General features: G+C 35.4%; 2 protein-coding genes across 6 annotated transcripts; both read left to right on the top strand.

Moving 5' to 3' along the window:
• The first annotated feature begins 4,826 nt into the window (after nt 1-4,826).
• On the top strand, nt 4,827-40,947 carry LOC126725558 (uncharacterized). Of its 5 annotated transcripts, none has more exons than XM_050430349.1 (7): nt 4,827-4,977; nt 5,464-5,478; nt 5,657-5,757; nt 10,370-10,460; nt 11,860-11,895; nt 12,067-12,191; nt 17,008-17,330. In XM_050430349.1, the coding sequence occupies exons 1-7, from the start codon at nt 4,965-4,967 to the stop codon at nt 17,089-17,091; spliced, it is 465 nt and encodes a 154-aa protein (XP_050286306.1). In that variant the 5' UTR covers nt 4,827-4,964; the 3' UTR covers nt 17,092-17,330. The 5 variants fall into 5 exon arrangements, with proteins under 5 accessions (XP_050286306.1, XP_050286307.1, XP_050286309.1 ...); XM_050430350.1 differs by lacking the exons at nt 5,464-5,478; nt 5,657-5,757; nt 10,370-10,460; ... (1 more) ...; nt 12,067-12,191; nt 17,008-17,330 and adding exons at nt 31,229-31,243; nt 31,422-31,522; nt 36,135-36,225; ... (1 more) ...; nt 37,845-37,969; nt 40,570-40,947 and having other exon boundaries at nt 4,848-4,977; XM_050430348.1 differs by lacking the exons at nt 4,827-4,977; nt 5,464-5,478; nt 5,657-5,757; ... (2 more) ...; nt 12,067-12,191; nt 17,008-17,330 and adding exons at nt 30,593-30,741; nt 31,229-31,243; nt 31,422-31,522; ... (2 more) ...; nt 37,845-37,969; nt 40,570-40,947.
• Nucleotides 40,948-53,582: 12,635 nt separating this feature from the next.
• On the top strand, nt 53,583-53,984 carry LOC126728001 (pentatricopeptide repeat-containing protein At4g21065-like). The gene has a single exon (XM_050433888.1). The coding sequence runs from the start codon at nt 53,583-53,585 to the stop codon at nt 53,982-53,984; it is 402 nt and encodes a 133-aa protein (XP_050289845.1).
• Nucleotides 53,985-72,089: the final 18,105 nt, after the last annotated feature.

A 72,089-nucleotide genomic window follows, 5' to 3' on the forward strand; every position in this document is an offset into this window, starting at 1 on the left:
TGAGACTACCTATCTTTTCTTTAGGATAGCGTGTTATTCTTTGTGGCCTATTTCTCATCTCCACACCATCCCTCTTAAGCGATGTGTGTTTTTGTTTGCCTTTGCTTCTGGTGCTCCTATTAGTTTTCCTCATCTGTTTCTTCGTTCTTTGAACAAAGTTCATTGGAGTTTAGTCGTCGCTCATGCTCTTATTCATCCTATTTTCATTCATAGGATTCTATTGTTTCTCTGTTTAGATAGCTTCCCTGCTGGTGAGCCCGTACATGTTGTAGCTCCCATAGGTGCCACCTTCCTTAGGCAGAGGGCTGCTCATTTGAGAGTTGGCTCTACGCGTCCTAGAGCCATGCCTTCTGGTGCTGTACCCCCCTCTTCCCTCTTCCCTCTTCTATAGGTGCTACTACAGCTGAGGCGTCTGTTGTTGCTGCTACTGCTAATGCTGATGTTCCTCCAGCAACTACTTCTGATGATTCCGACATTCGACGTACATTGGATCATGTCTTGACCGTTCAGGCGGCTCATGGACAAATTTTGGTGGACATGCTCAATGAGATCCGTGCCTTTTGAGCAGAGTTGGCACAGTTTCGACGATCCTTACCGCCACCTCCTTTTGATGATAGACTTTGATTGCCCTTTGGCATTCCGTCACAAAAAAGGGAGTACTTTTGGAGTACATTTGGGACTCTTGTAGAGGTTTTTGTTCTCAGGGGGAGAGTTTTTTTATTTATTCATTGGAGCTTGTGGAGATTAGATTGTATCTAGGTGCTTCACTTTCTATACCTTTTTTCACTCTTAATGTATTTTTGTTGGGCTATTCATGTTAAGGGGAGATACATTTATTGTTTTATATGTCTCTTGTTTCACTGGTTATTGATTTATATTTATGAGTTATTCATTGATATATGTCTTTATTTTGTATTGAGTGAAATCAAGAATTTATTTTGTTTACTTGTATTTTCCACACATGCGTTTATGCGTCTTGTTTAGTGTTTCAGGAAATATACAGGTTGATTCAATTGAGTTGTTATTTACACTTGCAACTGATGGATAGTAGTTAGGATTGGATTTGTTATAATGAGCATTTTTTTTATAAAGGGCTATTCTTTGTAAACTTTGAGCTTTTAATTGTGTTTTGTCACGAATTGCCAAAGGGGGAGTTTGTTAGGTTCTAAAACTTAGAAACTAATGTATTTAGAACTCTAATGTGTAATGTTGGCAAACCTTGATCAAAACAGTTGTTAGTCTTATTTAGACTTGCTCAAAGTGTGTGCGTTATATGTAAAGTTGGAATCGAGTGGCTGCAGAAGTATTAGTGCCTTTCAACCTGGCTCGATCGATCGAAGAATAGGCTCAATCGATCGAATCTCGGGAAGAATGCATTTTTTTGCAAAATTCCAACTCAGGCCTAGCTCATTAAAACGTTTAGGGTTTTATATTTTGCCCTAGGTATGAAAGGCAAACCCTAGCCAAGTTTTTGTGTGCTCATATTGCTGTTTGTGTGAATCTCTTGTGAGATCTGAGAGGAGCTTTCCTTCACACATACTTAGGATTATCAAGAAGGAGATTTTATTAAAAGCATAATGATCATTCAGTTGCTGCCATAAGAGCTTAAAGATACGCAAGCGGGAGTGCTTGTACTTGCTAGAGAATCCAAGAAAGAAGGAGTCCATGGTCTCGGAGCTTGCAAGTGCTCGTGTCAGTAAATTTTCTACTAGTAGGTAGCAATAGGATGTTAGTGGTCTAAGTCCTATTGTAAAATTTCGATTCTTTCATAGTGGATTCAAGTTACCTGGAGCTTACATGTGCTCGTGTCAGTAAATTTTCTACTAATAGGTAGTAATAGGATGTTAGTGGTCTAAGTCTTATTGTAAAATTTCGATTCTTTCATGGTAGATTCAAGTTACTTTGATGATAGCTAGGTTAAATCCTCCCCAGGTTTTTACCGGTGTGGTTTCCTGTGTCATCATATCACTGTGTTATTTATATTTCCGCTACTATGTATGATATGATTAATTGATTGTGATAACCTAGATCTGGAATTTGGTCTAAGTAATGAGTTGGCTAATTAACTAGGTTAATCCAATTGTGTTTTAAGGGGTCTAAAAACATACAAGTATAAATAACAATAACTTTTAATTGTCTACTCTTTTTGTTGGTATACTAATTGTCTACTATGGTCAACCATAAGTCTTCAATATTATTGTAAATTATGTATTTACATAATGTACTGTATAATATATCATCACTGTATAGTATCTACCAACAAAAAAAGTATTTCCTAACAAATGCAATTCTCCTAAACAATTATCATTCATTATATAACAATATTATTAGTCCACAGTAAAGATTGTCCCATGTAAAAGCAATTTAGAGCAATATAGGTACTATGTTTAAAATTTTCATCTTTTACTTCATTCATTCTTTCTTCTTCTTCTTTTTTTATTTTTATTTTATTTTATTTTTTTTGCACTTTATGTACGAAAAAGAAGTAACTTCTGTCTGGAATCCATCAAACTGAAAATTTCTTAGAGAAAAGATAAAATCGAGCTTGAAATTCAAAGCAAAGAATTGGGATTTTGGTAGAGAGGAATGAAATAATTACCACTGCAAATTTGTTCTCCTTTGCAAGTCAGAGCTATTAACCAATTAGTGGAGGAAAAAAAAATCTAATTAGAGAATTGTGTTAAAGAGGGGAAGAGAAACATGGAGAAAAGAGAGAAGAGAGATAGTTAGAGAGAGAGATCTATGGGAAGAGGAGAGAGCAGAGTTAGTGACAGTGAGGGTGTGAGGAAAGAAAAAGTAAAGGGAAGAGAGAAAAAATGAGAAAACTTACCTTGAAAGAGCGAATGCGCCAAAAAATTATGTTTCCCACGGCTATAGACGAAGATAATATTTATAGGAGATGCAATGCGTGAGAGAGAGATTGTTTTCCAAAAAAAAAAATTGGAAAACAACCTATAAAAAATAAACTTTATTTTTATTAGGGTTTTCCGTTGACCAAAGATAGTTTTCTATTGATCAGGTTTTTTTTTTTTTTTTTGTGCTACCAAACATTGGAAAATGTGGAAAACTATCTTTATAAAAGGTTTTCCAGTGAAACAAACAAAGTGTAACAGAAGAAATTGATAATGATCATGGTCGAAGTTTAATTTAGCTATTTTGGATAGTGTAAATCATTCCGATGATAGGATATATATTATTACGAATTAGTTTTCTTTTGTTACAGAAGAAAAGATAGCGTAGATGCATGTTTACATTAATTTAGCTTTTATTTTATTTTTTGCTATACAAACGTTTCTGGTAGATATCGTATTAATAGTTGTAAGACACCAAGATATAAAAGCTAGGATATAGTGATATACATCATACATAATATTTATTTTTATGTTTCTATCTAAACAATTGCAATTTGTTGTTGAAGATAAGAACAAAAAAAAAAAATTATATCTATTTTTCTTTTAAATCTAAAAAATTTTCAGCAATTTGGTGTAGTCACTCATTACAATCACAGTATTTAAGCCTAACTTTTTTTATATAGTATATGATATATATAGTTGAGCATTAGAACAACATTAGTATAAGAGTAAACACAAACTATTTTATTAGTGCCTTAATGATAATAGGATATTATATAGTTCTATCTCGTTAATAAACAAAAGGATAAATAATAAAATTATATAATATATTTTTAAATATATATTAAATATAAGCTGATTGGATTTGATTATTGTTAATAAAAAAAATGATAAGGGTAAAAATATGGTCTGACGGGCCTCCTTTAAATGGGCTTGACGGATCCATGTATGTGGGCCGATAGAAGGCAAGCCCAAAACTTGTACAAAGGCCCATACAATTATAACCCCAGATGGAAATTACTTGCGACACACATCTAATCACTATAGAATCCCTAGGTAAATGGAATCCTAGCGTGAGGAGGATTCCGAAAGATACACACGTAAATAAAGATCTTCTCTACAAGGAAAGTGTCTTGTTCATCACGTTTGGGGCAATTCAAGAGGATTCCTATAAGGAAAAGACTTCTACACCAAGGAAGAGGGACCAACCTTCTACTATTATAAAAACCCTAATACCCTCACAAATCAAGATACGCATAATTTACCCTTCTCTAGCACCCTAAAGTTGTGAGAATAGTTTTAACTTGTCGGAGGGTGTTTGGCCTGCACCACACCGATGCTCTTTGTTAGGTCTTCTCTCTTTTCTTTGTAGGTATCGTTACAAGCGTACAAGGATCGTGTAGCTCACTGGTGATATTTACGACATCATCACAAAATAATAAATAATAAAATTATATAATATATTTTTAAAATATATATTAAATATAAGCTAATTGGGTTTGATTAGACACATTCGTGAATCTGCTTCTGTGCACTTAACCTGACCAACAGTTAAAAAAAATTGACAATCCAATCTAAAGCCGATCCACAAGTCCAGTGACCAATCCCTTAAAAATTAAAATTGGCTACAAACTCCTAGTCCTAGCTGCAACCCCGGTTAACAAGGGGACTTTTTTTATAATTTGTATAAAATGGAATTTACCCTTTTGAATCAAAAAGTTAATGTCTTCCTGCTTCTAATAAACTCATACTTTTAATTTAATTTAAATTCATACTTCTACTCTTTAACTCTCTACAAAATAGGATCACTCTTTTATTAGTTTTAAAACTTCTCAAATCTACAAAACTCATCCTATATATTTTTTTTTGTAATTGAAAAAATTAAAAATCTTAAATTATAATAAATGTAAATTATTAATCTTTACCTATAAAAAAATAGAAGAGTCTCAAACCGCGGGCCGTGCGCGTGAGTATTAAGTACTATATATTTGAGACGAAAAGAAAAAGGTTAGAGAAAACCGAGAAGTTAGAACCCGCCTCAGACTGTTATTGCGTTCTGCGTAGCTCGTTGTCTGTCTGTCCATGTTCCTCCCTTGTTGATCACAATTCATAATGCGTTCAAAAGGTCTGTAATTCTTTACTTTTCCGGCTCTCTCTGTGTCTGTCTGACGATTTATATATTCGCTTATCTGTGTTTGTATTTGAAAAGCAATAATTTTTTCGAAATATATAAACGTTTGGTCGATTTGAAAATTTCTTCAATTATGAATATTCGATTCAAGTGCAAATTAAATGACTATGTGGAGGCTGTTTTTGTTTGGATGTTGGTAATAAGATTAAGATTATCTGTATTTGAAAAAAAAAAAAAAAAAAAAACAAGCTTTACAGACCCGACAAGCTTAGTTTATTTTTTAGTTATCTTTTCATAGTAATTTGATTTAGCTGTTCCTATCACTAGTTAATTTCTGTGAATTTCACATTAATGTCTTTCTGTTTCTGTTTATTGCGTGTGAGTGTTAGCAAATTTTTGTTTTTTTGTTTTTGTTTGCTTTGAGTTATGCGTAGTGTAAGTTAATTATTATTTGTACTCAATTTTGCTGCTTTTTGGCAGGAAAATCTTCCAAGTGTAAGTGTGAAGCATTTCCTTAATCAAACAAAGACTACAGCTTAATGCCTTGATCAGTTTTCTTCAACTTCTACACATAGCATTTTACCTTTCATTTTTATTTATTTTATGTTTGTGGCCTTTCTCTTATACGTTGTGACCTTTACCTGTGTCGTGTCTTCTCCATCTTAATTTGTAGTTACTGCGGCTGCAGCTGTAATTGTTTCAACGGCTGCGAAGAGGAAACCAGTAGTCTCATCCGTACATGAATGTCAGATTAGACTTGATCTCTATGACGAGGTACGTTTGTTCATAGTTGTGTCATTTGTGAAGGTTATACTTATAGGTTATATAGTTGGCTTAAATTTAAAGGTTTAATTTTCTAGTGCAAAAAAATTTCAGTTTTATCTCTAATATTGTTTGGAGAGCTTTTAAAGAGAGGCTAGGGCCTAGGGCTACCTCGAATTAGCCAGAGATTTTCTTAATCTTTTTCCCCTGTGGTGCCTATATAACTATGGGTGGGGTGTGGGCTTTTTTTTATTGAATCAAAACCTTTCAACTCGTTCTAGAAGAAGGCAGTTCGAGGATTGTTCTCTGTATTTATGAGAGAAGAAAGGGATTCATGAGATTGGTGTTCGTGGGTAAGAATACTACAGAGTGGCTATTAAGAAGCATTGAGGAGGTAGTGTTGGAGACGAACCTGAAACAGTTTTAGCACTGTTAGAGAAGGTGGTATTGCATTCACATTCCAATGGAATTCGAGTACTTTTGGATGATAAGCTGTGACAGAAATGAAATACAACAATAGGAGGACTGTCATTGTCCTAGGAGGTCATAGGAAGAGTTGGTGGCAGGGTTTTGGACTGAGTTGAGGAGGGTAATTGATGCACAATACTTTGTAAAAGCAAATAGTGAGTCCAGTGATCATATCCCTATATCTAAATCAATGGGGTAAAAGTGCTTAACCATTCGAGGGATATAGCAGCCCAGGGCCCCGTTCTTATGTGGCGGCGGGTTCAAGGGGGCTTCCGTGATGGCAAAGATCCAGTGAAAAAAGATGATAAAAGGAAGAAAGTGACAGGGGCTGAAAGTTTTTTGGAGGTAGTCGATTTGCCCATATATCCCGCAGAAGAAAGCAATCATGTTGATGGTGTCATTCACAAGGTGGTCAACGGAGGGAGCATTTATACTGAAAATATTCCAGGCATTAATGACACCAGGAATAAATTTTGGGATTCACAACAGTTTCCTAAACATAGGGATATGTTTAATAGTAAGAAGGGATTTGGGGTTTCTGTTTAAATCGGCATAAGTCAAATGTCTTGGTCCCGTTCAAATCGGGTCATCCCAATAGAATTTGCAATGTTAAATGAACCTACGCCCATACTGCTCTAAGAGTCTTTATAAAATTATAAACCCAAGAGAGAATGGATTGCTCCTAACAACTTGCCTAAGAAAGGGTTAGGGTTTTAAGAGAGCTAAGAAACTTATTCAATTCCATAAATCATGACTCATTGTCAACAAGGACCCATAGTGTTGGTAGGGATAGGGCTATGGTAGTTCATCAACGAATCTTAAGATAGTATCTTGGAATGTGCAAGGATTAAATGACAAGGATAAGAGGCTCCAGATTAGCAAAATATTATTCGCTCATGGCAGGCTGACATCATTTGTTTGCTAGACATGAAACCAGAGGGTTGATTAGAAATTTATGGGGTTGTCACCATGTGGATTGGTGTATTGGGGTTCTGTGGGTTCTTCAAGTGGGATTTTGATCATTTGTGATAAAGGGTGTTAGAGAAAGTAGAGGAGGCAGTGGGGCAATATTTGGTTTCTTGTCAATTTAGAAATATTCTTGACCAATTTGAGTGGGTTTTTACTGGTGTCTAAGGACCCAATTTAGACGGAGGGAAGGTTGTTTTGGGAGGAACTGTTGGGCCTTTTCAGTTGGTGGAATTTATCGTGGTGTGTGTGGGGGGAGATTTTAATGTAGTATGGTTTCCATCAAAGCAGTTAGGGATGGAAAGCTTATCCCAGGCCATGCATCACTTGTTTGAATTCAGGGTTCAAAGTAGACTGGTTTCTTTTTTTCTCCAGAGTGAGAAGAGCACTTTCCAATTGTTTCTCAAAGAAGGTTGCCTAGAGTCTTATCCGATCATTTTCCGTTGGAAATCTTTAGAAGGGGTGTAGACCATTTCAATTTGAGAATGTGGTTTAAGGCGGAGAGTTTAGTGGAAAGATAAAATCTTGGAGGGACCCTACCAATTTTAAGGGACTCTAAGCTATTGACTAGCTGAAGTGGAAAGCATTGAAGATGGATTTGAATAAAGTGGGGATGAAATGGTGTTTAGTAATGTGGCAGCGAAGCAGAAGCAGCTGTGGAGTGAGTTCAATGCTCTAGATATTAAGGAGGAAAGCCATCCATTATCAGTTGAGAAGAAACTAGAAAAGGAACAAAGCATATTGAAACTTGTTGGCAGATTCTGAAGTCTGATTTCTTGGCAGTGTTTTAATACTTTTATGATCTAGGTCAATTTGAGAAAAGTTTAAATGAAGCTTTTATTTCTTTCATTCCAAAAAAAATCTGATATAGTAAAGGTAAAGGATTTTGCCCTATTAGTTTGGTTGGGGGGTCTATAAAATTATTGCAAAAGTTCTGACTTCAAGGTTGAAAGTGGTGCCTAGTGATGTTGTTTCAGCATCTCATAATGCATTTGTGATAGGTAGGAAAACTTTAGGTTATGTTTGGTAATAGTTTTTATTTTCTATTTTCAAAAACTTGTTTTTGAGAATATAAAGAAAAAACAATTTTCTTGTATTTTTGAAATCAAAAACATGTTTGGTTAGTTGAAATTAAAAAGATAGTTTTTTGAAGAAAAAAATAGAAAATATTAAAACATGTTGTTACTAGGATTTGAACTTTAATGTTAACTCATTAAATGAGACAGATTTATTAAATTAAATGCGTGTTTTCATTGACTTTTGAAAATTAAAAACTGAAAACAGCCTTTTGCATGTTTGCAGTTTCCTTCACAGATTGAGTTTTGAAAATAGTTTTTGTTTTTTGCCTATTTTGGGTTGCCAAACAAATTTTTTAGTCTCAAAAATAGAAAATTGTTTTTGGAAACAGAAAATAAGGAAAAAAAACAGTTACCAAACATACCCTTAGATTTTGTGCTTATTACCTATGAATGCCTAGGCAATAGGTTGAAGTTTGGTATTCCAGGGGTGTTGTGTAAGTTGGATGTGGTGAAAGCATATGATCATGTGAATGGGGTTTCCTCATTATTTGCTTGAGCATTGTGGCTTCTCAGAAAGATGTTGGTGGATTTTCTTTTGTGTAGTTATAGTCTGATTCTCTGTCTTAATTAATGGTATTCCTTGTGGATTTTTTGATAGCTCAAGGGGGCCACAATGAGATCCTTTGTCTCCCTTGTTTGCTATTGTTGCGGATGTTGTTAGTAGAACGTTGGACAAGGCTGTGAGTGATGACCTATTGTTAGGCTTTTATGTGGGTGATGTGGAGGGTAATATTTTGATGGTTTCTCATCTTCTCTTTGTTGATGATACTTTGATTTTATGCGATACGGGTCTTAGTCAAGTCTTGTTAATACGTATGGTGCTTATCTAGTTTAAGACTTTTTCGGGTTTGATAATAAATTTGCCCAAGTTTGAATTGGTTCATGTGGGAGTGCTTCCTAATATATAGGAGTTGTTGGATGTCTTGGGTTGTAGATAGGGGTCGCTACCAATGAAATATTTAGGTCTTTCTTTGTTTGCATAATTGAAAATTTCAATTTGGAATCCAATTCTTTAGAAGATGGAAAGGAGATTGGCGAGGTGGAAACAATTATGCTTATCTGAGGGAGGTAGAGTTACCTTAATGAAAAGTACTCTCTCTAATTTACCAACCTGTTTCCTCTCTTTATTTCTGATCCCTTTTAACGTGGATAAGCGAATTGAATAACATCAAATAAAATTCTTATGGAGTGGGATGGGGGAGGAACCTAAATTTTATTTGGTTAATTCGGTCAAGATTTGTGCTCCTTTGAGTCTGGGGTCTTGGCAATTAGGAGTCTCAGATGTTTTAATGAAGCTTTGTTAGGAAAATGGCTGTGGAGATTTGGGACTATGAGGGAAGCGTTTATGGAGGAGAGTGGTGCCTAGTTCTGATGAAGTAAGCTTGTGGAAGAATATTAGACTGCGGGTTGGCCCAATTTTTTGTGCCAAATTTAGTATGAGGTTGGGGATGGGTTTAGAGTGAAGTTTTGGCAAGACGTATGGTGTGGGGATATGCCTCTTCAGATGTGTCTTCCAGCGTTATTCCGGATCAGCTGGGAAAAGGATGCTAGTGTGGCAGATCTTATGCAGTTCGCCAATGGTGCTCTTCATTGGGATTTAAATTTCATAAGAGCTGTACAAGATTGGCAATTGGAGTCTAAGTCGAATTATATGGATATTATTTATGGCATTCATGTGAGGGGAGGATAAGATGTGTGGGAAACTAGCTAAGGAAAAGAGCATGAGGTTAGTGGATATTTCTCAGTCTTAATCAATCTTTCCCACTGCCACATTATTTAGGCAAACAAAAAAGAAATGTTTGGTGAGCTTTTATGTTTGCCTTCTTAACTGTCTTTAAAATTCGATACAAAATGGTAAATTCTTTTTTATTATCATATAATCTGAAAACAAGCCAAATGATAGGACCAAAATGATTAAAATGGGTGAAAACTTGTGTAAGTGGACTTAAAAGATAAGTGTGCTGATTTGTTTTGTGATTTATGTTATTTTCTATATAATTTTTCTTTTCTGTTTAGTTATTTTTAATTTCATATTCTTTCTGCTTCCTTTTTCTTTGGTTCTACTCCTATGTATAATTTTTTCCATAATTTTTCTTTGGTCTGTTATGCAGTGCATGAGTAAAGCCCACAGTGATGTCACCCGTACCTATGACTGTGATATGTACCTAAGAAAGAAGGAAGAATGCCGTGATTTTAAGAGGGGTGTGTAAATTTGTTACCTTGTTTTGATTCTTGTTGATTGTTAGCATATCTAGAACCTTTTTTGTTTTCTCTTAAATGTCGCTTTTGCCTCAAAATATAAAAGACCAAAATGATAATCGATGAGTGCTCTTAATATGGGATTGGCTTTTCTATTTTATTCAAGAAAATCTCATATTGTATTTCATATAAACAAAAATATCTATTTACATGATTTTACAATGTTACAGGGGAGATTGTTCTTAGGAGAGGCTAGGTTCTTAGCTTTTTTTTTTTAATATTCTATATCTTTCCTGGTAGTGTAAATTATCCAGATTAGATATAAATAGTGGATAAAGGTTTACTTTTGATATTGGGTTTTGGTTTTGTTTTGGTTGGATAAGCTGGTCTAGTACTTTTTTTTTCAACTTACAATGGCTAAGCTAACGTGTTTAGGGAAAATAATAGGGAACCCTCAGAAATATCTTACAGGTGGCCTACAAAAATTACATTAGGGAAGGAGATTTCTTTATTCAAGAATTGATTTGGACTGTAGTGCCATCTTGCACTGATCTTGGAATAACCCAACTCATCCAACATAAGCATAGAATAAGAGACCATAATTTGGTCTTTTCATCAAAAGCCAATGAGAAAGATTTTGAGTCAATGCGAAAAGAAATAGAGTCCCCCTTTGCTACTACTGTTTCTGGTTTATTGGGTTCGGAGGGTTGTGATGGTTCTGGTTTATTGGGCTGAGGTTGAGGTTTGATGGGTTGTGGTGATTCTGGGTTCTGTTAATTAGAGGTATGATGAGGTTGGGTAGTTGTTTGGGGTATTTGGGTCGGGTGGGGGTGGGGGCACAAAAGGGAAAGGATTAAGGGCAGGGTGTTGTAGATATGGATTTGGCCAAAAGAAAGTTGGTGGGTGAGGAATGAAAATAGGTAGTGGATGAGGGTCATGGGGTGGAAAAAGGGCTGGGATGGTGATGGTAGTTGGTTAGGGGAGCTCATCTATGTCATAGGATAAAATTTTAACAGAGAGATATTGAACCTTTCCAATCCACGCATCAGAGAGACATTCCGCACGAAGATCACCAAGATTCTCATATTTTTTAATCCCTTTTCATAAAAGAGCTTCATGTCTTCATTCTTCCCTTTCAACAACTGCAAAACTTTGCTCTACTAGGCCTAATATCTCTTTTGGCAAGTAAGAGAAGAAGGCTTGAGTTGGGGTTGTATAGTGTTCAGCAGTTATTTAGAAAAGTAAGGAGAAAGGTCTCAGTGATATTTACTTATCAAAAAAGTTATTTGCTGATTTTTATTTGATGCACAACATGCTAATATGTTACCAATTGATTTTTGTAGACGTCATATTTTAGTTATTTACACTTCAACTTATCTTTTCTCATGCACTATTTCTGCAGATCCAAGTATTCGAAGCATGACTGAAATACGTAAGGGTAAGTCTGACCTTGTTGATTTGATGCTGGTGTTTACTTTTTTCTCCAATTGAGGTTGTCAAACCTTCTATCTTGGAGTTTGATTTCCATTTATTCATTTTTATTTTCATTTATAAAATTCTTTTGTTAAATATGTGGATACGGTGTGCTGGTTCTTGCTTTTTATTTCAGAGACTCGGGAATCTCTTCAGAGGGAAGCAACTGCTCATGGTTTTGCTAGTGTTACAGCATACATAAAGCATAGAAATGAACAAGACCCTAAGATGTGCAGGATTGCCTATGAACAATACAAAGAGGTAAAATTGTGTTTACTTTAGAAACTTCTAAATATTCTATTTTTGTGATATAATTTCTTGGCTTTTATACTCAGAATGAGTTATAAAGGAATTTACGGTTATTGTTTGAATTGTATGGTTTAAACTAATTCTTAATTTGAATCCTATTACAAAATATATATCCTGTTTATTAAGTTTCATGATCAAAATTCTTAATTTGAATCTTTTACAAAATTTATATCCTGTTTTTTGAGTTTTATGATCAATTTTTTTTTTTCATTTTCAATCCTATGACTCAAGAATCAAGTTGACAGCAGAGTCTATGTTGGACCCCAAATTAATTATCGCATTAATCATTCATTTGTCTTATCTGCTTTATTATTAATTGTAAATAATGACAATGGTATATTATGGCTATTAAATTGTTTCTGAACCGTCTTTGGATATTTATAAGGGGTGGGTGGACTGTATTTTCATAGTATGTTTAGTATGAAATTGGTGATGAATTCAGAGTCAAGTTTTTGGAGGATTCTTGTTGTGGGGTTAATAATTTGAAGTAATTTTTCCCGAACTGTTTGTGATTAGCCGTGATAAGGAGGCTGCAGTGGGAGATCCTGTGAGTTTTTCTAATGTTGTTTTTCATTGGAATTTTCATTTCATAAGACCTGTCAAGGATTAGGAATTGGAGTAGTCAATCTTTGCGATGGTGTATTCTATTCCAAAAGGAAAAATGAAGTTGGGCATGATAAGATTTGTTGGAAACCTAATAAAAGGAAAGATTTTGTGGTGAGTGGGTATCATCGAGTTTTTTCCTCTTCAAATGTTATGTCTTTCCCATGGAAGAGTGTTTGGAGGTCGAAATCCTTTCTAGAGTAGGTGTATTCATTAAATGGAGTTGGGCATGATAAAATGTGTTGAAACCTGAAAGAGGAAAAATTTTGTGGTGAGTGGGTATTATGGTGTTTTGTGCTCTCCTAATGTTATGTCTTTCCCATGGAAGAGTGATTGGAGGTATTATCGTGTTTTATGGTGAGCAAGTATTATTGTTTTTATGCTTGTACTTTTGAAGGAACTGAGAGATCAACTCATGATTTGAAGCGGCTTTTCCTCCATACATTGCTAGAGTGGACAAATGCTTTGGGTGTTTTAGCATTGGAGGTCAAGAATCCCTTTTAGAGTAGCTTTCTTTCCTTGGATAGCAACATTGGAGAATATTGACTATTGACAACCCTCATAGGAGGAGAATCTAGGTTTTGGATTAGTGTTATAAGTGCAAATGTAATGGGCAAATAGTTGATCATTTATTACTTCATTGTCCTATTGCTACGGAGTTGTGGTCTGTGGAGTTTGGTTTGTTTGGTGTGTATTGGGTCATGTCAAAGATAGTTGTAGATTTATTCACTTCTTGGCAAGGGCAGCTTGGTTGTCATAGACATGGAATTGTTTGAAAAGCTATTTCTCATTGTTTGATGCGGTGTATTTGGAGGGAGTAGAATGCCCAAAGTTTTGAGGATATGGAACAAAATTTTCTGGAATTAAAGTTGTTCTTCTTTTGAACTTTGGACATGGAATTGTTTGAAAAGCTGTTTCTTACTGTTTGATGCAATGTATTTGGAGAGAGTAGAATGCCCGAAGTTTTGAGGATATGAAACAAAATTTGCCTGAATTAAAGTTCTTCTTTCAAACTTTGTTGGCTTGTTATTCTTATGTTCAGTTTGTGACTTGATTGATCTTTGTACATTGTGTGATTGATTGTGACATCCCCACTTGTATACATGGGTGAATATTTTTCTGGTATCAATAGATTTCATTACTTGTATATAAAAAATCATGCAAATTCCATCCCCACTTGTGGATTTAGGTTTTAATATTATAGAAGAAATAGGGATTTTTCTTTTTTATATAGGTAATTTCGCCCCAAGGGGAGGGTGAAGGGAAGATCAAATTAGCAATTTCCGCATGAAGCATGGTTGCTAGCCAATTTTAGAAAAAATTAAGGTTTAAGGTTTGTAGAATGAATTGGAGTAGGTAAAATTTTAATCTTGATGCCATTTGTAAGGGAAAGTATGTGGGGGCTTTTAGGGTTTGATAAGGGTTTTGTGAACAGTGTTTTGAACAAAAACAGTCTACTAAAGAAGAAGAAAATAGAGGTCTATCTCAAGTAGAATCTCCTCGCCTTGTATAAGCAAATAAAACAAGAAACAAAAGAAAACATTAATGTCAACATGCCTCAATACCCAAAGCACTCATTACTTCATTAATCAACTCTCCTTAATTTGAGTACGGCACCCTTATATTTATTCTATATATTAACTTTACGTAGGAGGACTACAATTCCTACTTTGACTGGTAAAAAACTCTTAATTGAAGTGGAACGGAACTTGTTCATAAGCTTGCAACTAAACTTTGAATCTGTTCATAAGCTTGCAACCTGTTCATAAGACTTACCTATGACACTTTGAATCTCCTAGAAAACTAAACTTGTAAAACAAAATCCATATTTAAAACCTGCTGTATCTTTGTAATGCTTATAATTTGACCCTTAAAACCACATGATTCTTGCTTCAATTAGACTTCAAACAATGAAATTATCAAACATTTGAAAAAAAATTACAATGTAGCAATAAATAATTTTTAATGGCTACATCATTTGCTCCCATTTGGAAAAAACTAGGCCTCTAGTTTTCCGATGTTTTGACTTTTTGAAGTAAAAGAAATTCAAATTAGAATCATGCACAACTCTTCGATTACCCCTTTGGAAGCATTAAGGCTAAATAATCTTCCTTTTCTGCCATATCATTAAATTTATTTGGAATGATAAAGTCAATGGTTGAAAATCTTTTCAAGTTGAATCCTTCTTAATTTGACCTATAACAATAACATGAATTTTTTCTTGGTCCTAACTTTTTCGTGATTAGCCTTGTGCCCACCTTGCTCCTTTGCAGTCTTTGTTGTCCTTGTAGTGCATTCCCATTGGGTTTTTTTTTTTTTTTTTTTTTGGGACTTGCGGTGAATGGTGAGCATGAGTTTCTTCTTTTAAAGCAACACCTTGCTCAATTTTTGGGGGAAATTTTTTTTAAATAGCTTGTTGTAAAGCCTATAATTAAATTAATTAATCAATAATTCCTAAACTTTGCCTAAACTAATCTTAAATTAATTAATAGAGCCTAAATCATGTTTTGTTTATTCTTACATTAATTTATAGAATTCTATCATTTTTTTTTATTATTATTTGTTTTTCATCTTTCCCTATACATAGAATGGCTTCATATGGTGAAAGATAAAAGGATCCACAGTGAAAATCTTAAAATTACTAGGTTATAGTATTTCAATGCATTAGATATATATGATTTAGGTTATATGTATATATAAAATTACTGTATTAAGAATTCAGTGCCTCACTTCACTTGGGCTAGCACCTTTTGGCACCTTTTGCATTAAGGCAATACAAGGCATTAGCACCTTAAGGTCGCCTTTGACTACACTGTATTCAACTGAGTCCGACGAGGTAGAAAATTGACAGGACCGAATTCATGAGATTCTAAAGAGGAAATGAACAAATGCTTGCCAATGGGGTTGGGGATAAACTTTGGCCTAAACTATTTATCAAGAATTTCATGCTAGCACAATTCTTAATTTCTTAAAGCATTTTATCTTATATTAACTTGTTTGATTGATAAACAACCTGTTGTCTATCTTACATTAGCTTGTTTAGTGGATAATATATCCAGCGTTCTTACTCTTAACTTCCATCCACATAAATAAATCCTAACCAACAAATAAACATATGTAGGGACTAAAATAATTATCTTCACAGCAAAGCTAAAGTCTGTTTGGAGTCTTTGGACTTTAGTTGAAATGATCTATCTCTAAATCTCAAAGTTTTATGTTAATTTCATACAATTCTTCAGTTACTTACTAGAAAGGATTATATATGTCATGCTTGTGTGCTAATATAACATTCATGTTATTATTATATATCAAATCATATTTCAATTCATAAATTGAAGAACCTGAAAAGGCATATTTAAAATAAATAAATAAAATAAAAAACTTGAAATAGGATATGACTATGACCCTTTATTCTTCATACTTTGCTTATAATGAAAGGTAAAATCTTTAGTTTCTTTGCTAGAAATATGAACCAAAACCCATTTTCATAGGGTTATTATGCGTGGATTATTTGTTATGTCATGTATAATATCTTTTCATCTGAGATTTTTGAATCTTTATCAAATGATGGATGCCGTTTTATTGTATTGTCATTTTCAAGTTTGTTTGGTTTATTTCCTTATATATAAAAAACAACATTCAATCTTGCAATTGAGAACTGTAATTGTAATGAATATGGGAAATCTTTTTGCATGCTGTTATCATTGCATTCTTTTTTATTTACATTATGAAAAAAATTGACACTATGTTACAAGATGTCATAAATAGCAAAAAAAAAAACCTAGAATTGGAGACATATAGGTGTGAAATAGAAAGAATTTCATTCTTTCCTTTCATTTGTACTTATGTTTGTAGGGTTAAGAACATTGCAAGTAAAACTAAACAACTATAACCATTAGGTTAGAAGCAATGTCGGTTGTAAAATAGAATTAGCCTTTTTTGCTTGTAGTGAGAGTTGGAATAATATTTTTTTAATCCCCTAACATTGCATTTTGGGATAATTGTTTTTGATATATATATGTATATATATATATATATATAGATATTATTATTATTAATTTTGTTGAATTAGTAATTTTTTCCTTTGTACCATACAAGTTAGTGTAACATAATCTTGAGCTTGTTTATGTTTATAATAATTGTTTTTGTTTTTTCAATCATGCAGTGCCTTACCAAAGGTTATAAAATTAAAGGTTATGACTATGACCCATGTGATTTATACCGCAACAACTGTCCCCAATTTAAATAAGGCTTCTAATTGTAGCGCCCGTTGTTCCCCACTGCCTCATGAATGTCAGTGATAGACTGAAATCTAAATTATGCCATTGTGTAGACATTGTGTAAAGTAATTATCCAGTTGGAACAATGCTTCATTTTAAGTTAGCGAAGCGCTATTTCCAAACCTTAATCATCTGCATAGATTGGAATAAGGTAAAAAATTCTATTTCTAATTAATATATAGTGACATGAGAGAATTTTTTGTTAGCATACTTCATATCTTGTGAAATGCTTTTATATTTAAAATATTGTGTCATTTTTACTACCTTGCAAAATGCTTATGATTAATGCTTTGTTTGTTTCAATGTAAATTGTTCTTAGGAACAAAAATTTGTGCATTTTACCGTGTTTATTTCATTGTAAACTTTTGGTCAAACTTGAAAGTGTTTTCTTTTGACAATTTTACCAACAAAAATTTGGCAAAACATTTTACAAAAAACACACAGCGTCTCTCCCCTCCCCCCAGTCCCATCTGATGGTTGCGCTATCAGTATGGTGGTTAAAGCTAGTAGTCCAATGGTGGTTGGGAGGTGCCGATTTTGATGATTTGTGATTGAAAAATTGTATATCGCACAAAACTTTTGAAAATATTTTACAGAAAATGTTTTCAAAATGTAAAATGTTTTCATAAGCATTTTACTTTTGAAAATATTTCATAGCGAAACAAATACAGCATTAAATGAGATTTTATAAGCCTTGCTTTTACAGAAGTTTGTTTACCTAGCATCATAATCATCTTATTAATATTTGCTCGGTACGAAGTTTGTATTACAAGCACATCTTGTTCACAAACACACTTGGTTTGTACTGGTGTATTGTTTTGAGATCATTGTTATTTTCATATATAATTAGAAATTAGAATGTACTCAAGTTATTAAGACTGAAGAGTTTTAAAATTGTATATCCAGACGCCAAACTTATTCATGTCTAATTCAAAGTTCCCCTCATCTAACTAAATGTTCACTTTGACCTGATTCCACTGCAAAAGTAATTTCAGCTTCAGGATCATTTCCATGCAAATTAGCAATAGAAACTCCATTGGTCTCGTCAAGTTCAGTAATTTGTACCCCAGAACTAAATTCTTGAACAACTTATATACCTTCATGAAGAAATAACATGGCATTCTTACATTTATGACCAGAACCACAATTTTCATCACAGCTATAACATAACCCTTTCTTCTTTCTCTCCTCCATTTGTGCTAGTGAAATTCTTTTAATAGGCAATCTAGTCGTAGAGTCTACCAAGGTAGTAGCTCTAGGCATACCCAAGAATATTAAAGACTTACCTTGTTCCAATTGGTTCTTCGAATTCTTCTTGCAACTCTAAATGTTTCCTTTTGGATCTTGGGTAACCCAAATGCTACATTCAATGATTGGGGATGAAGCATCCTGACAGGTAGTATCTCATCCTTTAAACCACTCACGAAACAACTAAGCTTATGTGATAAGGATAAGCCCTTGATTCTGTTAGAAAAAACTTCAAACTAAGCTTATATACTGCTACTGTTTATGTTTGACTCAATCTTTCCATTGGATCATCATATGCAATAAATCCAAACCTCACATGCATGGCTTGAGCCAAAGATTCTCAGTCACAAGATACCCCTGCTTCTTCACTATCTTGAAACCAAACCGGCCCTTTGATCTCCTTCCATGTGGAACGAAGCCATTAATAGTTGCTCCGTAGCTGGTGTGTTGTAATTGTAATACATAAAATATTGATTAGCTTTGTAAACCCAACCCGTAGGTTCTTCACCAAAAAATCTTGGAAGTTCTAACTTCACAAGCTTAGAAAGAGACAACACTGAAGAATTATGGGTATGGTTTACTGTGGTTCGAGGTGATTGAGGTGATCTAGCATCATTTGAAATGCTCAACTTCTGCAAAATTGCAGCGAGATATTGGTTCAATTCGTTATAGGTTCGGGTATGGATTTCTTAGATCTTGTGGATTTTTGAGATTGGATTTTTTTTTATGCCTTTGATATGGTGATACGAAGAGAAGCAATAGCTTCATTGGTTAAGGCAGCAGAACATGTTTCGACCATGGTCAAGTGCAAGATCATCTTGCTCTGATACCATATGTTAGTGTATTCATATTAAGAATGCTGAAAGTGCTAAAAATTTATAATAGCAACCAACCTACTAAAAACAACACTACATCAAAGAGCTAAAGTTAAAAAAAAATTTAGTCTTAGCTGGACGTTAAAGCAAAAAAGAATTTTTTATTCCCCCACACATGCGTGAATGTTTGATAAAGTATTTTCTTGTGTTGAATATATTATTTTATTGTGTTGAATATTAAAATAAAACCATTGATGTTAAGTGTTTTGTAAAGTGAGTTGTTAAAATAAATATAGTAAGTTTTTGAGTTGCTAAAAACTATATTTTTTTAGAACCTTGATGTGAATGCTCGAAAATGTTAGGACAATATGGTAGTTGAATTCGAGGACAACTAGGCCTCCAAGAGATTAGGGAGAAGAACTAAGGAAGGAAAGTATAACCAAATGAGTACATTCTAATCTTTGCTAATTGTGAAAAAAAAAAAAAAAAAAAAAAAAAAAAAAAAAAAAAAAAAAAAAAACAACAACAACAACAACAACAACAACAACAACACCACCACCACCACCACCACCACCACCACCACCATAACAATCCTTTAATTGAAGCTTGCCTAGATAGCATGGTGGCACCCAAATTCCAAAAAAGCATAATTGCCTTGTTTTAGCAAAGTTATATATATAAAAGAAATTTGTTTTGTTTTGTTAGTAAAACTAGAATTTTTATATAAAAAAATTATTTAAAAAAAAAAAAGTTGGGCTACCTATTACGGGTATGAGTTAGGTGATTACTCTAATTTTTAGATAATAAACTGTTAATTGTAGGTAAAAAAAAAAAAAAAAAAGATGTAAATAGTGAGTTCAAAATAAAAATTAGTAATAACTTGTCATGTAATAGTTTATTGTAAAACTATATGATTGTAACACTACTCTAATTTTTAAGTTTTTTGGAGCCAACTTTCAATTTTGGGGACTAGTTTTCAATTTTGGAGGGGTATTATTATATGAGAGAGAGAGAGAGAAGGTTTTTTTCTAATTCTAGTCCGTCCTTGCATCCTATTGAGCAGCTTTGGTGAAAAAATTGACAAAAACACGAAGTGTTTCTTATAGCTATGGGGAGGAGAGATTATTATTATTATTAATATTTTCCTAAAACAGCAGTGGTGTTATATAGGTATAATGGTATTTTTTAGCTCTCAATCACAAAAAACCATGATGCAGCAAGCAACACTGCACATCTATCTTTAGATGTGCCCTGTAGCTCAAAGGTTAAAAAAAAAAAAAAAAATTACACTTCTCTCTCTTTTCTCATTAAATAAACATTTCCTATTCTCTCTCTCTCTCTCTCCGGCTTCTCTTCTTTCTTCCTTAATTTTTTTTTCTCTCTAGCTCACCGACTAGCTTCCTCATCTCCCTCATCCCGTAGCTCGCCAACTAGCTCCCTCATTCCTGATCTGTTCCGCCGACCCAGCTCACCGACTCACCCCAAGCCCCATTGCCGATCTCCCCAAGCCCCATTGCCCAGTTCGTGCCTCTCTCTTTCTCAGTCACTCTCACCTCTCTCTCTCTCCGGCTTCTCTTCTTTCTTCTTTCTTCCTCAATTTTTTTTTTTCTCTCTAGCTCATCGACCAGCTTCCTCATCTCCCTCATCCCTCAGCTCGCCAACTAGCTCCCTCATCCCCGATCTGTTCCGCCGACCCAGCTCACCGACTCACCCCAAGCCCCATCGTCGATCTCCCCTTCCTTTTGCATTTATTTTCATGTTTTCATGCATACATTCATGCATTTTGTTGGGATTTTCGGACCTATTCAAATTTGGGGTTTTTGATGATTCAAGCCTTCTTTTCTGAAATTGATCATTGGGTTTTTCTCCTATAATGTTATAAACATGATCTATGATGTTTAATTTGATCAATTTGGTGTTTTGTGAGAAATTGGAAATTCTAAGGCTTGTATTTACCCGATTTGGGGATTTTGTTCAAATTGAGTTTAATTGATGAAATTGGCTTGTTGAATTGATGTAATTGATCATTATATTCTGTATTCTACCTTGTGTGATGATTGGTCAATTTTTTACAAATTGAACAAGTGGTTTTTCATATTTTGGGGTTTTTTAGTTAGAAATTCTATGCTCAAGCTAATTTTTGAGAATTTGAACTTAAATTGAACTTAGTTCACTGCATTAGAGCATGCATCATATAGATTTTTGTTCTATATTTTTTTGTGCTAACTTGCAGTATACCCTTGGTGTTTTTTTTTTTTTTTTTTTTTTTTTTTTTTTTTTTTTTTTTTTTTTTTTTTTGTGTCATTGTCCTTACCTTAGCATCATGCCTAGGAAGACTAGAGCCCATAGGACACCCTCCACTTCTTCAGAGTCTCCCTCTAGAAGTGAGTTGTTTCGAAGTGACAAAAGCAGAGAGTTATATGAGAAGCTGAACTGTAAGAGAAAGATCTAAGCTGAGCGATCTGTTGTGTTAGATGAGATTGATCCTGCCATTAGGGCAAACTTTGAGAGTAGAGGCTGGTTGCCTTTGTTGGAGATAGATCATCCACCCCCGATTGCATTGATTAGAGAGTTCTACTCGAACCTCTCTTACCATGTCTATGATTCCAACACCCTTATTAGGAGTTGGATACGAGGTGTTGAGTTCACCATTACCCTTAGGATAGTGGCTGAAGCTCTTGGTGTTCCAGTCGTTAGACAGCCCGTCTATCCTTATGAGGAGTCTCCACCCCTTGATGACATTATGTCATCACTGGATCTTCTATCTAGTGGGGTTTTGATCCTCGGATCACGTCCGCTGAGCTTACTGAGACTACCTATCGTTTCTTTAGGATAGCGTGTTATTCTTTGTGGCCTATTTCTCATCTCTACACCATCCCTCTTAAGCGATGTGTGTTTTTGTTCGCCTTTATTTCTAGTGCTCCTATTAGTTTTCCTCATTTGTTTCTTCGTTCTTTGAACGAAGTTCATAGGAGTTCAGCCGTCACTCATGCTCTTATTCATCCTATTTTCATTCATAGGATTTTGTTGTTTCTCGGTTTAGATAGCTTCCCTGCTAGTGAGCTCGTACATGTTGTAGCTCCCATAGGTGCCACCTTCCTTAGGCAGAGGGCTGCTCATTTGAGAGTTGGCTCTACGCGTCCTAGAGCCGTGCCTTCTGGCGCTGTACCCCCTCCTCCCTCTTCTACAGGTGCTGCTACGGTTGAGGCGGCTGGTGCTGCTACTGCTGCTAATGCTGATGTTCCTCCACCGACTACTTCGGATGATTCCGACATTCGACATACGTTGGATCATGTCTTGACCGTTCAGGCGGCTTATGGACAGATTTTGGTGAACATGCTCAATGAGATCCATGCCTTGCGAGCAGAGTTGGTACATTTTCGACAATCCTCACCGCCACCTCCTTTTGATGATGGACTTTGATTGCCCTTTGACATTCCGTCACAAAAAAGGGGAGTACTTTTGGAGTACATTTGGGACTCTTGTAGAGGTTTTTGTTCTCAGGGGGAGAGTTTTTTTTTTTTTTTTATTCATTGGAGCTTGTGGAGATTAGATTGTATCTAGGTGCTTCACTTTGTATTTACCTTTTTTGGCTCTTGATGTATTTTTGTTGGGCTATTCATGTTAGGGGGAGATACATTTATTGTTTTATATGTTTCTTGTTTCACTGCTTATTGATTTATATTTATGAGTTATTCATTGATATATGTCTTTATTTTGTGTTGAGTGAAATCAAGAATTTATTTTGTTTACTTGTATTTTCCACACATGCATTTATGCGTCTTGTTTAGTGTTTCAGGAAATATACAAGTTGATTCAACTGAGCTGCTGTCTACACTTGCAACTGATGGATAGTAGTTAGGATTGGATTTGTTATAATGAGCATTTTTTGCAAAGGGCTATTCTTTGTAAACTTTGAGCTTTTAATTGTGTTTTGTCACGAATTGCCAAAGGGGGAGTTTGTTAGATTCTAAAGGCTTAGGAACTAATGTATTTAGAACTCTAATGTGTAATGTTGGCAAATCATGATCAAAACAGTTGTTAGTCTTGTTTATACTTGCTCAAAGTGTGTGCGTTATATGTAAAGTTGGAATTGAGTGGCTGCAGAAGTATTAGTGCCTTTCGGCCTGGCTCAATCGATCGAAGAATAGGCTCGATCGATCGAATCTCGGGCAGAATGCGTTTTTCTGCAGAATTCCAACTCAGCCCTAGCTCATTAAAACGTTTAGGGTTTTATGTTTTGCCCTAGGTATAAAAGGCAAACCCTAGCCACGTTTTTGTGTGCTCATATTGCTGTTTGTGTGAATCTCTTGTGAGATCTGAGAGGAGTTTTCCTTCACACATACTTAGGATTATCAAGAAGGAGATTTTATTGAGAGCATAATGATCATTCAGTTGCTGCCATAAGAGCTTAAAGATACGCAAGTGGGAGTGCTTGTACTTGCTGGAGAATCCAAGAAAGAAGGAGTCTGTGGCCTCGAAGCTTGCACGTGGTCGTGTTAGTAAGTTTTCTACTAGTGGGTAGCAATAGGATGTTAGTGGTCTAAATCATATTGTAAAACTTCGATTCTTTTATAGTGGATTCAGGTTTACCTTGAGGATAGTTAGGTTAAATCCTCCCCAGGTTTTTACCGGTATGGTTTCCTGAGTCATCATATCATTGTGTTATTTATATTTCCACTGCTATGTATGATGTGATTGATTGATTGTGATAACCAGATCTGGAATTTGGACTAAGTAATAATTTGGCTAATTAACTAGGTTAATCCAATTGTGTTTTAAGGAGTCTAAAAGCATACAAGTATAAATAACAATAACTTTTAATTGTCTACTCTTTTTGTTGGTATACTAATTGTCTACTATGGTCAACCACAAGTTTTCAATATTACTGTAAATTATGTATTTACATAATGTACTGTATAATATATCATCACTGTATAGTATCTGCCAACAAAAAAAGTATTTGCCAACAAATGCAATTCTCCTAAACAATTATCATTCATTATATAACAATATTATTAGTCCACGGTAAAGATTGTCACATGTAAAAGCAATTTAGAGCAATATAGGTACTATGTTTAAAATTTTCATCTTTTACTTCATTCATTCTTTCTTCTTCTTCTTTTTTTATTTATTTATTTTTTTTTTTGCACTTTATGTACAAAAAAGAAGTAACTTTTGTCTGGAATCCATCAAACCGAAAATTTCTTAGAGAAAAGAGAAAATCGAGCCTGAAATTCAAAACAAAGAATTGGGATTTTGGTAGAGAGGAATGAAATAATTACCACTGCAAATTTGTTCTCCTTTGCAAGTCGGAGCTATTGACTGATTAGTGGAGGAAAAAAAATCTAATTAGAGAATTGTGTTACAGAGGGGAAGAGAAACATGGAGAAAAGAGAGAAGAGAGACAGTTAGAGAGAGAGAGATCTATGGGAAAAGGAGAGGGTAGAGTTAGTGACAGTGAGGGTGTGAGGAGAGAAAAAGTAAATGGAAGAGAGAAAAAATGAGAAAACTTACCATGAGAGAGAGAATGCGCCAAAAAATTATGTTTCCCACGGCTATAGACGAAAATAATATTTATAGGAGATGCAACGCATGAGAGAGAGACTGTTTTCCAAAAAAGAATTTTGGAAAACAACCTATAAAAAATAAACTTTATTTTTATTAGGGTTTTCAGTTGACCAAAGATAGTTTTCTATTGATCAGTTTTTTTTTTTTTTTTTTTTTTTTTTTTTTTTTTTTTTTTTGTGTGCTACCAAATATTGGAAAATGTGGAAAACTATCTTTACAAAAGGTTTTCCAACGAAACAAACAAAGCGTAATAGAAGAAATTGATAATGATTATGGTCGAAGTTTAATTTAGCTATTTTGGATAGTGTAAATCATTCCGATGATAGGATATATATTATTACAAATTAGTTTTCTTTTGTTACAAAAGAAAAGATAGCGCAGATGCATGTTTACATTAATTTAGCTTTTATTTTATTTTTTGCTATACAAACGTTTCTACCAAGATATAAAAGCTAGGATATAGTGATATACATCATACATAATATTTATTTTTATGTTTCTATCTAAACAATTGCAATTTGTTGTTGAAGATAAGAACAAAAAAAAAATTATATCTATTTTTCTTTTAAATCTAAAATTTTTTCAGCAATTTGGTGTAGCCACTTATTACAATCACATTATTTAAGCCTAACTTTTATTATATAGTATATGATATATATATATATATATATATATAGTTGAGCATTAGAACAACATTAGTATAAGAGTAAACACAAACTATTTTATTTGTGCCTTAATGATAATAGGATATTATATAGTTCTATCTCGTTAATAAACAAAAGAATAAATAATAAAATTATATAATATATTTTTTAAATATATATTAAATATAAGCTGATTGGATTTGATTATCGTTAATAAACAAAATGATAAGGGTAAAAATATGGTATGACGGGCCTCCTTTAAATGGGCCTGACGGATCCATGTATGTGGGTCGATAGAAGGCAAGCCCAAAACTTGTACAAAGGCCTATACAATAGAAACTCCAGATGGAAATTACTTGCGACACACATCTAATCACTATAGAATCCCTAGATAAATGGAATCCTAGCGTGAGGAAGATTCCGGAAGATACACACGTAAATAAAGATTTTCTCTACAAGGAAAGTGTCTTGTCCATCACGTTTGGGGCTATTCAAGAAGATTCCTATAAGAAAAAGACTTCTACACCAAGGAAGAGAGGCCAACCTTCTACTATTATAAAAGTCTCAATACCCTCACAAATCAAGGTAGGCATAATTTACCCTTCTCTTGTACTCTAGAATTGTGAGAATGGTTCTAACTTGTCGGAGTGTGTTTGGCCTGCACCACATCGATGCTCTCTGTTAGGTCTTCTCTCTTTTCTTTGTAGGTATCGTTACAAGTGTGCAAGGATCTTGTAGCTCACTGGTGATATTTACGGCATCATCACAAAATAATAAATAATAAAATTATATAATATATTTTTAAAATATATATTAAATATAAGCTGATTGGGTTTGATTAGACACATTCGTGAATTTGCTTCTGTGCACTCAACCCAACCAACAGTTAAAAAAAATTGACAATCCAATCTAAAGCCGGTCCACGGGTCCAGTGACCAATCCCTTAAAAATTAAAATCAACCAAACCCAATAGGTTGCGTTGGATCGTTTTTTTCCAGGTTGGCTACAAACTCCTAGTCCTAGCTGCAACCGGTTAATAAAGGGATTTTTTTTTTTTTTTTTTTTGAGAATTAGGGGACTTTGTAAGTTGTATAAAAGGGAATTTACCCTTTTGTATCTGTAATATATTAAAAGGATTCAGAAAGTTAATGTTTTTCTACTTCTAATAAGCTCCTACTTTTACGTTAATTTAAATTTCTACTTCTACTCTCTAACTTCTTACAAAATATGATCACTTTTTTGTTAGTTTTAAAACTTCTTCGATCTACAAAATTTTTTAAATTTCTCCAATCTACGAAACTTATACCATGTATATATCTTTTTTTTAATTGAAAAAAGGTAAAAATTTCAAGTTATAATAGAGGTAAATTATTAAATTATATCTAAAAAATAGAAAAGGCTCTGACCGCGTGAGTATTAAGTACTATATATTTGAGCATTTTTTTTATAAAGGGCTATTCTTTGTAAACTTTGAGCTTTTAATTGTGTTTTGTCACGAATTGCTAAAGGGGGAGTTTGTTAGGTTCTAAAGCTTAGGAACTAATGTATTTAGAACTCTAATGTGTAATGTTGGCAAACATTGATCAAAACAGTTGTTAGTCTTATTTAGACTTGCTCAAAGTGTGTGCGTTATATGTAAAGTTGGAATCGAGTGGCTGCAGAAGTATTAGTGCCTTTCAACCTGGCTCGATCGATCGAAGAATAGGCTCAATCGATCGAATCTCGGGCAGAATGCATTTTTCTGCAAAATTCCAACTGAGGCCTAACTCATTAAAACGTTTAGGGTTTTATATTTTGCCCTAGGTATAAAAGGCAAACCCTAGCCAAGTTTTTGTGTGCTCATATTGTTGTTTGTGTGAATCTCTTGTGAGATCTGAGAGGAGCTTTCCTTCACACATACTTAGGATTATCAAGAAGGAGATTTTATTAAAAGCATAATGATCATTCAGTTGCTGCCATAAGAGCTTAAAGATACGCAAGCGGGAGTACTTGTACTTGCTAGAGAATCCAAGAAAGAAGGAGTCCATGGTCTCGGAGCTTGCAAGTGCTCGTGTCAGTAAATTTTCTACTAGTATGTAGCAATAGGATGTTAGTGGTCTAAGTCCTATTGTAAAATTTCGATTCTTTCATAGTGGATTCAAGTTACCTTGAGCTTACACGTGCTCGTGTCAGTAAATTTTCTACTAATAGGTAGTAATAGGATGTTAGTGGTCTAAGTCTTATTGTAAAATTTCGATTCTTTCATGGTAGATTCAAGTTACTTTGAGGATAGCTAGGTTAAATCCTCCCCAGGTTTTTACCGATGTGGTTTCCTGTGTCATCATATCACTGTGTTATTTATATTTCCGCTACTATGTATGATATGATTAATTGATTGTGATAACCTAGATCTGGAATTTGGTCTAAGTAATGAGTTGGCTAATTAACTACATTAATCCAATTGTGTTTTAAGGGGTCTAAAAACATACAAGTATAAATAACAATAACTTTTAATTGTCTACTCTTTTTGTTGGTATACTAATTGTCTACTATGGTCAACCATAAGTCTTCAATATTACTGCAAATTATGTATTTATATAATGTACTGTATAATATATCATCACTGTATAGTATCTACCAACAAAAAAAGTATTTGCTAACAAATGCAATTCTCCTAAACAATTATCATTCATTATATAACAATATTATTAGTCCACAGTAAAGATTGTCCCATGTAAAAGCAATTTAGAGCAATATAGGTACTATGTTTAAAATTTTCATCTTTTACTTCATTCATTCTTTCTTCTTCTTCTTTTTTTATTTTTATTTTATTTTATTTTTTTGCACTTTATGTACGAAAAAGAAGTAACTTCTGTATGGAATCCATCAAACTGAAAATTTCTTAGAGAAAAGATAAAATCGAGCTTGAAATTCAAAGCAAAGAATTGGGATTTTGGTAGAGAGGAATGAAATAATTACCACTGCAAATTTGTTCTCCTTTGCAAGTCGGAGCTATTGACCAATTAGTAGAGGAAAAAAAAAAATCTAATTAGAGAATTGTGTTAAAGAGGGGAAGAGAAACATGGAGAAAAGATAGAAGAGAGATAGTTAGAGAGAGAGAGATCCATGGGAAGAGGAGAGAGCAGAGTTAGTGACAGTGAGGGTGTGAGGAGAGAAAAAGTAAAGGGAAGAGAGAAAAAAATGAGAAAACTTACCTTGAAAGAGCGAATGCGCCAAAAAATTATGTTTCCCACGGCTATAGACGAAGATAATATTTATAGGAGATGCAATGCGTGAGAGAGAGATTGTTTTCCAAAAAAAAAAATTGGAAAACAACCTATAAAAAATAAACTTTATTTTTATTAGGGTTTTCCGTTGACCAAAGATAGTTTTCTATTGATCAGGTTTTTTTTTTTTTTTTTGTGCTACCAAACATTGGAAAATGTGGAAAACTATCTTTATAAAAGGTTTTCCAGTGAAACAAACAAAGTGTAACAGAAGAAATTGATAATGATCATGGTCGAAGTTTAATTTAGCTATTTTGGATAGTGTAAATCATTCCGATGATAGGATATATATTATTACGAATTAGTTTTCTTTTGTTACAGAAGAAAAGATAGCGTAGATGCATGTTTACATTAATTTAGCTTTTATTTTATTTTTTGCTATACAAACGTTTCTGGTAGATATCGTATTAATAGTTGTAAGACACCAAGATATAAAAGCTAGGATATAGTGATATACATCATACATAATATTTATTTTTATGTTTCTATCTAAACAATTGCAATTTGTTGTTGAAGATAAGAACAAAAAAAAAAAATTATATCTATTTTTCTTTTAAATCTAAAAAATTTTCAGCAATTTGGTGTAGTCACTCATTACAATCACAGTATTTAAGCCTAACTTTTTTTATATAGTATATGATATATATAGTTGAGCATTAGAACAACATTAGTATAAGAGTAAACACAAACTATTTTATTAGTGCCTTAATGATAATAGGATATTATATAGTTCTATCTCGTTAATAAACAAAAGGATAAATAATAAAATTATATAATATATTTTTAAATATATATTAAATATAAGCTGATTGGATTTGATTATTGTTAATAAAAAAAATGATAAGGGTAAAAATATGGTCTGACGGGCCTCCTTTAAATGGGCTTGACGGATCCATGTATGTGGGCCGATAGAAGGCAAGCCCAAAACTTGTACAAAGGCCCATACAATTATAACCCCAGATGGAAATTACTTGCGACACACATCTAATCACTATAGAATCCCTAGGTAAATGGAATCCTAGCGTGAGGAGGATTCCGAAAGATACACACGTAAATAAAGATCTTCTCTACAAGGAAAGTGTCTTGTTCATCACGTTTGGGGCAATTCAAGAGGATTCCTATAAGGAAAAGACTTCTACACCAAGGAAGAGGGACCAACCTTCTACTATTATAAAAACCCTAATACCCTCACAAATCAAGATACGCATAATTTACCCTTCTCTAGCACCCTAAAGTTGTGAGAATAGTTTTAACTTGTCGGAGGGTGTTTGGCCTGCACCACACCGATGCTCTTTGTTAGGTCTTCTCTCTTTTCTTTGTAGGTATCGTTACAAGCGTACAAGGATCGTGTAGCTCACTGGTGATATTTACGACATCATCACAAAATAATAAATAATAAAATTATATAATATATTTTTAAAATATATATTAAATATAAGCTAATTGGGTTTGATTAGACACATTCGTGAATCTGCTTCTGTGCACTTAACCTGACCAACAGTTAAAAAAAATTGACAATCCAATCTAAAGCCGATCCACAAGTCCAGTGACCAATCCCTTAAAAATTAAAATTGGCTACAAACTCCTAGTCCTAGCTGCAACCCCGGTTAACAAGGGGACTTTTTTTATAATTTGTATAAAATGGAATTTACCCTTTTGAATCAAAAAGTTAATGTCTTCCTGCTTCTAATAAACTCATACTTTTAATTTAATTTAAATTCATACTTCTACTCTTTAACTCTCTACAAAATAGGATCACTCTTTTATTAGTTTTAAAACTTCTCAAATCTACAAAACTCATCCTATATATTTTTTTTTGTAATTGAAAAAATTAAAAATCTTAAATTATAATAAATGTAAATTATTAATCTTTACCTATAAAAAAATAGAAGAGTCTCAAACCGCGGGCCGTGCGCGTGAGTATTAAGTACTATATATTTGAGACGAAAAGAAAAAGGTTAGAGAAAACCGAGAAGTTAGAACCCGCCTCAGACTGTTATTGCGTTCTGCGTAGCTCGTTGTCTGTCTGTCCATGTTCCTCCCTTGTTGATCACAATTCATAATGCGTTCAAAAGGTCTGTAATTCTTTACTTTTCCGGCTCTCTCTGTGTCTGTCTGACGATTTATATATTCGCTTATCTGTGTTTGTATTTGAAAAGCAATAATTTTTTCGAAATATATAAACGTTTGGTCGATTTGAAAATTTCTTCAATTATGAATATTCGATTCAAGTGCAAATTAAATGACTATGTGGAGGCTGTTTTTGTTTGGATGTTGGTAATAAGATTAAGATTATCTGTATTTGAAAAAAAAAAAAAAAAAAAAAACAAGCTTTACAGACCCGACAAGCTTAGTTTATTTTTTAGTTATCTTTTCATAGTAATTTGATTTAGCTGTTCCTATCACTAGTTAATTTCTGTGAATTTCACATTAATGTCTTTCTGTTTCTGTTTATTGCGTGTGAGTGTTAGCAAATTTTTGTTTTTTTGTTTTTGTTTGCTTTGAGTTATGCGTAGTGTAAGTTAATTATTATTTGTACTCAATTTTGCTGCTTTTTGGCAGGAAAATCTTCCAAGTGTAAGTGTGAAGCATTTCCTTAATCAAACAAAGACTACAGCTTAATGCCTTGATCAGTTTTCTTCAACTTCTACACATAGCATTTTACCTTTCATTTTTATTTATTTTATGTTTGTGGCCTTTCTCTTATACGTTGTGACCTTTACCTGTGTCGTGTCTTCTCCATCTTAATTTGTAGTTACTGCGGCTGCAGCTGTAATTGTTTCAACGGCTGCGAAGAGGAAACCAGTAGTCTCATCCGTACATGAATGTCAGATTAGACTTGATCTCTATGACGAGGTACGTTTGTTCATAGTTGTGTCATTTGTGAAGGTTATACTTATAGGTTATATAGTTGGCTTAAATTTAAAGGTTTAATTTTCTAGTGCAAAAAAATTTCAGTTTTATCTCTAATATTGTTTGGAGAGCTTTTAAAGAGAGGCTAGGGCCTAGGGCTACCTCGAATTAGCCAGAGATTTTCTTAATCTTTTTCCCCTGTGGTGCCTATATAACTATGGGTGGGGTGTGGGCTTTTTTTTATTGAATCAAAACCTTTCAACTCGTTCTAGAAGAAGGCAGTTCGAGGATTGTTCTCTGTATTTATGAGAGAAGAAAGGGATTCATGAGATTGGTGTTCGTGGGTAAGAATACTACAGAGTGGCTATTAAGAAGCATTGAGGAGGTAGTGTTGGAGACGAACCTGAAACAGTTTTAGCACTGTTAGAGAAGGTGGTATTGCATTCACATTCCAATGGAATTCGAGTACTTTTGGATGATAAGCTGTGACAGAAATGAAATACAACAATAGGAGGACTGTCATTGTCCTAGGAGGTCATAGGAAGAGTTGGTGGCAGGGTTTTGGACTGAGTTGAGGAGGGTAATTGATGCACAATACTTTGTAAAAGCAAATAGTGAGTCCAGTGATCATATCCCTATATCTAAATCAATGGGGTAAAAGTGCTTAACCATTCGAGGGATATAGCAGCCCAGGGCCCCGTTCTTATGTGGCGGCGGGTTCAAGGGGGCTTCCGTGATGGCAAAGATCCAGTGAAAAAAGATGATAAAAGGAAGAAAGTGACAGGGGCTGAAAGTTTTTTGGAGGTAGTCGATTTGCCCATATATCCCGCAGAAGAAAGCAATCATGTTGATGGTGTCATTCACAAGGTGGTCAACGGAGGGAGCATTTATACTGAAAATATTCCAGGCATTAATGACACCAGGAATAAATTTTGGGATTCACAACAGTTTCCTAAACATAGGGATATGTTTAATAGTAAGAAGGGATTTGGGGTTTCTGTTTAAATCGGCATAAGTCAAATGTCTTGGTCCCGTTCAAATCGGGTCATCCCAATAGAATTTGCAATGTTAAATGAACCTACGCCCATACTGCTCTAAGAGTCTTTATAAAATTATAAACCCAAGAGAGAATGGATTGCTCCTAACAACTTGCCTAAGAAAGGGTTAGGGTTTTAAGAGAGCTAAGAAACTTATTCAATTCCATAAATCATGACTCATTGTCAACAAGGACCCATAGTGTTGGTAGGGATAGGGCTATGGTAGTTCATCAACGAATCTTAAGATAGTATCTTGGAATGTGCAAGGATTAAATGACAAGGATAAGAGGCTCCAGATTAGCAAAATATTATTCGCTCATGGCAGGCTGACATCATTTGTTTGCTAGACATGAAACCAGAGGGTTGATTAGAAATTTATGGGGTTGTCACCATGTGGATTGGTGTATTGGGGTTCTGTGGGTGCTTCAAGTGGGATTTTGATCATTTGTGATAAAGGGTGTTAGAGAAAGTAGAGGAGGCAGTGGGGCAATATTTGGTTTCTTGTCAATTTAGAAATATTCTTGACCAATTTGAGTGGGTTTTTACTGGTGTCTAAGGACCCAATTTAGACGGAGGGAAGGTTGTTTTGGGAGGAACTGTTGGGCCTTTTCAGTTGGTGGAATTTATCGTGGTGTGTGTGGGGGGAGATTTTAATGTAGTATGGTTTCCATCAAAGCAGTTAGGGATGGAAAGCTTATCCCAGGCCATGCATCACTTGTTTGAATTCAGGGTTCAAAGTAGACTGGTTTCTTTTTTTCTCCAGAGTGAGAAGAGCACTTTCCAATTGTTTCTCAAAGAAGGTTGCCTAGAGTCTTATCAGATCATTTTCCGATGGAAATCTTTAGAAGGGGTGTAGACCATTTCAATTTGAGAATGTGGTTTAAGGCGGAGAGTTTAGTGGAAAGATAAAATCTTGGAGGGACTCTACCAATTTTAAGGGACTCTAAGCTATTGACTAGCTGAAGTGGAAAGCATTGAAGATGGATTTGAATAAAGTGGGGATGAAATGGTGTTTAGTAATGTGGCAGCGAAGCAGAAGCAGCTGTGGAGTGAGTTGAATGCTCTAGATATTAAGGAGGAAAGCCATCCATTATCAGTTGAGGAGAAACTAGAAAAGGAACAAAGCGTATTGAAACTTGTTGGCAGATTCTGAAGTCTGATTTCTTGGCAGTGTTTTAATACTTTTATGATCTAGGTCAATTTGAGAAAAGTTTAATTGAAGCTTTTATTTCTTTCATTCCAAAAAAAATCTGATATAGTAAAGGTAAAGGATTTTGCCCTATTAGTTTGGTTGGGGGGTCTATAAAATTATTGCAAAAGTTCTGACTTCAAGGTTGAAAGTGGTGCCTAGTGATGTTGTTTCAGCATCTCATAATGCATTTGTGATAGGTAGGAAAACTTTAGGTTATGTTTGGTAATAGTTTTTGTTTTCTATTTTCAAAAACTTGTTTTTGGGAATATAAAGAAAAAACAATTTTCTTGTATTTTTGAAATCAAAAACATGTTTGGTTAGTTGAAATTAAAAATATAGTTTTTTGAAGAAAAAAATAGAAAATATTAAAACATGTTGTTACTAGGATTTGAACTTTAATGTTAACTCATTAAATGAGACAAATTTATTAAATTAAATGCGTGCTTTCATTGACTTTTGAAAATTAGAAACTGAAAACAGTCTTTTGCATGTTTGCAGTTTTCTTCACAGATTGAGTTTTGAAAATAGTTTTTGTTTTTGGCCTATTTTGGGTTGCCAAACAACTTTTTTAGTCTCAAAGATAGAAAATTGTTTTTGGAAACAAAAAATAAGGGAAAAAAACAGTTACCAAACATACCCTTAGATTTTGTGCTTATTACCTATGAATGTCTAGGCAATAGGTTGAAGTTTGGTATTCCAGGGGTGTTGTGTAAGTTGGATGTGGTGAAAGCATATGATCATGTGAATGAGGTTTCCTCATTATTTGCTTGAGCATTGTGGCTTCTCATAAAGATGTTGGTGGATTTTCTTTTCTGTAGCTATAATCTGATTCTCTGTCTTAATTAATGGTATTCCTTGTGGATTTTTTGATAGCTCAAGGGGGCCACAATGAGATCCTTTGTCTCCCTTGTTTGCTATTGTTGCGGATGTTGTTAGTAGAACGTTGGACAAGGCTGTGAGTGATGACCTATTGTTAGGTTTTTATGTGGGTGATGTGGAGGGTAATATTTTGATGGTTTCTCATCTTCTCCTTGTTGATGATACTTTGATTTTATGCGATACGGGTCTTGGTCAAGTCTTGTTAATACGTATGGTGCTTATCTAGTTTAAGACTTTTTCGGGTTTGATAATAAATTTGCCCAAGTTTGAATTGGTTCATGTGGGAGTGCTTCCTAATATATAGGAGTTGTTGAATGTCTTGGGTTGTAGATAGGGGTCGCTACCAATGAAATATTTAGGTCTTTCTTTGTTTGCGAAATTGAAAAATTCAATTTGGAATCCAATTCTTTAGAAGATGGAAAGGAGATTGGCGAGGTGGAAACAATTATGCTTATCTGAGGGAGGTAGAGTTACCTTAATGAAAAGTACTCTCTCTAATTTACCAACCTGTTTCCTCTCTTTATTTCTGATCCCTTTTAACGTGGATAAGCGAATTGAATAACATCAAATAAAATTCTTATGGAGTGGGATGGGGGAGGAACCTAAATTTTATTTGGTTAATTCGGTCAAGATTTGTGCTCCTTTGAGTCTGGGGTCTTGGCAATTAGGAGTCTCAGATGTTTTAATGAAGGTTTGTTAGGAAAATGGCTGTGGAGATTTGGGACTATGAGGGAAGCGTTTATGGAGGAGAGTGGTGCCTAGTTCTGATGAAGTAAGCTTGTGGAAGAATATTAGACTGCGGGTTGGCCCAATTTTTTGTTCCAAATTTAGAATGAGGTTGGGGATGGGTTTAGAGTGAAGTTTTGGCAAGACGTATGGTGTGGGGATATGCCTCTTCAGATGTGTCTTCCAGCGTTATTCCGGATCAGCTGGGAAAAGGATGCTAGTGTGGCAGATCTTATGCAGTTCGCCAATGGTGCTCTTCATTGGGATTTAAATTTCATAAGAGCTGTACAAGATTGGCAATTGGAGTCTAAGTCGAATTATATGGATATTATTTATGGCATTCATGTGAGGGGAGGATAAGATGTGTGGGAAACTAGCTAAGGAAAAGAGCATGACGTTAGTGGATATTTCTCAGTCTTAATCAATCTTTCCCACTGCCACATTATTTAGGCGAACAAAAAAGAAATGTTTGGTGAGCTTTTATGTTTGCCTTCTTAACTGTCTTTAAAATTCGATACGAAATGGTAAATTCTTTTTTATTATCATATAATCTGAAAACAAGCCAAATGATAGGACCAAAATGATTAAAATGGGTGAAAACTTGTGTAAGTGGACTTAAAAGATAAGTGTGCTGATTTGTTTTGTGATTTATGTTATTTTCTATATAATTTTTCTTTTCTGTTAAGTTATTTTTAATTTCATATTCTTTCTGCTTCCTTTTTCTTTGGTTCTACTCCTGTGTATAATTTTTTCCATAATTTTTCTTTGATTTGTTATGCAGTGCATGAGTAAAGCCCACAGTGATGTCACCAGTACCTACGACTGTGATATCTACCTAAGAGAGAAGGAAGAATGCCGTGATTTTAAGAGGGGTGTGTAAATTTGTTACCTTGTTTTGATTCTTGTTGATTGTTAGCATATCTAGAACCTTTTTTGTTTTCTCTTAAATGTCGCTTTTGCCTCAAAATATAAAAGACCAAAATGATAATCGATGAGTGCTCTTAATATGGGATTGGTTTTTCTATTTTATTCAAGAAAATCTCATATTGTATTTCATATAAACAAAAATATCTATTTACATGATTTTACAATGTTACAGGGGAGATTGTTCTTAGGAGAGGCTAGGTTCTTAGATATTTTTTTTTTTTTTTTTTTTTTAATATTCTATATCTTTCCTGGTAGTGTAAATTAACCAGATTAGATATAAGTAGTGGATAAAGGTTTACTTTTGATATTGGGTTTAGGTTTTGTTTTGGTTGGAAAAGCTGGTCTAGTACTTTTTTGTTCAACTTACAATGGCTAAGCTAACGTGTTTAGGGAAAATAATAGGGAACCCTCAGAAATATCTTACAGGTGGCCTACAAAAATTACATTAGGGAAGGAGATTTCTGTATTCAAGAATTGATTTGGACTGTAGTGCCATCTTGCACTGATCTTGGAATAACCCAACTCATCCAACATAAGCATAGAATAAGAGACCATAATTTGGTCTTTTCATCAAAAGCCAATGAGAAAGATTTTGAGTCAATGCGAAAAGAAATAGAGTCCCCCTTTGCTACTACTGTTTCTGGTTTATTGGGTTCGGAGGGTTGTGATGGTTCTGGTTTATTGGGCTGAGGTTGAGGTTTGATGGGTTGTGGTGATTCTGGGTTCTGTTAATTAGAGGTATGATGGGGTTGGGTAGTTGTTTGGGGTATTTGGGTCGGGTGGGGGTGGGGGCACAAAAGGGAAAGGATTAAGGGCAGGGTGTTGTAGATATGGATTTGGCCAAAAGAAAGTTGGTGGGTGAGGAATGAAAATAGGTAGTGGATGAGGGTCATGGGGTGGAAAAAGGGCTGGGATGGTGATGGTAGTTGGTTAGGGGAGCTCATCTATGTCATAGGATAAAATTTTAACAGAGAGATATTGAACCTTTCCAATCCACGCATCAGAGAGACATTCCGCACGAAGATCACCAAGATTCTCATATTTTTTAATCCCTTTTCATAAAAGAGCTTCATGTCTTCATTCTTCCCTTTCAACAACTGCAAAACTTTGCTCCACTAGGACTAATATCTCTTTTGGCGAGTAAGAGAAGAAGGCTTGAGTTGGGGTTGTATAGTGTTCAGCAGTTATTTAGAAAAGTAAGGAGAAAGGTCTCAGTGATATTTACTTATCAAAAAAGTTATTTGCTGATTTTTATTTGATGCACAACATGCTAATGTGTTACCAATTGATTTTTGTAGACGTCATATTTTAGTTATTTACACTTCAACTTATCTTTTCTCATGCACTATTTCTGCAGATCCAAGTATTCGAAGCATGACTGAAATACATAAGGGTAAGTCTGACCTTGTTGATTTGATGCTGGTGTTTACTTTTTTCTCCAATTGAGGTTGTCAAACCTTCTATCTTGGAGTTTGATTTCCATTTATTCATTTTTATTTTCATTTATAAAATTCTTTTGTTAAATATGTGGATACGGTGTGCTGGTTCTTGCTTTTTATTTCAGAGACTGAGGAATCTCTTCAGAGGGAAGCAACTGCTCATGGTTTTGCTAGTATTAATGCATACATAGAGCATAGAGATGAACAAGACCCTAAGATGTGCAGGATTGCCTATGAACTATACAAAGAGGTAAAATTGTGTTTACTTTAGAAACTTCTAAATATTCTGTTTTTGTGATATAATTTCTTGGCTTTTATACTCAGAATGAGTTATAAAGGAATTTACAGTTATTTTTTGAATTGTATGGTTTAAACTAATTCTTAATTTGAATCCTATTACAAAATATATATCCTGTTTATTAAGTTTCATGATCAAAATTCTTAATTTGAATCTTTTACAAAATTTATATCCTGTTTTTTGAGTTTTATGATCAATTTTTTTTTTTTTTTTCATTTTCAATCCTATGACTCAAGAATCAAGTTGACAGCAGAGTCTATGTTGGACCCCAAATTAATTATTGCATTAATCATTCATTTGTCTTATCTGCTTTATTATTAATTGTAAATAATGACAATGGTATATTACAATGTAGCAATAAATAATTTTTATTGGCTACATCATTTGCTCCCATTTGGAAAAAACTAGGCCTCTAGTTTTCCGATGTTTTGACTTTTTGAAGTAAAAGAAATTCAAATTAGAATCATGCACAACTCTTCCATTACCCCTTTGGAAGCATTAAGGATAAATAATCTTCCTTTTCTGCCATATCATTAAATTTATTTGGAATGATAAAGTCAATGGTTGAAAAGCTTTTCAAGTTGAATCCTTCTTAATTTGACCTATAACAATAACATGAATTTTTTCTTGGTCCTAACTTTTTCGTGATTAGCCTTGTGCCCACCTTGCTCCTTTGCAGTCTTTGTTGTCCTTGTAGTGCATTTCTATTGGGTTTTTTTTTTTTTTTTTTTGGGACTTGTGGTGAATGGTGAGCATGAGTTTCTTCTTTTAAAGCAACACCTTGCTCAGTTTTTGGGGGAAATTTTTTTTATATAGCTTGTTGTAAAGCCTATAATTAAATTAATTAATCAATAATTCCTAAACTTTGCCTAAACTAATCTTAAATTAATTAATAGAGCCTAAATCATGTTTTGTTTATTCTTACATTAATTTATAGAATTCTATCAATTTTTTTTATTATTATTTGTTTTTCATCTTTCCCTATACATAGAATGGCTTCATATGGTGAAAGATAAAAGGATCCACAGTGAAAATCTTAAAATTACTAGGTTATAGTATTTCAATGCATTAGATATATATGATTTAGGTTATATGTATATATAAAATAACTGTATTAAGAATTCAGTGCCTCACTTCACTTGGGCTAGCACCTTTTGGCACCTTTTGCATTAAGGCAATACAAGGCATTAGCACCTTAAGGTCGCCTTTGACTACACTGTATTCAACTGAGTCCGATGAGGTAGAAAATTGACAGGACTGAATTCATGAGATTCTAAAGAGGAAATGAACAAATGCTTGCCAATGGGGTTGGGGATAAACTTTGGCCTAAACTATTTATCAAGAATTTCATGCTAGCACAATTCTTAATTTCTTAAAGAATTTTATCTTATATTAACTTGTTTGATTGATAAACAACCTGTTGTCTATCTTACATTAGCTTGTTTAGTGGATAATATATCCAGCGTTCCTACTCTTATCTTCCATCTACATAAATAAATCCTAACCAACAAATAAACATATGTAGGGACTAAAATAATTATCTTCACAGCAAAGCTAAAGTCTGTTTGGACTTTAGTTGAAATGATCTATCTCTAAATCTCAAAGTTTTATGTTAATTTCATACAATTCTTCTGTTACTTACTAGAAAGGATTATATATGTCATGCTTGTGTGCTAATATAACATTCATGTTATTATTATATATCAAACCATATTTCAATTCATAAATTGAAGAACCTGAAAAGGCATATTTAAAATAAATAAATAAAATAAAAAACTTGAAATAGGATATGACTATGACCCTTTATTCTTCATACTTTGCTTATAATGAAAGGTAAAATCTTTAGTTTCTTTGCTAGAAATATGAACCAAAACCCATTTGCATAGGGTTATTATGTGTGGATTATTTGTTATGTCATGTATAATATCTTTTCATCTGAGATTTTTGAATCTTTATCAAATGATGGATGCCGTTTTATTGTATTGTCATTTTCAAGTTTGTTTGGTTTATTTCCTTATATATAAAAAACAACATTCAATCTTGCAATTGAGAACTGTAATTGTAATGAATATGGGAAATCTTTTTGCATGCTGTTATCATTGCATTCTTTTTTATTTACATTATGAAAAAAATTGACACTATGTTACAAGATGTCATAAATAGCAAAAACAAAAACCTAGAATTGGAGACATATAGGTGTTACATAGAAAGAATTTCATTATTTCCTTTCATTTGTACTTATGTTTGTAGGGTTAAGAACATTGCAAGTAAAACTAAACAACTATAACCATTAGGTTAGAAGCAATGTCGGTTGTAAAATAGAATTAGCCTTTTTTGCTTGTAGTGAGAGTTGGAATAATTTTTTTTTAATCCCCTAACATTGCATTTTGGGATAATTGTTTTTGATATATATATATATATATATATTATTATTATTATTATTAATTTTGTTGAATTAGTAATTTTTGCCTTTGTACCATACAAGTTAGTGTAACATGATCTTGAGCTTGTTTATGTTTATAATAATTGTTTTTGTTTTTTCAATCATGCAGTGCCTTACCAAAGGTTATAAAATTAAAGGTTATGACTATGACCCATGTGATTTATACCGCAACAACTGTCCCCAATTTAAATAAGGCTTCTAATTGTAGCGCCCGTTGTTCCCCACTGCCTCATGAATGTCAGTGATAGACTGAAATCTAAATTATGCCATTGTTTAGACATTGTGTAAAGTAATTATCCAGTTGGAACAATGCTTCATTTTAAGTTAGCGAAGCGCTATTTCCAAACCTTAATCATCTGCATAGATTGGAATAAGGTAAAAAATTCTATTTCTAATTAATATATAGTGACATGAGAGAATTTTTTGTTAGCATACTTCATATCTTGTGAAATGCTTTTATATTTAAAATATTGTGTCATTTTTACTACCTTGCAAAATGCTTATGATTAATGCTTTGTTTGTTTCAATGTAAATTGTTCTTAGGAACAAAAATTTGTGCATTTTACCGTGTTTATTTCATTGTAAACTTTTGGTCAAACTTAAAAGTGTTTTCTTTTGACAATTTTACCAACAAAAATTTGGCAAAACATTTTCCAAAAAACACACAGCGTCTCTCCCCTCCCCCCAGTCCCATCTAATGGTTGTGCTATCAGTATGGTGGTTAAAGCTACTAGTCCAACGGTGGTTGGGAGGTGCCGATTTTGATGGTTTGTGATTGAAAAATTGTATATCGCACAAAACTTTTGAAAATATTTTACAGAAAATGTTTTCAAAATGTAAAATGTTTTCATAAGCATTTTGCTTTTGAAAATATTTCATAGCGAAACAAATAGAGCATTAAATGAGATTTTATAAGCCTTGCTTTTACTGAAGTTTGTTTACCTAGCATCATAATCATCTTATTAATATTTGCTCGGTAAGAAGTTTGTATTACAAGCACATCTTGTTCACAAACACACTTGGTTTGTACTGGTGTATTGTTTTGAGATCATTGTTATTTTCATATATAATTAGAAATTAGAATGTACTCAAGTCATTAAGACTGAAGAGTTTTAAAATTGTATATCTAGACACCAAACTTATTCATGTCTAATTCAAAGTTCCCCTCATCTAACTAAATGTTCACTTTTTTTTTTTTTTTGATAAGTAAAAATGTTATATATACGAATGGCTACTCTATGCATGAATAACATAGAGCAAATCCAGAAAATACAAGAAGGAAAACAAAACAAAAACAAAAACAAAAACAAAAAAAAGGAAGAAAATCAATCCACAGATTAATTACAAAGAGAAAGAGGGCTAATGAAAGAAGGGAGAAAATCACTAGTCGTGAGTCCCCAAGCCTGAGACCAATCAAAAAGAGTCCCACTGAAAGAAGCAAGCATCTGATCACCAGAACTATCCAAATCCTCAAAAGTTCGCCGATTCCGTTCCTTCCAAATACACCAAAAGATGCACAACGGAACTAAATTCCATATCTGAGACGAGTGCTTCCACAACCAATTCCACCAGCCAGAGAGCAAATCTGGGATCGATCTAGGTACAATCCAAGACAGGCCAAAGGTTATAAAGACAAAGCTCCATAACCGATAAGCCATCTCACAATGAAGAAGTAAGTGATCTACCGTCTTTCCCCAATTTCGACACATAATGCACCAGTCCACAAAAACCAATCTCCTCAATCTTAGATCATCACCCGTTAGGATCTTATTCCAAGCTACACACCAAACAAAAAAGGAAACTCGCCTAGGGGCCTTTACTTTCCATATAGCTTTCCAAGGAAAGACAATTGAAGGAGAATTCCTTAATTTGTTATAATATGACCGGATATCAAAATCCCCATCAAGCTTCAACTTCCATCTCATCCGATCTCCCACATCCATTGGAGGAGTATTAGCTCCCAAAATACGAAGAAAATGCAGCCCTTCATCCATCTCCCAATCATTAAATTCTCGAATAAAACAAACATCCCAAATTCTTCTATCCTCTACCCCCAACCTTGACAAAGAAGCTTCAACAGATGCCTCCTTATCAATGGCAATACCATACAACCTTGGGAAAGCCAAGTGAAAAGGTTGATCCCCACACCACCCATCCTGCCAAAACCTCACTCTATTCCCCAACCCAACAACAAATTGACAATTTTTGCTAAAGTCCTCCCATCTCATGCGAATACCTCTCCACAAACCACACCCATGAACTCCCCTACCCAGTTTTGAGGTCCAACCCCCCCCCCCCCCACCCCATTCTTCCCCATATTTTGAAACTACCACCCTCCTCTATAACAGATCCTCTTCCTTCCCAAACCGCCACAACCATTTCCCCAATAAGGCCTTATTGAACGTAGTAAGTTTCCTTATCCCCAAACCACCATTGGCTATAGGCGCACAAACTTTATCCCATCCTACCAGATGAGTTTTGCTATCACCCCATAGAAAATCCTTTTGCAACTTTTCAATTCTATTAGCCACATGAGTAGGAATTGTGAATAGCAAAAGAAAATAGGTAGGACGACTAGATAGTGTACTCTTGAGTAACATCAATCGATCCCCCTTAGACAAATACAGCTTCTTCCACCTGGCTAATCTCCGCTCAAATTTTTCCAAAATAGGATTCCAAATTGAAGGGGATTGTGTGAAGCCCCCAAAGGCATGCCAAGATAAGACATAGGCAACTTTCCAACTTTGCAGCCCAAAATATCAGCCAGGGCATGCACATCATCAACCTCCCCTATTGGAACCATTTCACTCTTATGCACATTAACCTTCAAACCTGTTACCGCCTGAAAACTAAGTAACAACAACCGAATATGAATGATTTGCTCCACATCCGCATCACAAAATAGGATAGTATCGTCTGCAAATAGTAGATGTGTAACACATTCTCCACCACCCCTCCCCTATTGGAACCATTTCACTCTTATGCATATTAACCTTCAAACCTGTTACCGCCTGAAAACCAAGTAACAACAACCGAATATGAATGATTTGCTCCACATCCGCATCACAAAATAGGATAGTATCGTCTGCAAACAGTAGATGTGTAACATATTCTCCACCACCCCTCCTACCCTCAACTTTAAAACCCCGGATCAAGCCAGCTCCCTCCACTCTTCTCAACATCCTACTAAACACCTCCATCATAATCAAAAACAGCATAGGAGATAGCGGATCCCCTTGTCTTAAACCTCTTGAACTACCAAAGAAATCAGCTGGAGACCCATTAATCAAAACAGAGAACTGAACTGTGGATATACAAGTACAGATCCACTGACACCACTTTACTCCAAAGCCCATTCTATGCAACAAATTCAACAAAGCTTCCCAATTCACATGATCATAGGCTTTCTCAATATCAAGTTTACAAATGACTCCAAGAACCCTACTCTTCCCTCGGCTATCCACACACTCATTTGCAATAAGAACCGAGTCAAGAATTTGTCTCCCACCCACAAAGCTATTCTGAGTCTCAGAAATCAACTGATCTAAAACCACTCTCAATCGATTTTCCAAAACCTTAGACAAGATTTTATACACACTCCCCACCAAACTAATAGGTCGGAAATCTCTAATATTAGAGGCATCATTCTTTTTAGGAATTAATGCAATGAAGGTAGCATTAAGGGATTTTTCAAACTTACAATGTTGAAAAAACTCTTCAAAGACCGCTAAGACGTCTTTCTCCACTACTCTCCAACAATGATGATAAAATGCCATAGTAAACCCATTCGAACCTGGAGCATTGTCCCCTTCCAAATCATGTACAACTTGAAGTATCTCCTCCCTCTCAAACTTCCTTTCAAGCCAAACCCTCTCCACATCCCCAATACGATCAAATTCCAAACCCTCCACAAAAGGCCTCCACCCCTCAGTCTCCTTGTACAAAGTTTTATAAAATTGTACTACCTGATTAGTCACCTCGGATTCCTCTTCAAACACAACCCCATCCACCTCCAAAGTCCTTAGATGATTAAACCTTCTATGAGAATTAGCCATTTTGTGAAAAAACTTGGTATTGTTATCCCCTTCCTTGATACATAACATCCTAGATTTTTGTTTCCAGGAAATTTCTTCCAAGGAAAGAAGATGCTTCACCTAGGACCTCAAAGCTACCCTATGCCCTGTCTACCCATTAGTGAGACCAAAGTCCCCTTCCTTGGTGTCTAATTTTTTCAGCTTCTCCAATAATTGTTTCTTTTGACGCTCTACATTACCAAACTCTCGGCGATTCCATTGCACAATGTCCTCTTTCAAAGCCTTCAATTTTTTTTGCAAACACGAAACTAGGTGTACCTACAAAAGAATGCCAATTCCACCAGAACTGAACTCTATCCACAAATCCCTCCGTCTTCAACCACATATTTTCAAATCTGAACGGACTTTTCCCCCTTGTCATTCCCCCTACCTCCAAAAGAATTGGACTGTGATCTGAGATAGGACATGGTAAAATCCTTTGAAGAACATCTGGGAAATGGTCCTCCCAATCTGGAGTGACCAACACTCTATCAATCCTGGACATCATTGGGTTATCAGTACCACTTGATCATGTATATCTACCTCCGTCTAAAGGCAAATCAACCAAGTTAAGATCCTCAATAAATTCAGAAAATTTTTCCATAGCCAAGGTCAAACGTGCCTCACCCCTACGCTCACTAGGAAAGCGAACAATATTAAAATCACTAAAGTAGCACCACGATAACCTCCAATACTGCTGAACACCCACCAACTCATCCCACATGTGACCCCTCTCAATATTCTCATCAGGGCCATAAACCCCTGAACATGCCCATATAAAACCATCCCCCACCCCTTGCCACTTTACCGAAACTGAGAAAGTGCCAACCATAACCTCCAGCTTCTCCAAAACCCTTTTATCCCACATAAGCAAGATACCACCAGCAATTCGATCAGCCTCCAAAACAGCCCAATCCACATATGGACAGCTCCACAAACTACAAACCAACTGTCTATTCATGCTAGCAATTTTCGTCTCTTGTAAACAAACAACATCGCACTTCCACTCCCGCAACAAATTCTTCACCACAAGACATTTTTGAGGATCATTTAAACCTCTAACATTCCACGAAATCATTCTTATCTTCATAAACACTAAACTAACCCTAGCTATTGACACCAACACAAGACCACCTTTTATCTCCTGTCATAATTCACCAAACATATTAAGTTTTGCAACTCTCTACGTCCCTTGTTTTTGGACTTAGCCACTTTTTTACTACCCATTTCTCTCTTGTGTAACACATTGGCTGCTTCCATCTCAATTTCTAGCCTCTTTAAGAGAGCAATGCACAACTTCTCATGTCGAGTCGTTGACAACCCAACCAATTTACTGAACCCAGGAATTCTGTGCTTCACCCAGCTAGAAATATCTAACTTATTCTCAATACTCAATACCTCAGTGCCCTCCTCCAACTCTACCAACTTTGTTGACACACCTGGATCAATGATTTGCAGAGGTAAACAATCTGACACTTCAGTTTCACCAAACCCCACAGAAAAATCAACTGCATCCTCCACAAGTATGACCTCCCTAGGAAGACTTAAAAGTTCCTTACTAGAGAAAGTATTAACTTCCTGACCCGATACTCCAAAACCCATTAACCCAGCTCGCAAAAACTCCAGAAACTGATTGGGAAAAGGAGGTCCGATCAATCTCGGCACAAATTCGAGAGTTACCAGCCTCTTACCTTCAAAAATCGAACCACCCGACAGCTTATTATGTCCCAAAACACTATTCCGGTCAGAACTAAGCTTGAAACCCATTTTCAGAGGAATCTCGGTGCGCCCTGACACTTCCACCGGTGAAACCCAACGCTGATTAATTGGCATAACTCCCTCTGCCTTGGTCTGCATCACCCCTACCGGCGAAACCACATGCAATGGACTGACCGATAAACTCCTTTCATCTTCATCGTCTCTTAACAAAAGCTCCGGCGTCGCTAACCCAGTTGTAAGGATCCTGGAACTCTCTTCAGTCTCATCGGGACTAAGTTTCGATGAGAGTGGGCCTAAAAGATTGTTGGAGCATTCTCCAGCCTCTAAACTGCATGGGCTTGTACTCAATTGGCTTAAGTTAGACACAGAATGGGTTACGGGCTGTTTTGGGCCCAACCCGAAACTCAGCTTCTCTATGACAGCCCATGGCACCCATTTAAAGGAAGTTTTTCCTTCTTTATAATTATCCCAGAAAACCCGTCTCTTCCCATTCTCAGCCACCACCACTATTAATCCCTTCCCAGTCCATCGTGTATCCCTCAAATCACGCCCCTTCCCCTTTTCAGTTTTATTTGAATTCAAACCAAAAATTAATGGAGATCTGATTTGATTCTGTACCGGTAAATTCTCACCTACATTAATGCCCAAATTAATGCTCCTCCCTCTCCCCTCCCCTCCCCTCACGGCTGCTGTACCAGGCTGACCCACCGAACCAACAACCACCTGCTTCCGAGATTGATTCAGCGGCACTGCCGTCGTTTCCTTCATCCTATTCTGCTGCTTCTCCCTCATCGCATCATCTATAATATTCTGTCTTACAGCCTTAGTTTTATGGAAAGGATGAATACCACCCTTTGCCTGCATTGGACCCTTCACTGTCTCAACAAAAGACCGAGATGGATTACGTTTCTGTGCCTGAGGAATAAACTTTACTTGGCCTGAACCACCAAAGGCATATTGGTTGGTTCTAACATCTTCCTCAATTCTAGACCAAAAACCTTCCAACCATATTTTTCTTTCCCTTCCAGGATTATGACAGACCTCCGAAGCCCGCCAGTTTTGAGTTCAGTAACTAGCAAAAACTGACCAAAAGAGTTTGATCCCCATTGCAACGTATATGCAGTATCTCCTTCCCTAAGCGTGAAAAATTGTTTGGGATTCACCCCTATCACCATAAGTTCTATATTTTTCATCAACCATAATGCCGCGCTTTTGCCCATAAACACTGACTTCATGAAATATTTGCCCCGTTCAAAAATACGTAACGCAAAAAAATTCCCTCCTTCCTCCACCACCAACTGAAAAAGTTTCGATTCAATGAAAAAACTACGTATCCCTCCCATACTGATGAGAATCAAAAATAAATAGAAGAAACAATATCTCAAAATGAATAGATTAATCAAGAGGTCAACAACAACTTGACTAAAGCATAACCTAGTCCACCAAATAGAAGAAAAATAAATCCATGAGGTACATCTATAGATGAACTATTTTCTGACATCCAAACAGTATAAAATCCCAGAATTCTTAGTGAGGAAACTAGAGAATACAAATGTTTGAAAGAACCAATCATATACTAAGCCATACAAATTAGCAATAGAAACTCCATTGGTCTCGTCAAGTTCAGTAATTTGTACCCCAGAACTAAATTCTTGAACAACTTATATACCTTCATGAAGAAATAACATGGCATTCTTACATTTATGACCAGAACCACAATTTTCATCACAGCTATAACATAAACCTTTCTTCTTTCTCTCCTCCATTTGTGCTAGTGAAATTCTTTTAATAGGCAATCTAGTCGTAGAGTCTACCAAGGTAGTAGCTCTAGGCATACCCAAGAATATTAAAGACTTACCTTGTTCCAATTGGTTCTTCGAATTCTTCTTGCAGCTCTAAATGTTTCCTTTTGGATCTTGGGTAACCCAAATGCTACATTCAATGATTGGGGATGAAGAACTCTGACAGGTAGTATCTCATCCTTTAAACCACTCACGAAACATCTAAGCTTATGTGATAAGGATAAGCCCTTGATTCTGTTAGAAAAAACTTCAAACTAAGCTTATATACTGTTACTGTTGATGTTTGTCTCAATTTTTCCATTGGATCATCATATGCAGTAAATCCAAACCTCACATGCATGGCTTGAACCAAAGATTCTCAGTCACAAGATACCCCTGCTTCTTCACTATCTCGAAACCAAACCGGCACTTTGATCTCCTTCCATGTGGAACGAAGCCATTAATAGTTGCTCCGTAGCTGGTGTGTTGTAATACATAAAATATTGATTAGCTTTGTAAACCCAACCCGTAGGTTCTTCACCAAAAAATCTTGGAAGTTCTAACTTCACAAGCTTAGAAAGAGACAACACTGAAGAATTATGGGTATGGTTTACTGTGGTTCGAGGTGATTGAGGTGATCTAGCATCATTTGAAATGCTCAACTTTTGCAAAATTGCAGCGAGATATTGGTTCAATTCGTTATATGTTCGGGTATGGATTTCTTAGATCTTGTGGATTTTTGAGATTGGATTTTTTTTTTATGCCTTTGATATGGTGATACGAAGAGAAGCAATAGCTTCATTGGTTAAGGCAGCAGAACGTGTTTCGACCATGGTCAAGTGCAAGATCATCTTGCTCTGATACCATATGTTAGTGTATTCATATTAAGAATGCTGAACGTGCTAAAAATTTATAATAGCAACCAACCTACTAAAAACAACACTACATCAAAGAAGCTAAAGTTAAAAAAAAATTAATCTTAGCTGGACGTTAAAGCAAAAAAGAATTTTTTATTCCCCCACACATGCGTGAATGTTTGATAAAGTATTTTCTTGTGTTGAATATATTATTTTATTGTGTTGAATATTAAAATAAAACCATTGATGTTGAGTGTTTTGTAAAGTGAGTTGTTAAAATAAATATAGTAAGTTTTTGAGTTGCTAAAAACTATATTTTTTTAGAACCTTGATGTGAATGCTCGAAAATGTTAGGACAATATGGTAGTTGAATTCGAGGACAACTAGGCCTCCAAGAGATTAGGGAGAGGAACTAAGGAAGGAAAGTATAACCAAATGAGTACATTCTAATCTTTGCTAATTGTGAAAAAACAAAAAAAACAAAAAAAAAAAAAAAAAAAAAAAACAACAACAACAACAACAACACCGCCACCACCACCACCATAACAATCCTTTAATTGAAGCTCGCCTAGATAGCATGGTGGCACCCAAATTCCAAAAAAGCATAATTGCCTTGTTTTAGCAAAGTTATATATATATATATATATATATATATATATAAAAGAAATTTGTTTTGTTTTGTTAGTAAAACTAGAATTTTTATATAAAAAAATTTATTTTAAAAAAAAAAGTGTTGGGCTACCTATTACGGGTATGAGTTAGGTGATTACTCTAATTTTTAGATAATAAACTGTTAATTGTAGGTAAAAAAAATGATGTTAATAGTGAGTTCAAAGTAAAAATTAGTAATAACTTGTCACGTAATAGTTTATTGTAAAACTATATGATTGTAACACTACTCTAATTTTTAAGTTTTTTGGAGCCAACTTTCAATTTTGGGGACTAGTTTTCAATTTTGGAGGGGTATTATTATATGAGAGAGAGAGAGAGAGAGAGAGAGAGAGAGAGAGAGAGAAGGTTTTTGTCTAGTTCTAGTCCGTCCTTGCATCCTATTGAGCAGCTTTGGTGAAAAAATTGACAAAAACACGAAGTGTTTCTTATAGCTATGGGGAGGAGAGATTATTATTATTATTATTAATATTTTCCTAAAACAGCAGCGGTGCTATATAGGTACAATGGTATTTTTTAGCTCTCAATCACAAAAAACCATGATGTAGCGGGCAACACTGCACATCTATCTTTAGATGTGCACTATAGCTCAAAGGTTAAAAATATATATATATATACTTCTCTCTTTTCTCTCATTAAATAAACATTTCCTATTCTCTCTCTCTCTCTCCGGCTTCTCTTCTTTCTTCTTTCTTCCTCATTTTTTTTTCTCTCTAGCTCGCCGACCAGCTTCCTCATCTCCCTCATCCCTCAGCTCGCCAACTAGCTCCCTCATCGCCGATCTGTTCCACCAACCCAACTCACCAACTCACCCCAAGCCCCATCGCCGATCTCCCCAAGCCCTATTGCCCAGTCTGTGCCTCTCTCTTTCTCAGTCACTCTCACCTCTCTCTCTCGACGTCTCCAACCCACGCCTCCACCGACCTCAACGTCACCGGACCAAGCAGACCCAAGCCCCAAGCCTCCAACCCACGCCTCCGCCCAGTCCTCAATCCCAATGCTCACCCAACGCTGATCAGACCCATCCGCCTCAGACCCACTTCTCTTCCGCCGATCAGACCCACGCCGACACTATCCTCCCCAAGCCGCAAGCCACCATTGCCGCCCATCTCTCTATTCTCTTTGTTGTGCTTGAGTTTTTTTTTTTTTTTTTTAATGTATTTTCATATGGGTTTGGTGGCTGTGGTGGTGGTGGTTGATTTTGGCTATGGTAGTGGTGGTGAATGATTTTGGCTTTGGCAATGAGTTTTGTGTATTTTGGCTATGAGTTTTGTGGTTTATGGTTGTGGCAGTGGCAGTGGGTTGTGGTTGTGGTTGTCATGGTTGGTTGTCATGGCTGGTGGTTTGTGGTGACTGGTGGTGATGGAATTGTGATTGTGGTTGTGGTTTTGTTTTTGTTTTTTTTTATTTTTTATTTTTTATTTTTTATTTTTTTTATTTTTTTTTTATTTTATGTTGTGTTGTGGTTGCCAAAGTAGAGTGGTGGTTGTGGCCGGTGGTGGTGGTGGTGGTGGTGGTGGTTGTGGGTGTGGTTGTGGTTGTGGCTGATGGTAGAGGTGGTTGTGGTTGGTGCTGGAGATGTTTTTTTGAGTAGTGGGATATATTATTTTATTGTAGAGGATATATTATTTTATTGTGATGTTTATATTATTTTATTATAGTGAAAGCTAAAATAGATCCACTGTTGCAGCATATGTGTAGGTAAAATAGATAAAGTAACTTTTGGTGAAGCTAAAAAGCTAAATTTTTAGCTCCACTGCTGTGAATGCTCTTAGCAAAGTTAATGGAAGCTGTTCTCTCCGTTTTATCCAACTCCGATCCCACTTTCCTTTCATGCTACAGTAAAAATATGAAATCTCCCACTCCCCGCACACACTGACACAAACATGGGAATAGAAAACCCTTTTTACTATTGGGTAGAGAGAAGGACAAAAATTATGGGGTCCACTTAGGGGTGGCAAATAGGCAGGCTGGGTCATAAATGAGTTGAATGTGTAATTACTCATTTATCCATTTATGACCCGTTTATATATAAATTAATTATCCATTACCCGCCCAACCTATTTAATTAGTAACCCATCCATTAAACCAATTTAATTTTAATATTGCCACTAAGGCATTAGCGCTGGTGTTAAAACACTTTTCTAACTCATTTAAACTTTCCTTTATATCCTAACTTTCTTGAAATCCAAACAAAGCGTAAATTTTTAATAAAAAGAAGAAAACATAAAGACGTGTGAGCTCACTTGAAACAAAAAGAAAGGGATTTGAGCTCGCCGTCGTTGTACCCTCCGCCTTCTCGTCCACCACTTTCCTCCTCTTCTTCACGGAAATTTTGGCCGGAAACACCGAATCGTCGCCGCAATCGGAGATCTCCGTGATGGAGCTCGAAACGCTGCGTTTCGCGACCTTCTTCTTCTTCTTCTTCTCCTCCTCACTCCGATCTTCGAGCTCGACTCTCTTTGGACCAGTGGCGCACGACTCGGAGCTTGAAACGCAATCCAAAGAAGAAGCAAAAGAATCGTAATCGGAACCAAACTCGTCCTCCGACGAGCAAGCCAGGCAGTAATACCACCGGAGACGATCATTCTCGCAATTAACAGTTTTCTATCACAGATATCCAAATCAGTGACTGGAACCCCGAGGGTTTGGTTCCCTTAAGGGATTTTCAAGTTGGTCACCACATCAAGCATGGAGGCACGGCTGTGGAGATGGTCAATTGCTTTCGACGAGTCGATTACGATGACGTTTGGGTGATGGAGAGAGAGTTATTGCACTTGGTTGTTCCAATCGAAGCCGTAGATTTTATGGATGATGCAATTGAACGGTCCCTGTTGAGCTAAGGGTTTGGTGGGGTCAATTTCGATGAGATCGATGCCGCGTTGTTTGGCTTGATTGATTAAAGACTTTGGATGAAGCATTGCCCATCCTTAAGTGAAAGAGCGTAGCCTATGCGGTACATTGGAGAAGACATTTTTTTACTTAATTTGTGTTTGGGAGGAGAGAAAGTAAGAGAGGAAAAATTCAATTCGTAAGAGTTGATTTAGAGCTCAGTTTCAGTGTTTTTGAGAATGAATGGCAGACAATGATTTGAGTTTTGATTTGGATATCTGTGACAGAAAGCTGTTATTGCGAAGAGCGAACGATATGTTGTTTGGATAAGTAGTAGTAGTATTTGTTACAAGTCTTTTTGGATGATGAGAAAATGTAGGAAATGTCGAAGAGTAGGTGGTAAAGTGTGATTGATTTTAGAGGGGTTTAATGGGTTTTTGAGGGTTTATTTAAATTTAAATTTTAGATAGATTTCGTGGTTATTAGTGGATTTATCCATTTAGACCCATCTAATTAAATAATCAAATAGGTTTTTACCCATTTAACCCAAATTTTCAAATGAGTTGGATTAAGATTTATCCAAATAAGGTGAGTAATGGGCGGGTTCATGAATATGGATAAAAATTGCCACCCCTAAATTCACTATAATGGAAATCGAATGAGAAAATCCCTTTGACCTCCCAACCAACCTACAAAAGCAAATTGCAATCCATCCGCAGTCCATTGTTTCACTATGTGTCTTTCCCTTTCTTTCTTTCTTTTTTTTTTTTTTTTTAATTATTTTATTGATACTAATGCCTAATGGTATTACATATTTTACTGTATAAGTTGTTTTGCCAGTAACCTTGTAAGCTGTAACCAATGGCGGCACACTAAAAAAAATTTTATATTTAATTTTTTTTTTTTTTTTTTTTGGGTTTTGTTTTGAACACCCTAATAAAACCTAATAACATGCCAATTCAATACCAACATTTATCTTGGACTCTTTAAACAAAAAGAAAAAAACCCAAACAACAAACCAATTTGATCTAAAATATGAAAAAAATAAAAAGTAGCAAGCCCAAAAACAAAAAAAAATGAATAATTATTGATCTTAAATCTCAGAAAAACACAATTAACTAGGCAATAAAATGTAAATACTAAAAGATAATTAAGTGTGAAATAGTGGATGTTGGCCGTCTGGATGATGCAATGGATTTTATAGAGAGGATGCCCATTGAGCCCAATGTGATGGTCTGGCAGACCTTGTTGGGAGCATGTAGGGTCCATGGCAACATTGAGTTAGGAGAGATTGCTGCCCAGAAAATTCTTTCAATTATGCCCGACTACTCAGCTACCTATGCACTTCTATCCAACACGAATATCGAGAAAGGGAGCTATGAAGATGGTCTTAATTTGAGAGATACGATGAAAGAGCAAGGCGTGAAAAAGGGACCGGGATATAGTTGGATTTCTGTCGAAGGTAGAATCCATAAATTTTATGCAGGTGATCAACAACATCCTCAAAAAGAGGCTATATATGCGAAGTTAGAAGAGTTGAGGGTGAAGATCAAATACATGGCTTATGTCCAAGACTTGAACTCTGTATTGTGAGATTTGGATTACAGATAAAAGCTTTATATGACTGGTGGAAGCCCATTAAAAGATATAAACTTCTACATGCCAATATTTCTAGTAAATATAATCACATAAATGGGCACACATCTTTCACAAACACATGTACCTCTTTGAGTAGAACTTCCACATTTAGAGATGCCAAGGAGAACTTACAAATGTGGCTGATGAATTCCTGTTGATGAATGTTTAGTGATAGGTGTAAGTGTCATGCTTAACCTATGACTCCTGCAGCCTCGTCTTTCATAATTGAGGACGGCTGAGTACCTAAAAAGCAGAGAGCCAACGGGAAATATTTTTGAGGACAATGGTACTGTTAATTTTAGTGCTGAACATCGTTTGTTGATGCAGTTATGGCTTCCGAATAGGTTTAGAATACTAAGGCTAATGTTTCTGACTTTGTTTAGCAGGAAACTGATGTTGGCATGGATACCACTATTGACACTACTTTCAAGAATAAAGGTCTCCCCACGGACTTTGTGATCCATATGCTTATTATGAATGATTTGAGAGAGTAACTTGTGTATATTGTTATTTGTCATGGAGGGGCAATCTTGGCATTATGTTTGCAATCAAACAGGGTGCTTTTGAGAACATCCTCAATCACCACCACCATAACAATCCTTTAATTGAAGCTTGCCTAGATAGCATGGTGGCACCCAAATTCCAAATTATTATACTTTTGGCCTTTGGTCTTGAACTCCCAAAAGAAATTGATTTTAAAAATAAATAAATAAATTAAATTAAATATTATACAAAGCAAATAGTCAAAAAAGCATAATTGCCTTGTTTTAGCAAAGTTATATATATATATATATAAAAGAAATTTGTTTTGTTTTGTTAGTAGAACTAGAAATTTTATATTTAAAAAAAAAAAAAAAGTTGGGCTACCAATTATGGGTATGAGTTAGGTGATTACTAGGTTGTAAACTGTTAATTGTAGGTAAAAAAAATGATGTTAATAATGAGTTCAAAATAAAAATTAGTAATAACTTGTCATGTAATAATTTGTTGTAAAACTGTTATGATTGTAACACTACTCTAATTTTTAAGCTTTTTGGAGCCAACTTTCAATTTTGGGGACTAATTTTCAATTTTGGAGGGGTATTATTATGAGAGAGAGAGAGAGAGAGAGAGAGAGAGAGAGAGAAGGTTTTTGTAAAATTTCAGGGGTGGGCCCGTGGGGGCCATAGCCTCCTTGGTCTAATTCTAGTCCATCCTTACATACTATAGAGCAGAGCTTTGGTGAAAAAATTGACAAAAACACGAAGGACCTATTTGGTACGTGTATTTAAATAACTGTTTTTAATTTTTTTTAGAAATACATGTGAGTGAAAAAGTGTGTGAAAATATGTGTAATGTTATTTAAAAACTAAAAATATGTATTTAAATTGATGTACCAAACAGGCCAAAGGGTTTCTTATAAATATGGGGGAGGAGAGGACTTGGATTATTATTATTATTATTATTAACATTTTCCTAAAACAGAAAAGGCCAAAATCCACGTTAGCAAAGTTGAGGAAGCTGTTCTCTCCGTTTCATCCAAATCCGATCCCACTTTCCTTTTCATGCCACAGTAAAAAGCTGAAATCTCCCACTCCCCGCACACACTGACACGGACATAGGAATAGAAAAACCTTTTTACTATTGGGCAGAGAGAAGGACAAAAACTATGGGGTCCACTATAACGGAAATCGAATGAGAAAATCCCTTTGACCCCCCAACCAACCAACCTACAAAAGCAAATTGCAATCCATTCGCAATCCCTTGTTTCACTCACCTTCACGGTTTCAATACAATCCTCATCAACAATGCTGGGCGTCCCATTATAAAAAACAATATCATCTTCTTAAAATATTTTCCTTAGAGGATTCATATTCAGTCTCTTAAATGCCATTTGTTGGTATATTTTAGCATCAAATTACCAAAAGGTTTGTGGCTCAAAAAAAAAAAAAAAAAAAAGCACCAAAAGGTTCTGTTATCCGATCTTCTAATTGTAAAACAATTTACAATTGTGCTATAGTACCATTTTAAATTTACGATAGTACTATAGCAACGTTGTTAAATGATTATATTATATTTTATTCACAAATATCAGCCTCTTTTTCTCTCTCTCATCCTCTCTCTCGCCCGACCTCATCTCCTCTCTCTCTCTCTCGAAATTTCCAAGCCCCTCTCTCGTACATCTCTCTCTAGCTTCTCAACAATGCACAGTACCAGATCTCTATCACCACCAATGACGCCCTCCCACATGGCAACCTCAAAAACGCTAAAGCTTGGATGAGCTCTTCTCTTCTCTCTCAATACGATTGCTGGTTAGCTCTCAAGTACGCAAACAACACGAGCTTGACGAACGAGACGATATCGTTTTTGGACTCGTTAACCCACTTGGCGAGCAACGCGCTGAGTGGGTCTAGCAAATGGGCGTGGGTCTCGCGGCTTAATCTTTTCGTCTTTAATGGTGGGCTGCTCAAGCTCGCTAATGATTGGGATTTGTACTCAAGCTTGCCGATGATTTTTTTGCTATTGGGTTTTTGTTTTTAAGTGTTTAATTTGATTGCTGGAGTTCTTTTGATTTTAAGATTGAGTTTTTGCTTAATAGGTTGATTGGTTTTTGTTTAAATCTTTAATTTAGCTGCTTGAAAGTTTAGTTTTTAGGCAATGAGGTGGTGGTGGTTTGTTTGAGTTTGGTAGCTTTTTTGGGTTTGTTCTTGGTGGTGGCGGTGGGAACATGTGGTTGTAGTGGCAGGGGAAGAGAGATGGGAGAGAATAGAGATGGATTTGGGTTATATTATTTTATTGTGTAGATATATTATTTTAATATGTTGTATGATAAAATAAAAGTTTGGATGTTGGGTGTATTGTAAAATGGTATTGTATAATAAATAAAGTAGCTTTTGAGATGGTAAAATGAGATAATTTTTAGATACCGAATGTGAATGCTCTTATGTTTGGCCAATTCACAATGAGTAAATACATCCAATTTCACTAACCCACACTAAAGAAAACCACTCCCTCTCTATTCTCCCATACCCCCTCATACCTCCCATCAATCCAATCCCCTTTGTTCTTATCTCCCATTTAGAAAATAGTTATAAACCCCACTCCCGTTACAAATCCCCTTTTGAAACTCACCCTCATAAAAATCTTCTTTGCTATAAAACTCCAAGCATTTTCTTATTATTAATCTTTTTTTTTTTTTTTGATACAAGATAGAATTTCAACTTTAGCCTAATCTAAGTGTATATGTGTGTGAAACTCCCTCTTGGAGACTTGAACCCCGGCCCTTGCTCCCCACACTCCACGAGCATTTATACTTGTTGAGTGATCACCGCACCAAGGGTGCGCGGTGGCTTATTATTAATCTTCTTAATTCTTATTGTTATTGATCCTTATTAAACTTCTTAATTCTTATTGTTGTTGATCCTTGGGTTTTATTTTTCTATGCTATTGTAAACGAACAAAAATCAATTACCAACTCAAGCTAGATGGAGAGTCAATATATGATAGCCTAGTACAATTAATTTGTAGAGAATGGGTTTCCAAGGTCAACCTTTATAAGCTTTTATGGTTTCGTTTAAAGTTAGTAGGAATACAATGGATCACCAATAAGAAAGACAGAGATTTTTGTATTTACTCTTCCTCGAGTTAATTGAGGATCACTAATTCATATAATATTCAAGTCTCGGTTACAAAGCTTATCATCATACAATGTATGCTTCATCTCCAATTCTTCGTCCCCTTCTTTGGAGGAGTTCCCTCTCCTTATATAGCTATTTGAAGTGCATCCCAGCCCTCCACTTGTACAGTCACTGATCTTTATTTGAATGTTTGTCCCATCAGGGTTTAGCTGGAGGTGGTAAAATGTGCTACAAGCTATAAGAGTATTGTTCCATTAATGCGACCAGCTAAGTTGGTACAGTGCATTGAACGTGGAGGTGATGTATACTTTACCTAGATATTTATCTTCTTCTTTACTTGTACGTCTCTACTTCCTTAATTGGTATTTTGTCTTTTAGTCCAGGTAGCTTGCCTAAAGCCTTTTGAGGAATGGTCACTCCTTGGGTAGTCAGCTTCTTTGATTTTCATCCTCGAGCTCTTACCAACGTATTGGGCTAGAACTTATGAGAGGATGAACCTTCCCTCTCCTCGGGTCAGACCCACTTGGCACTATTCTGTGTTCGAATATTATCCCTCCCGTAGCTATTAATAACAAAATAATTACAAAAATTACTCCCTAATGCAATTGTCATACATAGTCTAATCATACATAATGTATCATATCATATAAAATATAATTAAAAAAAAGCAGGAATAGAGGAGGAAATTGATTGATTTCAAATATACAAAGGGAATTATGAACTACCCAAAACTTAAAAAGGGAAATTACTTTTTCCTTAAGATTAAAGTAAAATTAATACAAAAAGATTTTAATCAATATTAATAACAAAATAACTACAAAATTTATTTCATAATATATTTTTCATACACAATCTAATCATATATCATGTATCATATCATATATTGTATACCGTATACAAAATAGAAAGAATTGAACTTAGAAAAAATTAATGGTTGATATATATATATATATATATATATATATGTATGTATGTATGCATGTATACTTATTTTATGGTTCTAAAAGCCATGCACCAAATAACATTCAAATTTTTACTACTTATTTTGTTTCTAATCAACTTTTTGTTTTAAATGATTCTTCTCAACTTTTTTTTTTTTTTAATTGTTCTTATCAACTTTTGGTAGCAGTTTTTTTTTTAATTATAATTCTAGAACTTATTTCTTCTTATCTTTTATTAATAGTTGTTGTCAACTATTTTTCCTCTTCACATAGCACAAGTTATTACTTAAGACAAATAATAACACACGCATACCAACAAAAAAAAAAAAAAAGACATAATTCTCTTATTTGATAAAATTTGTGATATCAAAGGTTCTTCTTTTCTCTCTCTTCTGTCATGTAATAGCTAATAAGTTGTTTCAAGTTAGGATTTTTTTTTTTTTTTTATACAAGGTAGAAATTCTACTCTAGAATAATCTAAGTATATATATGTGTGAAACTCCCTCCTGAAGACTTGAACCCTGGCGGCCCTTGCCCCCCCCCCCCCCCCTCAACACACCTCACAAGCACTTATACTTATGGAGTGATCACCACACTAAGAGTGTGTGGTGTTCAAGTTAGGACTTTTACAAAAGCAAAATACTACTAATAAATTATGGCATTTATGTGTGACAAACAAATTGGATCATTAACTTTAATTATTTACAGTATCGTGCAATTTAGTTATTAATTTTTTATTTTGAGATGTTGGAATATGTCGTGCAAATGAATTCTTCTATGATTATGGACTTTTTTTTTTTTTTGGGCAAGATGATTCAGGACTCCTTTTTACCATACTTTTTGTATTTTTTGGTTTTATATTAACATTTTATTATTTTTTTTATACAAAATAGAAATTCTACTCTAACTTAATCTAAGTTTATATGTGTTTGAAGCTCCCTCTTGGAGACTTGAACCATGACCCTTGCTCCCCACATCCCACAAGCACTTATACTTGTAGAGTGACAATCACACCAAGAGTGTGCGGTAGTATTTATTTATTTTTGAGAAAAGGTTCAGTGCAAATTATTATGGTAAACTATTCAAAGAAGCTTTAACACAGTATTAATGTCTAATAGTACATCTTCCATCCAAATTAATAAGAGAGGGAAAGAATTGCTTGTTGTGCTAGTAAATGAGCAACCTTATTACAATGCCTACGTACATGATAAAGAGTGAAAGCTGAAAAACGTGAAGCAAAGTAATATAGATCATTTACAATGTGCACATATTAGGCCAAAGAACTGTTGCCGGTTTACAGTGATTTAATGAAGACTTCGAAATTACCCTCTAGTACTATATTAGTAAAAGCTTTATTTATGAAAAAAAAGAACTGAACTAGTCAGTTCAATCGAGAATCGAACACTAATTCAGTCAAATAAAAACTACTAAAACTATTAAAAAAATTGATTAAAAAAAAAACACAATTTGTCTTATATTTCAAATCAAAAAAGCGTGGGAGGACGTTGTAGATGTCCGTCTCGGACACGACTTCTTCTAACGCTAGAAGACCACTGGAAGACCCCGGGACGAGAGCATGTCGTGAAAAAAGCACACTGGGCAGGCGTGCTTCAACCGTGTCTTCGGGGTACAGTTGAATGTAGATATCATGCGAATGGGACCCAAAACAATTCTTTTTACCGTAATACTTTTTAAAACCATGTTAATAACAGGTTTTATATGTTAACTACGTAACATTCCATTTTGAAAGACACAGGTCATTTTCTCACTTTTATTAAGTGCAGTGGGGAGTGGCAAATCGAAGGATGCCCTCGTTAATCATAAAAAAAGAATGCCCCTCTAAAAAATTACAATTTTTGTAATCTTACTCCACCACTCTCATCTTAAAGCACGTGAAATTGACGCGCTTTATTGTTTTTTACTTTTTCAGTGACGGGATACTTCCCCTATAAATGAATGGGACAAGGATTTCCTGCATACAAGGTTGTATGCAGCTGAATATGTATGGTGTTTACCAAAAAAAAGAATATGCATGGTAAATAAAAGGAAGTGTGCGTGTGTTTGTCAGTTTGTGCGGACTAAGAGCTAGTGCAGTGCAGTACCCTGCGCATGTCTATTAATTAAAATTACGAAAAAGCCCTTGAGGAAAACTTTGCTAGTGTGTTCAATTGGCCTATAAAAAGTAAAAACACAACAGAACAATCTCTCATTGAGAATTTGAGATCGGATGGCAAAGATTAATAATAAAAGAAATTTTAATCAATATTAAGAAAAAAATAAATACAAAAATTATCAATTAAATCAATAAATATATGGTGGTATCAATTATCAATTAAATCCCTAAAAAAATCAATTAAATCAATTCACAACATAAACAATAGGGAACTATTTTCATTTGTGAAAAGCATAGTGTTCTAATAATTTATCTGTTTCAAATTAGTTTTTATTTTTAGATATTCTCTTTTTCCTTTTTTTTTTTTTTTTGGTTTTTAAGAAGGGTGTGAAATTGAGATGCTGGCATTATGCATATGCAAAAAAAAAAACATTTTCGACACGATGCATACTGTTAACATCTAAGCTAGATTAGCAATTGAAGCTAATTTTATAATATAATGCTTCCAACAAACTTCTAGCGTCCAAATTTTTATGTTCCACTTTTTCTACTCTACTATATACTCTATTAATAAAAATTTACCACCTACTGTTTAATTAAAAATCCTAATTTTTTGCTTTCTCTTATTTCTATTTCCTAAAATAAATTTCAACACAGTCCCACCATCCACCACCACCGGTCCCCACTACTAACCTTCGGTGGCAATACCAAGAAGAGACAACCGACATCATCAACGACCATCCACCACCACCTGCAAAGATTGATATTATCGATTCATAGAAATAGAAGCCAAGAAATTTCCACATCCCTTAACTCTTTTCTGAAATTTCTCACCTGAGTTTTTTTCTAAAAGAGCCCTCTTAATCGAAAAATCGCAAGAGAAAAAGGAGAAGATAAGCAAAAACCGCAAATTTTTGGTATTTTCTGTTCAAAGAAGCAAAACCCAATAAAATTTCCACACGTCACAACTCCTCAAATAATTTCAAATGTGTTTTTGTATAGGGAAGAGCCTCTAATTCGAAGAAAAAAAAAGAGGCGATAGGCAATAACCTCTAATTAGTAATGTTACTCCCACAATATCAACAATTTAATAATAAAACCTAGCCTAAAAAGTACTTTTGGTCCTTACATTTTGGACCAATTTTCGTTTTAATCCTTACTTTTTAATTTTATAGCATTTGGTCCCTAAAATCAAAAATCATTCTTATTTTTGTCCCTACCATTATCTCACTAACGGAAAATATAATACATGGCAGACAAAGTGCACAGTTGGCATCCAAAACGCCTATGTGGCCATTAAAACAATAATAAATTTTTTATTTGGCATTTAAATAATGCCACATTAGCATTTTAAATAATAAAAAAAAAAAGCCACATAAGAAAAACAATTAAAACACAATTCTAAACTTATGATTTTAAATAAAATAATTAAAATAAAATTTTCTTTTCTTTTCTTTCATTATTTTGTTGGAAGAACATGTCTGTTTATGTTCTTTCTATTCTTCCCTAGAACATGATTGATCATGTTCATGTTCTTCATATTCTTAGCAAATTAATCCTTATTTTCTTTTTGTTTCTTTGTCTTTCTAGTACTTTCTTTGTAACCAAAGACATCAAAATTCAAAACTCAAATCAAACAATAATCAACATACACCAACCGAAATTCAAAACCAAGAAATCAACATACACCAACCGAAATCGAACCTAGAAATCAACATTCACCACCATTCTCAAACTGGACCTTCAGAATCATAATTCATAACCCTAGTAGATTCTTGGCCATAATAAGTCCAATCCTAGTAGATTCATAATTGGATCTAGGTTCGGCTAAACCACAATGGTTTTGCGGCTGTTGAGGGGGAACTTTATGCCTCTGAATGAAATGTTGGGAAACCAAACCGAGACTCAACTATGGGCTCTTGAGATGACACCCATAGGCTTTGGGTGTGATGACAAGCCTATCCAAGCAAGAAACAAAGGCTGCACATGACAAAACAGCAACAAAGGCCCATTGAAAAATACGTTACAATACTTAATTAGTACATTAGTGGTCCTGTTCTAATAATCCAAGGGAAATAAATTCTCCAGCGGTAAGGGTAATGTTTCACTTAAGTCCAAAAAGATAAATTGTCCAACAACAGGGGTAAAATTACACTATCCAGCAATCAATAATTAGATAAATTTAAGCAAATTTTAGGTTCTTATGTGTCTCATTCAAGAGGAATTTATTGTGCTTTCAGCCATTATTAGATTAATGTGAGAGAAGAGTTTGATCGTTATGAATACATCATATCCTTCTACAATAAAATAAAAAGTAAACATCAAAGGTTCCATAGAAAAAAGAAAAGGAGGATTAATTGGCATGGTGTGAAGGGAGAGAAAAATCCCCAGCTCAGTGCAGTAAATATTTAGCTAAAATTTTGGTGAGTGTGTGTTTATAAGGCATGGACGAGCAGAATGAGGTCTGTTTTTTGAGTGAGTGGTATGGGAGAGATGCTGAGACTAAAGTCTTTTATGAGTAATTGGTTGTTTGTGACTCGCTAGAAGACATTTATGAGTTGTGGTAGTGTAAGGCGGGAGAAGAATATCTAGGACTAGATGGGTGTAGGTTAAAGGTGATGGATGGTGAGCTAGAAGAGAGCTGAACTACTAGTAAAAATGGCCAACGAATTTCAGAGTCTCAGAGGGATGGCTAAGTTGGTTTCTTGGTTAGTTTGCTTGTGCTTTTATAATGGAGTTTTCAGAGGAGCATTTATTGACAAGGATCCAAAAAATGTATGACCACTCAGAGGTGATGAATCAAAATCAAGCTTTCCTGGGATTTTTTATCAGAAGTAGGAAAATCCATTTTAGGGGCTGCTTTGCTTTTTTGGGTAATGATGGAACTTTAGAGCGTTTTGCATTAAATGCCAGGATTCTTGGGTTGAGCTTTGATTATTGTGATTTGAAGTGTGAATCAAGAGCGAATCCTAATGCTGCAACCGAGATTCGGACCCCTGAGAAGTAAGATTTAACACCCCAAGCCAGGTGTTAAGTTCTAGCCTACTTTAGGGGGTTCCGCTGGAGATCCCTTTATGCCCTCCAAACCACATGTTCCCAATTTTTCCCCTTTAGAATTCATAGGGCTTGGCACATGAATCACATCTTGAACATTTTTAGTATTTTTAACATCAATCTGTTGGAGTTTGAATAATTTGGTTTCAGCTCCCCTTCTGTTGGAGGTGCAATCTTGAAGAAGATGATGGAGTTCCATCATTCTTTAGACTCCAGCTGATGTGACAGCCCTTGGACACTGTTCACGTCAGGTAGAGGGTGACAGAAAACTGATGGGACAGCCTTTAGTCCATTCTCAAAGGCTTGGTTTCCTTGTTTGGGTCCTTAGTTACTCTTTTTGATTAGGAATGAACAAGGGTTGTGCTCTTTTACCTACTGCTGGTGTTTTTTGCTTGGGCTTGCTCTCATGGGCTGGGTTGTGTGCACATATTACCATGGGTTTTCATTCCTCATGGACTTTTATTAGTAAATATTTTTGGTTTTTTCATAAATACTTGCAATGGGCCTTTGGGCAATTTGTTGTAATGTTTGAAACAATAGGACAAGTTTCAAAATACTTTTGTAAATAATATTTACTTTGACAAATTCTAAGTAGCAAATAATGTTCATGGTTTCTAATAATTGCATCATGACTTAAATGATGATCTTGTGGGTTTGAATGTTTACCATGAGTGTTGAAGGTGTATATTATGGATGTCGCGATGCAAATAATGTTCATGTATTTCACGGGTTTATAATACGAGAACATAATGCTCAAGATAGCTCTCAATGAGTTTTTTCATAAGATAATTGCCATGGTCCTTTTTTGCCACGGTAACATTTTAACAATTTTTTTTTCTTTGCCAAGCGTTGATAATCTTGGACTCTTTCTTTTTGATAAAGTAGTGCCAATGAAAATTGGGTTTTGATGTTGCCAATAAGAATTGGACTTTGATATTGCCAATAAGAATTGGGTTTTGATGTTGCCAATGAGAATTGGGTTTTGATGATGCCAACAAGAATTGGGCTTTAATGATGCCAATGAGAATACCACGCCTTTGGAATGTAAATAACCTAAAAATGTACTATTATTAATAAAAATTTCATTTCTCAATAAATTCTTTTGTTATGAAAAGCATTGTACTTCATGTTACTCTATATATCCAAGTGTTAAACAGAACCTAAGTCTTGCATGGCTCCTCGGACCATAGGCTTAAGGGAAATTAACCACTTTTGGTATCCATCCAAGTGTTAAACAGAACCTAAGTCCTGTATGGCTCCTCGAACCACAGGCTCAGGGGAAATTAATCACTTTTGGTATCCATCCAATTGTTAAACAAAACCAAAGTCCTGTATAGCTCCTCGAACCACAGGCTTAGGGGAAATTAACCATTTTCGGTATCCATCCAAGTGTTAAACAGAACCTAAGTCTTGCATGGCTCCTTGGACCACAGGTTTAGAGGAAATTAACCACTTTTGGTATCCCTCCAAGTGTTAAACAGAACATAAGTCCTGTATGGCTCCTCGGACCACAGGCTTAGAGGAAATTAATCACTTTTGGATACACAGGCTTAGATGAAGTTAATCACTTTTGGTATCCATCCAAGTGTTAAACAGAACCTAAGTCTATGGATCCTCGAACCACAGCTTAGGGGAAATTGATACTCAGGGGTGTATGCGTGAATGTTTAAACAAATCCTAAGATATGTCAGGTCTCTCAGACCACATGTTTAGGTGAAATTAACATTCGAAGGTATCCTTACAAATGTTAAACAGAGCTCGAAATACAATGTATATTCATCGTACGAGGGTTAATTCACGGTATAGGTGGACAATAATTCTCTACTGCTAATACATAGACAGATTTCTGGGAATGTCAAAAGTTTAAACTCATTTGCAATAATAATAATAAGTTCTAAGAGCGTAAAAGTAAAGAGTCAGAGAATAAAAAGAAAAGCTCATTCATTAACTTCAAAGAAGATGTATTACAAAGCAACAAAGCAAATCTCTGGAAAAGAAAACAAAAGAAAGCAAAAATCCTACAACTACTTTTTCTTTGGCTGAGGATCCTCCTTGGTAACGGCAGTCTTAGGCTGGGCATCCCCATCTTTAGGCTTCTCGGCCACATTAGCCTGGGAGATCACATCCCTGATAGTAATTGTATCCTCAGACAGGGCGTCACTGGCTGGAGGAAGACCCTTTTTACCCATACCTGCTCCAGTAGAAGTCCCAACGTCAAGGGTAAGATCTTGAGCACTGGGAACCTGCTCAGGAGAGGGTAAGGGCAAAGCGGTTGAGGAGGGGTCGGTTGGGATCTCTCTGATATGTTTTGGGAAATATACTTTCTCCGCCCTCCTCAGGTCGAAGTCTGCGGGGACCCCTACACTGTTAAGGGCCTTATTCCAGGTTACAGTGCAGTAGTCCCTGCACACTTCGACCACCTCTTCAACTAGCCTCTGCTCCGTCTCGAGCATCCCCCGCTCGTAGGCTGCTAACTCTGCGGCTTGAGCAGCTTCCTTGGCCGCTTGGGTCTCTGCCTTAGCCTTTTCCAGCTCGACTTTCAGACTTAGAACCATCGCCTTCTCCGTGGCCAAATTCAGTTCGGTCATATAAAGAAGCTTGCACTAGTCCTCTACCTGCTTCTCAACAATCTTAAGCCCAACCACAGCGCTTAGACATTTGTGCTCAGAGGTTTTGAGCTTCTCGACCAGCTGGATCTTCTCCTCCTTGACAGACCTAAGCTCCTTCTCCACCTCGCGCTGGAAATTAAACTCTGACTCGTATTTATTGTGGGCGCTTCTGACGCATTCTTCGGCCACAAAGACTTGTTGAGTGACCTGCATAAAACAACAAGGGGATTACACCTAAAAATACATGTGAATGGAAAGGGGAAATGAATTGAAATGCCAATGAAACCGTACTTACCATCGCGATGTCTCTTTTTAGAGACATAAACAGATCAGGCTGCCTCATCCGCCTAAGGGCATCCATCTCCTTTGGAGGGAGGAGGGGCTACTCTAAGGCTTGGGCCAAGTACATGGAGTGCCCCCTACTAGATTCCCTTATCGTGGAATCATAGGGGACAGGGGCCCCGTCCATCTCTATCACGGGAGCCCACATGCACTGCTGACGGTGTATCTCAACGTCGTCTCGACTCTCTACAAACTTCAACCTCTTGTCTCGAGGGTCTTTTATTTTTTGTTGCATCGCGCCCATCTGTGATAGCACCTCCCCCTCTTCCAACTCCTGAGGTGGTCTTTTCTTCTTCGGGTCAGGAATGACACGCAGACCTTGGTGAGCAGGAGGAGAAGGAGGGGGAGGAGGAAGGTTGGTGGAGGTTTGCGCCTTAGAAGTTTTAGGTGGAGTTTCTCCCTTACCCTTGCTAACCATCAGACCCCTCAAGTCTAGCCTCTTCTTAAGATCCATGATCTCTGCTTCTTCGGAGCTTGTTTCAACGAAAGCAGCGGCCTGTCTTGGCTGATGAGCTATAGAAAGCTTGTCGGACTCGGTCTCGGAGTCCAAAATCTCCACAGGCCTCTCGGGAGTTCTCTCCTCCTTAGCAAAATGGAATCTGTCTATCTCCTCCTCAAGTGACAGGTGTGAGGAGAAGGTTATCCCTTCCGCTGCTACTACGACTGCGAGTGGAACTTGTTGGAATGGAATTACAAGTCGCAGAGGATCTTGTTGAGCAAGCAATACCACGGGAGGTAGGTCCCGCCTAGCAAGGAACCCTGGTTTCGAAACGTCTATCCAAGCAAGGCGGGAGTTACCTGCTCTCAGCGCTTGGCCTGCGTCTTGGTATATGCGTGACAAGGGCTCTTAACCTAAGATGAGGTGAGCAGCCCGCAGTTGATTATCCTCACTCACGAATATCTCTGATCTCAATAAAAAGTTGAGCCCTAGAACGTTGATTAAACTGAGCTTCGGAGAAATGTGATTTTTATCTACAAAAACATCCGAGAAGGAAAACATGGTTAAACCAATAACGAACACTATCCGAGAAGACGGACTACAAGAAATAAATAAAGATGGCTCAGGAAACTAAGGTCTCGACCGAGAGACCTGACCCTGGGATACCCCACCTGGTATTCCTTCCCTAACTGGGTAGGGAAGACCGTCGTGCCATCCCCCGGAGACAATTAGATAATCGTCCTTCATGCCTTTGTTGGACTTAGGGAGGCAGGATATCAGCCTCACCTCGTCGGATCGAGATTTGAGGTAATAGCCCCCTGAGAGGGAGTGGCACTCGTACAGATGAGCGACGTCGTGCCACATAAGACCGAGGTTCATCAGGTCGTTTAGTGCATCTACACATCCTAAAACTCTAAACATGTTGGGGGCGCATTGATGTGGGCATAACCTATGGTTGAGAAGGTAGTCCCTAGTTATCCTACTCATGGGAAGCGTCATTCCTCCCTCTATAAAGGCGATCATTGGAATGACAACTTCACCTATTCGTCTATCTGTGAGTACACAGTCTGGGGGACAGTACTCTAGGCCTACTCCTAGGGGGATGTGGTACTTAGCCCTAAAACTCTCCATACTAGCCGGAAAGTCTACCAAACATTTGAATCTACCCATTTAAATGAATGAAAATGACGTAGAAGAAGTTTCTAAAACAAAAGAATGAAGGCCGAGGAGGATGGTCGAGATAAAAGTGAGAATATAAGAACTTACGAGAGCGGGTATGTTTATCTTTGTTTTCTTTAAAAGATTTTCAAAAAAAAATCTCGAAGAAAAGTTTCGAAAGCTTTGTAAATTGGAGAGTTCTATGAATTAGAGCACTGGGGATCACTAGAGAGCTTGAAGATTGGTAAAGTGAAGGGAAAATGAGTTCCCTCGAGGCTTTATATAGGAAACGGAAATGAGTGAGAAGTTATCCCACTCAAATTCCCAAGAGGAGGATCAACCGTTGGATCTAAGATACACCATTGGATCTTGGGGACAACATGCCGCCTGGAGCAATTAATGATGCTTCGTGGGCAGTGAAACGTCAGAGGTAGTCATAATGCATAGAAAACGGAGCTTCCACACGTGCGAGCAACAAAATCAAGTGGCATTAGGTCTTAGAAAATCAAAACCTCACTCTTCTCCTCAGATAAAAAAGAAAACCGAGGTTTTGAGGGGCTATTGTAGGGGGAAGGGCCCAGAATTGTATATTGGGCCTTGGGCTTTATCCGAGGACTCAAATGGGCCCGAGGAGAAACATATAATTATGGGATATCCCCGAACCAGGTCCCACTAGCACATGGCAAATGAAAGGTCGTCCGAGGAGTACACCTTCCTCGGACCTAATGAATAGGGTCCAAACTATATAACCCAGTAATTAAAGTGACCTTCGGGAAAGTTTCAATGACGTAGATGTACTTCACGGACACATGAGAAGGAAGAAAACCTGAAAATATCTAAGAGAAGGCTGTCACCACCACATTAAATGCACTGCAGCTACTTTTTTGGCCGCATTTTTGTGGAGAAGATCTCTAAACAATGTTACCTTGGCTACCGCAACTCACAGAGAGCTAGAAAGGGTGTCTGATGGAACAAGCACTCAAGTAGAGCTTCGGATGACCGACAAGTGGAGGGCGAAGATAATGCAGAAGGAGATATATAAGGTGAAGGACTCCCCATAGAAGAGGGAGAGGAAAAAGGAGAAAAATAGAGAAAGAACATGGTAGCAACTAAAATTGTCTTAATATCCAACTGTGATCAATATACACTAATTATGGCCTCCTCGGACTGAAAGTCCATGGACATCAATACCTCTCATTTGTGCTTGATTGTTACTTAACCCAATACTAGCCGTTGTCCAATTCATTAGGACCTAGCTCTTTAACCCATTATCTACAAATTCATTGTACTGGGCTCGTTGGACCAGGATTCCATATATTTTGGGCTTGGGCCACAAATTGTGACCCTACATAAACTATCTATTAAGTTTGTATTATATCAAATCAAAATCTAATAATAAATTATTATAACACCATCTCAATTTAAAATAGAAGATAAAATTTTGTATTAATAGGTTTTGACATATTGTAATAAGAGTATTTTCCCCAGTTTGCATAAAATGGCTTAAAAGGCCAATTTTTGCCTAACCAACCCAAAAAATCACCCTTAAAAGCTTATGTATCTATTGTGCAAAATGTATTTTCGTTACCGTACTTTTGTAAATATATACAATCACTGTTGTTATGCATTTCAATTTTTTATTTTGTGTATCTGGGAATGAAAAAAGATATAACGACAATTGTAGTGTGTGAAATGAGAGAAACAATTAAAAAATATAAAAATAAAATAGAATTTTTTAATAAAATAGAATTTTTTTTTATTTGAGAAAGTAATAAAATAGAATTTAGAATAGTCTTTGATGCATATATTTTTGAAAAGTAATCAGATGAAATCGAAAAAATAAAATTTTATATTAAAATAAATAAACTTTTTTGAAGGCTAACGTCAATTTTCTATGATCAATAGAAAGAAAGTAAGAAGGAAATAGAAAAGGAGAGGAAAGGGAAAAAAATAAAATAAAATAAGAGACGAGGTAGCGTGTGAGAGAGAGTCTGTGACCCTGTAGACATTTGACTTGTGGTCCCCGCCTTTATTCCGCTTTGTTCTCAAATATCACACAACAAACTGTCATATTAAATAAAATTTCTTTTCCCGTAACCCCCAGATAAACATAAACTATCATTGTCCAGATTTTCAAAACAAAAAATAAATGTCAATGTGTGATAAGTTAGTTTTTGGCTACACAATTACCCTAGATGTATATATAGGTCCCTTTTGCTCCAAAAAAATAAAGGGAAGGAAGAAGATATGCATAGGTCCTATCATTTTCTCAAAAGTTATATATAAAAGAGAAGAAATGTCCCTATGATTGTCTTTTCTAGTTAAGCAATATAGGGGTAATGCTTGGACACACAATTCCCTACAATTTTATACCACAATTTGCTATGTGGTGAGTTGTGGTTAGCAAATGTGTGTCTTCATATAGCCCACCATCATACATTTGCTAATTACAATTCGTCACGTAGCGAGTTATGACATAAAGTTATGGGGAATTATGTGTCCTCATTACTCGCAATATAGATAGAAACTTGCCAATATTCCTAAAAGAGTAAGGCCATGTAAGACCACCAATTTATTTATTAAAAATTGTAGAACCATAATCTTGTACTTTATCACAATTGTTGTTTTGAATAAGAGAGAAAGAAGTGGTAAGTTTATATAAAAATGACAAATAATAATTATAATTTATTATGTAAAATAATTGTAAAAATATATATAATAAAATTTGTGTTTCTAAAATAACTCTTTGTCTTTATAGTAAATCTCCATTCATTTTTCCAACTGAATTGTTTAAGGGTTTTAATTTTATCTTTTTAAAACAAAACTTATTAACGGATTTTGATTTATCTAATTAAAAAAAAAAAAAAAAACTAGCTTGAAACCTGTGATATGCATGGATTTTTTTTTTTTTCCCCTTTTCTTTTACTGATAAAAGTTTGTTAACATTTTGGTTGTTTAAGAGGTTAACATTTAGTTTATTTGCATTAATCTGATCAATACCTTTTGTTTCTTATGAGAAACATAATTAATACAACATAATTGACCAGGTATGATATTTTGCTCAGACATCTTAAGTAAAATATGTCTTAGAGCATTTGCTTCAGCGCAAACCTCTATAGACACGAATCATAGTCACTCTCTTCCTCAACAAAAAACCCCACCCAAATCGCAACAAAATTAGGCTAAGACACCATTGAGCAAACCACTCACCAAAATCAGTAAAACTGGTGTGCAAAATTACCCACCAAATTGAGAGTAAAATTAACTGTGGCCACCGCGAGTACAAGCCACTCTCTTTCACTAAAAAAATTTCGTAGGCTACTCGCTTCACACAATCTCCTCTCTGTAACTCTCTAACAGAATACCTCTCGCACTCTCCCACAATAGTGTATATATATATGACACTACTCTCTCCCTTGAAATCACTCCCTACATCCAAACAAACAATTTGAAGATGAGAAGAGCACACCAAATCTCGTCGGCGGCTGCTTGGAATCTGTGGAGGATGAAACAGAGAAGGTCATCACCAACAACTTTGGTGAAAAGACGTAACGATGCAAGGAGGAAAGGTATAATTTCCTTTTTTTTTCTTTGATTGTTTGATCATTTTTTTGTGTGATTCTGACTAATTTCGTTCGTTTTTTTTTTCTTCTTCTTTCTTTGTTTATTTTGGATTTTTTACTTTAGCTATGGAGTTGGCCGAACTTGAAGCTTTTGGTACTCTGTTTCTTTCATTAACTTAACTTGATTTCTCTTTTCCTTTTCATTCCTTTTTGTTTTATATTTC

The sequence above is a fragment of the Quercus robur genome, chromosome 5, assembly GCF_932294415.1.
Source record: "Quercus robur chromosome 5, dhQueRobu3.1, whole genome shotgun sequence".
Taxonomy (NCBI): Eukaryota; Viridiplantae; Streptophyta; class Magnoliopsida; order Fagales; family Fagaceae; genus Quercus; species Quercus robur.

Bases quoted from the DNA above. Each gene is read 5' to 3' on its own strand.
- LOC126728001 (XM_050433888.1), top strand. From the start codon at position 53,583: ATGGATTTTATAGAGAGGATGCCCATTGAGCCCAATGTGATGGTCTGG.
- LOC126725558 (XM_050430349.1), top strand. The intron at 5,758-10,369 runs GTACGTTTGTTC...TCTGTTATGCAG, and splicing joins GACTTGATCTCTATGACGAG to TGCATGAGTAAAGCCCACAG. The intron at 11,896-12,066 runs GTAAGTCTGACC...TTTTTATTTCAG, and splicing joins CATGACTGAAATACGTAAGG to AGACTCGGGAATCTCTTCAG.